This window comes from Neoarius graeffei, chromosome 27 (assembly GCF_027579695.1).
Source record: "Neoarius graeffei isolate fNeoGra1 chromosome 27, fNeoGra1.pri, whole genome shotgun sequence".
In the NCBI taxonomy this organism is placed as follows: domain Eukaryota; kingdom Metazoa; phylum Chordata; class Actinopteri; order Siluriformes; family Ariidae; genus Neoarius; species Neoarius graeffei.
The window spans coordinates 32,928,374-32,979,137 of NC_083595.1; the positions used below are offsets into that span (position 1 = coordinate 32,928,374).

At 40.6% G+C, this 50,764-nt stretch overlaps 2 protein-coding genes across 4 annotated transcripts; one reads left to right on the forward strand and one right to left on the reverse strand.

The window, feature by feature from the left end:
• Positions 1-1,232: 1,232 nt before the first annotated feature.
• Positions 1,233-15,060, forward strand: cd44a (CD44 molecule (Indian blood group) a). 3 transcript variants are annotated; one of them, XM_060911094.1, is made up of 5 exons: positions 1,233-1,372; positions 11,388-11,993; positions 12,186-12,272; positions 12,372-12,450; positions 12,829-15,060. In XM_060911094.1, exons 1-5 carry the CDS (start codon positions 1,312-1,314, stop codon positions 13,022-13,024), a joined length of 1,029 nt encoding a protein of 342 aa, XP_060767077.1. In that variant the 5' UTR covers positions 1,233-1,311; the 3' UTR covers positions 13,025-15,060. The 3 variants fall into 3 exon arrangements, with proteins under 3 accessions (XP_060767077.1, XP_060767078.1, XP_060767079.1); XM_060911095.1 differs by having other exon boundaries at positions 12,225-12,272; XM_060911096.1 differs by lacking the exon at positions 12,186-12,272.
• Positions 15,061-18,179: 3,119 nt separating this feature from the next.
• Positions 18,180-41,485, reverse strand: slc1a2a (solute carrier family 1 member 2a). Its single transcript, XM_060912041.1, has 12 exons — positions 41,262-41,485; positions 36,520-36,659; positions 32,164-32,316; positions 27,779-28,029; positions 26,808-26,940; positions 26,414-26,540; positions 26,047-26,280; positions 25,748-25,942; positions 24,845-24,979; positions 21,734-21,953; positions 21,091-21,219; positions 18,180-18,519 (listed from the first exon to the last, which is right to left on the reverse strand). The coding sequence occupies exons 2-11, from the start codon at positions 36,647-36,649 to the stop codon at positions 21,148-21,150; spliced, it is 1,650 nt and encodes a 549-aa protein (XP_060768024.1). The 5' UTR covers positions 36,650-36,659; positions 41,262-41,485; the 3' UTR covers positions 18,180-18,519; positions 21,091-21,147.
• Between the last annotated feature and the right edge of the window lie 9,279 nt (positions 41,486-50,764).

Consider the following 50,764-nt stretch of genomic DNA (forward strand, 5'->3'; position numbering starts at 1 on the left):
CCTATTTCTTCTGGTAACTGTTGAAAAATATACCCTTAATCATTAACGAAACACAAACAGACTGATCACATTTCTCTGAGGTGTTCCGCTCTCTACTATGAAGCTCTCATGTCCAGTCTTTTAACTGGTGCCGTAGCTCAAGGATCTGTGCTTGGACGTATTTTACTCTATTATACACCCTGCCTTTAGAACAGTAAAATTTTACTGGGTAATTTGTCATGACTATACTATATGTTAGCATATTTTTAGAAAATGACCATGATGATGCAGATAATATAGATAAAGAGGGTCCCAGTCACACTGCAACAAAACACCATAGAAATATAATCTTTGCAAACATTCTGTATTCAGCAAACAGGGCAAATCCTGAACGTGTCTGTCTTAAAAAAACAGATAAGGTGCCCTATGAAATAAACTTATTATTGCGTGAGTAAGAATATCATGGCTTCATTACATCTTATTGATATAGAACTTCATCTTATCTAATCCCATCATTTCTGGAGAACTAGATGTTGAGACTTGCTGGAGGATCTCATTTGATACCAGCATACATTTTGCAATTCTAAAGATTCAAGATCAAAATAATACAATGTGCCTTTTTTTTTAAATGTGTTTTAACTCTCCACAGAGGAGTATAAAAGCCATTCCCATGCTGGAAGCAATGCCATACAAGGCGCACAGGAAGGAAAAGTGTATTGGCACAAATGGGGAAGAAAGGTTTCATTTGCCTGACTCATCATCCTGATTCAACATGCCTGAAGACTGCCTTCCAGATCTGTAAAACTGACACCTGCACCTGATGTGTGTTAACTTGACTTTTATTTAATTTGCATTTCCTCTTCAATCACATGGAAAGCCATGTGTCGACATGTATATTTACAATGTCATCAGGCACAAGAAGAAAAATGACAATTTCTGGAAACAACTGTCCTGAAGAACTGCATTAGTTCCTCAGAAAATTTTACCCAGGCTTTCACTAAATATACTTTACTACTATAATTAAGTGTGTGTAGAATATTTGAAGTAAGTAGTGCAAGATGAGTTGTGACATCCATGAAGATCCACATAAACTGCTGTAAGCACAGTCTCATAGATGAGGTAATGATAGTGATCAACCAGGTGAGAAAGGAAGAAAATGGCCCACTAAACAGGGCGTGTTTGCACTTGCACCACCCATCTTATGTCATAGTTTCTCATCAGAATGACTCAAGTTTATAAAGAAGGTGAGGCACATTTCTACTTCTCACATGCTGAAAAGTTGGCTCTGGAATTGATTATAGACTGTATCATACACACCTAGCAGCATTAACTATGCACATTCTTCTGCTTCTTATAGTCACATCTGGATTGGTGTTACTTCAGACAACTCAGGGTGAGTGATGGTCTTGAATGTTGACATTTTATATATATATATATATATATATATATATATATATATATATATATATATATATTGTGTGTGTGTGTGTGTGTGTGTGTGTAATTATATCCTAGAGAAATATACATTACATTAATTACATTACATTACTAGCATTTAGTAGATGCGCTTATCCAGAGCGACGCACAACATACCCAGAGTAGCCTGGGGAGCAGTTGGGCGTCAGGTGCCTTGCTCAAGGGCACGTCAGTCATTCCTGCTGGTCCAGGTAATTGAACCGGCAACCTTTTTGGTCCCAAAGCTGCTTCTCTAACCATTCTACATACAATCCAATATGCAATCCAATCCAAGCATAGAGCTGTTAATGATGCTGACATTGTGATTAAAGTGCTACAAATCTTTTTCTACCATATATTTTCATGAATTAGTAAATCATGAGTCAGGTTAAAGGTCAACAATCAGACATGAGATGCCTGAAATCTCAATGTTCAATAAAATGAGGTTAATGTTTTTCATGTTTTACACCTGAAAAAACTCAGAATGTTTCTTTTATTCACCTATACCAAATACAAGACAAAAACATGGGTCCACAAGTACTAAATAATGTGCTAGAAAAAGTAAATGCCAAGGCCCTTTTCAATCATGGTGTGTACACAATAGGTTGTGTACATATGGTGTGTATGACTGTTTCACTGAAGTGTGGCAGATTTATTCAAATGAATAAGCTTTTTTATAGCAGATTGACAATCATAGGTCTGAATTACCTAGAAAAGCCATTACTGCTTTCGGTTAAATGGAATTTAACATAATCTAACAGTGATGAAATGTGAATGTGACATGTTTTATGTAACATGACTTATGTTAAAGACCGGACAGATTTCTTTACTGAAATCTCTGAGTGAGTTCTCAGTAGATATCATTTCCCAAAGCACTGTTGAAAAGTTAACAGTGAACACTAAAGTTAAAGAGAAGAACCAGTGAAATAAATGCTGGACTTGTGCATGGTTGACTGGGGACATACAGTATATAATACATAAAGTATTATACATACAATGTTGGCCTGGATGCACTCCCTCTACGTCAGTGTACAATTGGCAATTGTGAAACTGTGGGTGTTCGTGGGAAGAACATTTACATGGGTTCAGTTCATATTTCATTTTTTTAAAAAACTCAGCTCCAGTGAATCAAGATTTGTAATGAGCAGAGGTGGGTAGAGCAGACAGAACCCTCATTCTAATGAAAAGACTACTGAAGTTACACAGAGTCCGATTTACATCTATGGTGGTAATGATGATGCTGAGATCAATACAACTGTACATTTGATGCAAATATACAGAATTAAAGTCATTTCTATAATTTGATTGGTCAGAAAATGTTGATTAATTTTCTATAACAGTACAAGTACAACTCAGGCAAATTGACCATAGGTGTAAATGTGAATGTGAATGGTTGTCTGTGTCTATGTGTCAGCCCTGTGATGACCTGGTGACTTGTCCAGGGTGTACCCCGCCTTTCACCCGTAGTCAGCTGGGATAGGCTCCAGCTTGCCTGCAACCCTGTAGAACAGGATAAAGCGGCTAGAGATGAAGGCAGTAGTTCTGGCTTCAAGGCAAATCACAGGTTTATATCAATGCACCCTTTCTAAAAAAGAGATAAAAGGAAACAACAACAAAAACAACTTACTGATACGTAACAATGAAAATGTGTAGATGTTGCTCTGGTGATGTTAGGGTTTTGCTGGGATTCGAACCTGGTTCGTTGGTGTGATAATCCAGCAAACCCCCACTAGGCCACCAGGGGGATGACTCAAATGCAGAGGCGTGAGGCGGAAGTAGAAAAAGAATCAAAAGGTTTATTTAAACTATATACACTATATACAGGGCAAAACAAAAGACAAAAAAAAAACCAAAGAGTATAATCCAAAAGAAAAGCAAAGTGCAAAAATACAAAAGCTAAGAAGATCAAAAAACACAGTACAAAGGAAACTGGAGATAAACATAACAGCACAAAGACTCCGTGACAAGAGGACTGAACTCAGGGGTATAAATAGACAAACTAATTAAGGACACAGGTGAAGATAATTAGGCAATTAACACAAACTCAAAACACAGGAACAGTGGCGGCCTCTAGAGGCCAAAATGAACACGACATGAAAAGGAAATAACAGCGGCCTCTAGAGGCCAAAACAGTCCTAGTCCTAACAGGACCCCCCCCTCTAGGAGCGTCTCCTGACGTTCCCAGGGCGATCCGGATGGGCCGAATGGAAGTCCCGACATAGTTCTTTATCAAGGACATCCCGAGCAGGAACCCAGCAGCGCTCCTCAGGACCATAGCCCTCCCAGTCCACCAGATATTGCAACCCGCCGCGGACCCGGCGGGAGTCAAGCAGGCGATTCACAGTGAACACAGTCTGCCCCTGGAAGATGCGGGGGGGTGGGGGGTTCCTAGGGGCAGGGGCATACGTAGACGTCAGTACGGGCCGTAACAGGGAAACATGGAAAGTGGGGTTGATCCTCAGAGTCCGGGGCAACTGGAGCCGGTAGGAGACAGGGTTCACCCTGCGCACCACCTTGAAGGGGCCAATGTAGCGAGGAGCAAGCTTGCGGTTCTCCACCCGCAGTGGAAGGTCCTTAGTGGACAGCCAAACACGCTGCCCAGGGCGGAAAGCGTGTGCAGGTCTTCTATGGCGGTTGGCCTGAGTCTGGTTGGTTCTGGAGGTCTGTATGAGGGTCTTCCTGACCTTGCTCCAGGTCTTGCGACACCGTCTCACATATTGGTTGACCGAGGGCACCCCCGCGTCCTCCTCCTGGTCCGGGAACAGAGGTGGCTGGAACCCGAATTGGCACTGGAATGGCGACAGCTTGGTGGCCGATGACTGCAGGGTGTTGTGGGCGTACTCCGCCCATGGCAGCCAGGTGCTCCACGATGTCGGGTTATCCATAGCCAGGCCTCGCAGGGTGGTTTCCAGGTCCTGGTTGAGCCTCTCCGTCTGACCATTGGACTGTGGGTGAAATCCAGAGGAGAGGCTGGCAGTGGCTCCGATGACCTTGCAGAACCCGTGCCACACTCGGGAGGAGAACTGGGGCCCTCGGTCTGAGACGATGTCCTGTGGAAGACCAAAGACTCGGAAGACATGATTAAACAAAAGTTTCGCAGTTTCAAGAGCAGAGGGGAGTTTGCACAGTGGTATGAAGCGGCAGGCCTTGGAGAATCTGTCAACTAAGACCAAAATGACCGTGTTACCTTGTGACTCAGGGAGACCCGTGATAAAGTCGACTGCCACGTGGGACCAGGGACGCCGGGGAATGGTCAGAGGATGCAGGAGACCCTGGGGACGCTGTCGTGGGTTCTTGGTTCTGGTGCAAACCTCACAGGACAGGACAAATGACCTTACTTCCTTCTCCATGTTAGGCCACCAGAAGCGTCTTTTCAGGAAGTCCAGGGTCCTCCGAGCTCCCGGGTGGGCGGTGAGAGGGGAAGAGTGACCCCACTGGAGAACCTTGGCCCGGGCTTGATGTGGGACGTACAAGAGGCCTGGTGGCCCCGTCCCAGGACCGGGGTCCTGGCGTTGGGCTCGTCGGACAGCCTCCTCAATACCCCAGCGGACAGGGGCCACAATCCGGGACACAGGGATAATAGGCCCGACTTCATTCTCCCTGTTAGTGGCAGAGAACAGTCTGGACAGTGCGTCAGGTTTGGTGTTCTTGGAGCCGGGGCGGTATGAGAGGGTGAAGTCAAACCGACTGAAAAACAGGGCCCACCTAGCCTGTCGAGGGTTCAGTCTCTTGGCTTGCTGGAGGTACTCCAGGTTCTTGTGGTCAGTCCAAACCAGGAATGGATGTTGTGCTCCCTCCAGCCAGTGCCTCCACTCCTCAAGGGCCAGTTTGACCGCTAGCAGTTCTCGATCCCCCACATCGTACCGGGACTCAGCAGGACTCAGGCGGTGGGAGAAGTAAGCGCAGGGGTGCAGCTTTCCTTCCGAACGTTGAGAGAGCACCGCGCCGACGCCACTGTCCGAGGCGTCCACCTCCACGATGAATGGTTGGGAGGTGTCCGGGAGAACCAGAATGGGTGCCGTGCAGAAGCGGTCCTTGAGGTCTTTGAACGCCTTTTCTGCCTGAGGAGACCAGCCATAAGATCCACCTGTCCCTTTGGTGAGGTCTGACATGGGTGCTGCCACAGAACTGAAGTTCCTGATGAACTTGCGGTAGAAGTTAGCGAATCCTAAGAACCGCTGAACCTCCTTAACGGACTTGGGAGTAGGCCAATCCCGGACGGCCAGGGTCTTGGCAGGGTCCATTTGGAGTTGGCCTGTCCGTACAATAAATCCCAGAAAGGAGACCTCGGGAACATGAAATTCGCATTTCTGGGCCTTGGCGAACAGATTGTTCTGTAGCAGCCTCTGGAGAACCTGGCGGACATGGTGGCGGTGCTCCTGCACGGTCTTGGAAAAGATAAGGATGTCGTCGAGGTAGACAAAAACGTATAGGTTAATCATGTCCCTTAAGACGTCGTTGATTAGGGCCTGAAAAACAGCTGGTGCGTTGGTGAGTCCAAAGGGCATCACCTGGTATTCGTAGTGCCCAGACGGGGTGTTAAAGGCAGTCTTCCACTCGTCTCCCTGTCGGATACGGATGAGGTGGTATGCGTTCCGTAGGTCCAACTTGGTGAAGACGGTGGCGCCTTGGAGCAGGTCGAAAGCTGTGGACATCAGCGGAAGGGGATATCGGTTGCGCACAGTGATCTTATTCAGGCCCCTGTAATCAATACATGGTCGGAGCCCCCCATCCTTCTTGCCGACAAAGAAGAAGCCGGCTCCAGCAGGTGAAGTGGAGGGTCGAATAAACCCAGAGACCAGGGCATCTTTGAGGTATTCCTCCATGGCCTTGCGTTCTGGCTGAGAGAGTGAAAACAGTCTGCCACGAGGAGGGGTAGTCCCAGGGAGCAAGTCGATGGCACAGTCGTAGGCCCGGTGCGGAGGAAGAACGGCGGCCCTGCTCTTGCTGAATACCTCCTTGAGATCCCAGTACTCTGTGGGAACTTGAGATAACTCGGTGAGATCAGGGGGCTCGGCAGGAGACACAGGAGAGCTAGAGAGCAGACAAGAGGCATGGCATGCAGGGCCCCATTCCACAACCTGGCTTGTTACCCAGTCTATGCGAGGGTTGTGGCGAGTAAGCCAAGGAAGGCCTAGAATAACTGGGAACTCAGGTGAATGAATCAGGTGCAGGGATATTTCTTCCTTGTGACCTTGAGACTGGAGGAAAACTGGAGAAGTAACTTGGGTGACTCTTCCATCACCTAACGCTTGGCCATCGAGGGCAGACACAGACAGTGGGACTTCAAGAGGTGCAGTCGGAATATTGATGCTTTGGGCGAAGTGAATATCCATAAAGTTCCCAGCCGCCCCTGAGTCTATCAAAGCTTGACAAGAGTGGACAGACTCACCCCAGGAGATGGAGACCGGGATGTAGATTCCTTGGCCAGGGAGTCCGGGAGAGAGGGTAGGCCCCGTCACAACCCTCCCTCGGCTGGACGGGGCGGTCCTTTTCCCAAGAGTTCGGGACATGATGCTCGGAAGTGACCAGGCTTGCCACAGTAGATGCAGCACTTGTCCCTCCTTCTGCGCTCCCTCTCAGATGCGGAGAGGCGAGTACGACCCACTTGCATGGGTTCTGGACAGTCACTGAAGGAGGTAGACGGTCTCCAGGTAGAGGTAGGGAGGCTGGGGGGGCTCAAGGCTTGGTGGCGTTCTCTCATCCTGTTGTCCAGACGAATAGCATGTGAGATGAGGGTTTCGAGGTCACTTGGGCATCCAATAGAGGCCAGACCGTCCTTGATGGGGTCAGACAGACCATGGTGGAAGGCTGACACCAGGGCAGTCTCGTTCCATCCACTTACTGCTGCGAGTGTTCGGAACGAGATGGCGTAATCTGCGACGCTTCCTCCTTGCCGGATGGACATGAGCTTTCGGGCTGCGTCGGTACTGATGTCTGCCTGATCGAAGACCCGAAGCATCTCTTCAGAAAACAGCTGGAAATCAAAGCACTCAGGTCCCTGTCTTTGCCAGATAGCAGTAGCCCAGGCTCGCGCCTTACCAGCTAATAAGGTGATCACAAAGGCAATCTTGCGGCGATCCATAGTGTAGGTGGTAGGCTGAAGCTCAAAGGTGAGTTGACACTGGGTAAGGAACTCTCGGCACTCACTGTGCTTGCCGTCATACCTCTGTGGTGCAGGAAGGCTGGGTTCGCGAGGTGAAGAAGGCAGCATTGCAGGAGGCACTGGAGCAGGAGTGGGAGCTGGATCAGGAGCAGGAACTGGATCAGGAGCAGGAGATGCAGGCAGAGATGTCAGCTGTGCCAGGGTTTTCCCAATTTGCTGAAGCAGCTCCTCGTGGCGAGCGAGGGCCTCACGTTGGCTGGTGAGCGTACGTCCATGAGCGTCCATGGTCGCTCCGAAGCGTGTCAAAGCTGCCATAATTCCCTGAAGGTTGGCCGGGTAGACAGTTGAAGCAGCCTCTGCTGAGTCGGTCATGACGGAGTCTTTCTGTTAGGGTTTTGCTGGGATTCGAACCTGGTTCGTTGGTGTGATAATCCAGCAAACCCCCACTAGGCCACCAGGGGGATGACTCAAATGCAGAGGCGTGAGGCGGAAGTAGAAAAAGAATCAAAAGGTTTATTTAAACTATATACACTATATACAGGGCAAAACAAAAGACAAAAAAAAAAACCAAAGAGTATAATCCAAAAGAAAAGCAAAGTGCAAAAATACAAAAGCTAAGAAGATCAAAAAACACAGTACAAAGGAAACTGGAGATAAACATAACAGCACAAAGACTCCGTGACAAGAGGACTGAACTCAGGGGTATAAATAGACAAACTAATTAAGGACACAGGTGAAGATAATTAGGCAATTAACACAAACTCAAAACACAGGAACAGTGGCGGCCTCTAGAGGCCAAAATGAACACGACATGAAAAGGAAATAACAGCGGCCTCTAGAGGCCAAAACAGTCCTAGTCCTAACAGGTGAGGCTTTATGAAAGAAGACTTCAGTTCGTGTCCACCAAAACTCAAGTGTTGGAGAATGGACAAATCTTTGCTCCTGTTTTACCAAACCTCAACTGTCCAGTTTTGGTGAGCCTACACCCATTGTAGCCTCAGATCCCTGTTATTGGCTGACAGGAGAGAAGCCTGATGCAATTTTCTGATGTTATAGCTCGTCCACCTCAAAATTTGGCATATTGTGTGTTCTGATACTTTCCTACCATTTTGGTACCATCTACCATATCACAGTCACAATTGCATTTTCCCCATTCTGTTATTCAATCATTAACTGAATCTCATTTCCTGTATCTGCATTTTTTGCATTGCCCTGCCGTCACATAACGGGCTGGTTGAATTATTACATGAATGAGCAAGTGCGCAGGTATTAAGGTGGCCAGTGAGTGTATGTATATTATTTTTGGTATCTGAAAGCCATCAGTTCCCTCTTTCCAATGAGCTTTGTTTATAAGTTCATCTGTCTCAGCCATTTTCAATGTGAATGTGACAGCAGTTGCATGGTGAAATGATGGAGTCATGTAAATCTCACAGTGATGTGAGGTTGTGATAGGCAATGGAGAGCCGAATAAATTAAAGAATGTCTAGTAAAAAAATAAGCAGAACATCCATCAAATTACACATCAAAACAAAATGCAGCAGGAACGTACGACCCCAGTTCAAAAAAAAAAAAAGTTGGGACTCTGTGTAAAACATGAATAAAACTGAATGTGAAGATTTGCAAAATCATGGAAACCCCATGTTTCATTGAAAATAATACAAATACAACATATCATGTTGAATGAACAACAATGCAGAAACTGAGAAATTTTATTGTTTTTTGAAAAATATATGCTAATTTTGAATTTAGCGCCAGTAAAACGTTTCAAAAAAGCTGGGACAGGACAAGAAAAGACTGAAAAAGTTCTGTAATTAAAACAAAACTAATTAGATTAATTGGCAACAGGTCAGTAACATGATTGGGTATAAAAAGAGCTTCCCAGTGAGGCAGAGTCTCTCAGAAATAAAGATGGGGAGGGGTTCACCACTCTATGAAAGACTGCGTGGGCAAACAGTGCAGCAATTCAAGAATAACGTTCCTCAATGTAAAATTGCAAAGAATTTGGGGATTGCATCATCTATGGTACATAATATCATTAAAAGGTTCAGAGAATCCGGAGAAATCTCTGTATGCAAGGGACAAGGCTGAAACCAATATTGGATGCCTGTGACCTTTTTTGCTCTGTATGGGCTCAGGAACACTTCAGAAAACTGTCATCTGTGAAAACAGTTCATTACTGCATCCACAAATGCAAGTTAAAACTGTATATAAACAATATCCAGAAGAAACACCACCACCTTCTCTGGGCCTGAGCTCATCAACAACATCCTGCCATCCAGACAAAATCTTTTTCAGGGAAGGCCTTCCTTCTTTCAGCAAGACAATGCCAAACCACATTCTGCACATATTACAACTGCATGGCTTCATAGTAAAAGAGTCCGAGTGCTAAACTGACCTGCCTGCAGTCCAGACCTGTCTCCCATTAAACATATTTGGCACATTATGAAGCACAAAATACAACAGAGGAGACCCTGAACTGCTGAGCAACTGAAATTGTATATCAGGCAAGAATGAGACATTTAACTTTCAAAATTACAGCAATTATTCTCCTCAGTTCCAGAATGTTTACAGTGTGTTGTTAAAAGTAGAGGTGATGCAACACAGTAGTAAACAGGCAACACAGTTCAAAAAAGTCCCAACTTTTTTTTTTTTTTTGCTGGCATCAAATTCAAAATGAGCATATATTTTATACAAAACAATACAATTTCTCAGTTTCAACATCTTATATGTTATCTTTGTACTATTTTCAGTGAAATATAGGGTTTCCGTGATTTTCAAATCATCACATTCTGTTTTTATTTATGGTTTACACAGCTTCCCAACTTTGTTTGGAATCGCAGTTGTAAAGAAGTCAAAAACTGTCTTTACAAAAATAATAGTGAAATGTCCCCCTTTTAAAATGACTCCACCAAATACAATTTATTCAGGAGTTGTCTCAGTGACATGAATGTACCACCCACTTTTTAAAATTTATTTTAGATATGATACTGATATGATATTGGCCACCCTGAATTTGTGTAGTAAGTTTCCATTGCCAAGCTATGCATGAAGGCAGCAGGGTTTAAGTCAGATTGTATCCAGATCTGTGCTAATAATCGTTTCTCATCTGTAAATATGGCACACATTCACAAAATAATATATAGAGCATGAAGGATATAATCCAGTGCTTGCAAAAGGTAATGTGGCAAAGCACAGCACCATGCAATGCAATTTCATTAATCCACCCACACATGTGAAACGTTGGGATTTGATTGATTACACAACTCTGAACCACCTACTCAATATGCTTTTGCTAACACACCCTGAAACTCACAGTTTACTGAGAAATGCATGTTTGAACAGGAACATCGTGTTGCTCTAGGAATGATCTAGAGTGTGATTCAAATCAAATGACCATATAACATCATCTATCATCTGCCTGATCAGTGGTGCCTGAGTCTCAATCTAAAAATGTAAAACTATGTCACAGGGCTCCAGACTGTCTTCAACGTTCCCAATATATCTGGGAGATCGCCCAAGAGAGCATTTCGGTCTTTCTGTCTACAGTATGTCCTCTGTAAGTCAGAGGGACACTCACCAATGACAAGCTTTTATTATCTCAGAATATAGAATACACATTTCTGAAAGTATGTTACTCCATGGCGTGAGAAGCAGTTTGAAAAAAAATCAAGTTTTTTTTTTTTCAACAGTCTTGGCAAGAAGCACGTATCAATCTTGGTAGTTGTATAAGAAACCTAGCTAGTGTGTAGGGATTGGCTATGACTTAATTAGGAGAAATTATTTATAGCTTTTTATCAAGTCAATTCTCTAACCATTTGTAATATACTTTAATGTTCTTTTCACATAGGTGTGACTACAAATCTTGAACCAGATGCAGACTTCCTCGAAGAGGCAATGGCTGACGGCTTTATAGTCAGCACTAAAGAGCCAACCAAAACTGAGATACCACGTGATAATCACCATGCCGTTATTAACCATGACTCACTTAACCCAGAAGCAAATCGATCCCCGTTTCAGAAGGATAGTCTGCCAACAATAACTACAGTGAAAACCCCAGAAGCTAGTACGAAACTCTCCACTGGAAATACTAACGAACTTCCAAAGAATGAGAATGCTACTGTTTTGATGAAAGTTGGCTCACACCAAACCACCACATTGCCCCTGGAGGAGACTCTTGAAGGCTCTGGTATCTTCCCTGAACAGATTATTAAGAAGGACACATCAGTGACACACACCACCTTAGAAAATGTTGATAAAAAGGACTTTAGCAGCAAAGGTTCAGACATGATTTCAACGACTCTCAATGAAGAGCAAGAAGGGAGTGGATCTGGGATAACCAACTTAGACTGGCTGACAACTACATCAACCAAAATTAAGAAAGAAGGAAGAATTGCAGTTGTATACAGAACAAAAGAAGAAGAAGAAAAACATAGTCCAGATCAAGAAAACAAAGGTATTCCATCATCTAATCACCACGATGTGCCACAAAATATGTTCTTGGAAAATTACTTGTACAACTTGTACTTATACAGATCAAAGTTAAATCTAAGTTCAGACATATATAAGCTATTCCATTGAATAGTGGTGCAATACAAAACTGTAATGTTTAACTAAGATCAAGCTTAGATTACATTTTTCTGTGCAGTACCTAGCCTGACTACATATCTTATGAATAATTATGTAGATGAGATAAAAGTCACTGCATCTCCACGGGTCAAAGAAGGCACACCTGGTGAGTTTACGCAATGACGTTGCATGCCACTGTTGATCATTTCCTACCTTTTTCAAACCCTGTGTAATCATATCGATATTCTGTGCTTGTTCTGTCTAGACTGGCTGCTCATCTTAGCATTATGCCTGACACTTGGAGCCGTTATCTGTGTGCTTGCTGGGATCGCCACCAAAGACATGTACTTGTTTAAACTAAATAACCTATGATAGATACACAAGGTTTTTTGGGGGGTTGCTTTCATTTTAAATATATTTCTTTATTTTGCAATGAAAGCATATACAATGTATGTTTCAGATAAACAATATCAATGTCAATCTGTAATCATTTGCAGTAAATTACATCACAATTATAAACTAAAAAGACCAGAACCACTGGTCCAGCTTAGGGTCCATGAATTTTTTATTCTGTCGCTGTGGTGGGAATTACAACCCACTATTATAAACACTATATAAATAGAGTTAAGTTCTTGACTTTTATTGTTAGCTACAATAATAATAATAATAATAATAATAATAATAATAATAATAACAACTTGTTTCTTTTTTTTCTTGTTTAGGTGGTATGGGCCTGGTAGGAAATGCTTCAATCCCAACTCCACAGACTCGACAAATAATCAGAAATATGACAAAGCAGCAACTCTCCGTCTATCAGAGAAGGAAATGGTGGCACTAATGAGCACACAAAAGGAAGAGAGGAAAGACTGTACCACCATCAGCATTGAAGACATTCCAGAAAAGGAATATCTGATGTAGTACTAGTGGGAATGAAAAGGAAGTAAGCCCTGAGCCCTGTGTATTAATCCAACATGAGCTAAAAGCCAACGAGATCAAGCTGGATTATTTTCTGGCTCATTCTGTGCAGCCTGATTTTTAGTGTTAATGTGCTTCATGGATAAATGCTTATCACTTTACAGACAAACCACACTTTAATGAAATGCACTTCTCATTGTATAGACTTTCAGTTTTCACTTACAGCTAACAACTTAGTTTCTTGATGTCTTCTTTATTTTAATCACAAGCATGAAGTTGCACCTTTTTATTTTATTGCTTGAAATTTTGAAAGAAATTTGTTTGTTAAAGCTAGACGGCCTTTCGAGTTCATAAAATCAGTGAAATTTAGTTCTCTCTGAGGTAACACAGTAGTATAGTGGTTTGTATTGTCGCCTCACAGTAAGAAGGTCCTGGGTTCAAAGGTGGCCTTTCTGTGCAGAGTTTGCATGTTCTCCTCGTGTCTCTGTGGGTTTCCTCCGGGTGCTCCGGTTTCCCCCACAGTCCAAAGACATGCAGGTTAGGTTAATTGGTGGCTCTAAATTGACCGTAGGTATGAATGTGAGTGTGAATGGCTGTTTGTCTCTGTGTATCAGCCCTGTGATGATCTGGCGACTTGTCCAGGGTGTACCCCGCCTTTCGCCCGTAGTCAGCTGGGATAGGCTCCAGCTTGCCTGCGACCCTGCACAGGATAAGCGGTTACAGATAATGGATGGATGGATAGTTCCCTTTGGAATTTGGTCATTGTAATATGTTTATTTATGTAATATCTAAAAATATCCGGCCATTCTGTGGTTGGGAAGTTATTTAATTTGAGGGAATTCCTGAGCAAATAATGTGCATGAAATCACTCGCTTCGCACAGTCAAGCAGACAGAAGAAGTCTGTGTGCGCATGCACAGGTTTACCTTCTTCTTCTTCTTTTGGGTTTTACGGCAGCTGGCATCTACAGTGTTGCATTACTGCCATCTACAGGTTTACCTTTGACCGTGCACTCACAGTTACATCATTCTGTCGCTAAACGAACAGCTGATCACACCGATGTGCTCACTGACTGCCTATATTTATTAGTTTGGCTTTGCGTTTCCTTTCCTTCGCAGCATAACATCTTTTCTTCTCGCTTTCCGTTACTGTGGTCGGTCTTTCACGTTCCATTCGCACACTCATGTCCTCCATTTTGCTCTTCTGTTTCAAATTTGTATCCCACAATGCCTTACGCAACTGGGGAAAGCCCAGCACATGATGCATGACGTAGTGTCTTGATTTGGGTCATGGTGAAGCAGGAAAAATAGCAAAAAATTTAGGGCCACATGGTCATTAAGTTAATTAATTAATTAATTAATTGCTCTATTTACAAAAAAAAATTGGAAGTCTGTGATTTGAATTCAGTAGTTTTCAGTCCACTAAACTTAAATAATTTGGTGTCAGGGAAAATTCTTTTTATGACCTACATTTGAAAAATCTGAAAGGCAGCCTACCTTTAATTAATCACAGTGAACAACTAGAGAATTGCTAGTTAAAATGTTATTAAACTATTATGACATTTCTTTTTACACTATTTCACTATTATTATTTATAAATACCCACCTGTAAGTACTGTGTACTAAAATATAATGCTTTCAGAAAATCAAGCACGGAACAATGAAATGCTACATTTATTTGACATGCATACCTGTTTGTTTAAGGAATTAAAAATGCGCTTAATTGGTAATAAGAAGAGGACCACATGAGGTACGAGGACCACGTACTCTTATAGGCACAGTAACATGAGAAAATAATGTGTGAGCTCCTTTTGCTGGTCCCCATGTTTACATGTACAAGGCTCCTATTTACAGTCTGTCCTATTCTTTCAATACATTTCCCATTATTGGGAACAGAATGTTTGTTCCCATTTCATCTTTAATTCATGTGGGGTTGGTGAGGTGGAAAGGACATTGTCTTAATGAAGTGAATGAAACAATTTATTGAACCATATGTCTTTTAGTTTATTGGAGTTCAAAATAAAAGACGTTCTCAAATAAAGATGTTCTCATTATTTACAATATAACATTAACATCCATAGAAAATAGACCAAAATCATATTCAATAAGTAAATCTTGTTTTGAAAGTTTATTTTGCAGTAAATCTGGAATAACAGAGCACAGAGCAAAAACATCACATTAAAAACATGGTGCACATATTCATTAGCGTATGAATAAAAATCTCAACTGACATAAAACTTGGGTGTATTGTCAGGCCCTGCCTGAACATGTACACCTTAATATACACATTCACACACTTCTACTTACTATATTCCTGAACTTAAGCACTGTCTGTACTCCATATACAGTACATCTACAGAATATATATACAGTGGATATAAAAAGTCTACACACTCCGTTAAAATGATAGGTTTTTCTGATGTAAAAAAAATGAGACCATGATAAATAATTTCAAAACTTTTCCTACCTTTAATGTGACCTATAACCTGTACAATTCAATTGAAAAACAAACAAATCTGTTCAGGGGAAAAGCATTAAAAAAAAAAAAAACGTACAATAAGCTAGTTGCATAAGTGTGCACGCCCTTAAACTAATACTTTGTTGAAGCACCTTTTGATTTAATTACAGCATTCAGTCACTTTGGGTCGGAGTCTATCAGCCTGCCACATCTAGACTTGGTGATATTTGCCCACTCTTCCTTGCAAAAGCGCTCCAAATCTGTCAGATTGCGAGGGCATCTCTTGTGCACAGCCCTCTTCAGGTCACCCCACAGATTTTCAATTGGATTTAGGTCTGGGCTCTGGCTGGGCCATTCTAAAACTTTTTTGGGGTCACTGTCATGCTGAAAGATGAAATTCCTCTTCATCTTCAGCTTTCTAGCAGACACTGAAGGTTTTGGGCCAAAATTGACTGGTATTTAGAACTGTTCATAATTCCCTCCACCTTGACTAAAGCCCCTGTTCCAGCTGAAGAAAAACAAGCCCAAAACATGATACTGCCACCACCATGCTTCACTGTGGGTATGGGGTTCTTTTGGTGAAGTGCAGTGTTGTTTTTGTGCCAAACATACCTTTTTGAATTGTGGCCAAAAAGTTCAACCTTGGTTTCATCAGACCATTACACATTTTCCCACATGCTTTTGGGAGAGTTGATGTATTTTTTTTTTTTTTTTGCAAAATTTAGCCAGGCCTGGATGTTTTTCTTTGACCTTACCTCAGCTCAGACATATGGAGAATACTGGAGATTGTTGTCCCATGTAGTACACAGCCAGTACTAGCCAGAAATTCCTGCAGCTCCTTCAGTGTTGCTGTAGGCCTCTTGGCAGCCTCCCTGACCAGTTTCCATCTTGTCTTTCCATCAATTTTGGAGGGACGTCCAGTTCTCGGTAATGTCACTGTTGTCCCATATTTTCTCCAATTCTTGATGACTGTCTTCACTGTCTAAAGTCCTTCCTGTGCCATATGGTGCATAGGACAGTGCCATTCTTCGTTTCTGTAGCCCTCGGCCTCTCGCTTATTACATAGCTAGGGTTACAGTGGGGGACTAGTCCTCTGGTAACCGCGAGAGTTTGATTCCCTACTCGCATCTGTATTGCAGCGTGCCTTGCCAGACAGCAGTAGGTACCATTTTTATGATGGTCTTTGGTCTGACCAGACCACAAGTAGAACTTGCGATCTCCCGATCAAGAGGCGGACACGCTAACCACTAGGCCAACTCACGGTCATTTTTGGAGGGATGTCCTGTTCTCAGTAATGTCACTGTTGTCCCATATTTTCTCCACTTCTTGATGACTGTCTTCACTGTGCTCCATGGTATATCTAATGCCGTGGAAATGTTTTTGTACCCAAAGAGACTGAATGCTGTAATTAAATCAAAAAGTGCTTCAACAAAGTATTAGTTTAAGGGTGTGCACATTTATGCAACCACCTTATTGTACTTTATGTTTTTCCCCCTAACAGATTTGTTTGTTTTTCAATTGAATTGTACAGGTTATAGGTCACATCAAAGGTGGGAAAATTTTTTTAAATTATTTATCGTGGTCTCATTTTTTTTTTTTACATCAGGAAAACCTATCATTTTAACAGGGTGTGTACACTTTTTATATCCACTGTATATGAACGTATCTTTAACTAAAGGTATCCTCCAGGGTTACTGCTTATAAATAAAAGTTAATTCTGAAATAAAAGAAGTAGCTGGATAAAGCCAAACAGATGATCCAAACAGTCTAGACTCTCACAGGTCACAGAAGAAAACCCAAATCAAACTAGTGTACGATCAACACACAAAGTGCAAAGAGGCACTTTAATATGAATAGCAAGATTAGCAAATTATCAAACAATTTAAAGTCATTATGGATCATTATAGTACAAATAAAGGGTGTTTTTTCATGGTGAAACGGGATAGATTCCATTTTCTACATGAACAATTCTTTAGTTTTTTTCCTCCCTCTATTTAAAAACATCATTGGCAGTGTGTGTGACGAGAGCCTTATATAACACCACTGTGGCAATGCGGCAAAATCCATTCAGTTTAACTTTTCTTGAACGTTAGACATAGTTTACATTCTGTGGGACTAAAGGCAGCAGCTTTGAGTTGACAGTACTTATATTTACATTCTGTACATTTCAAAAGTTGATGTCTTCAAGAAATGGCTATTAAAGAAAGTTAAATTAAATGTGTGTGTATACACGAATGGGCTGAATATACCTGTATAATCCATATTCTTTAGAATTATGCCAGCATTCCAGCTCATTTGACAATCTCTGAATCATGCACAAATTCACACTGTAATTCATGAATCTCTGAATGTCAAAGGTGGTGCCAAATAAGTCGTCCTCATATAGACCCCTTGCGCATGACGTCACGCATGACGTGATAATTACACCTGGGGGTCAAACAGACACCCTCTTTCGTGTAAGCAAGGCTTAATCTGTCTTCAATATGCTTCATTTTTGCACTGTTTTTGGTTGTTCAAATAGAGAAATAGATAAAAGGTATTACTGTCTCCCTGCTCTCAAGAAAAACGTTAACAAAGAGAAGCAAATGCCTCAAGAACAACAAAGAAATTAGTGATTAAAGAGAATATGATGAGAGGATCTAAGCCTGAAAACTCCAGAGAAATTTGCAATTGTAGTTTAAAAAAAAATAAAATAAAGTCAGAAGTGAGTCTGGAAGAGTTTGCTTAAGAATCTCGTTTTATTTTTTTTTTTCTGCTCGCATTCAAGTTAACTTCTTCATGAAAGTGTTTGATTTTCTTACAGGTGCAGCAGCTTCCTTATTCGACACGAAAAACCCAGACTGGTTTCGAACAACTCAGACATAACTCAGTAAAAAATCCAACAAGGAGCGACATGCGCCATATACGGTATCCTGAAAGAACAGAAAAGATTAAGAGCAGAGAGTGCTGGAGCTTTGCTTCTGTTATCAGAGGAACCCAGTCCTGTGCAAAATGTCACCATGGAGCCGGAGTGTAGTAATGAACCTACAATTCGAGGGTGTTCTACACACACACACACACACACACACACACACACACACACACACACACACATTGTGGGAACTGAACATTAACCATTAATTGAAATTATTATTACAAGGGTGGTTATAGTTACTATATGACTATAGCTACAACTGGAATGTGCTGATTCTGTTTACGGCATTTTTAATTATTGCACCATCCACTATTAGATAAAATTAAAATAAAATCTTACAATCGTGTTTGAAAGTCTAGAGCAAGATATTTTGTTATTTTACAAATAATAACACTTCAGATATTGTTTGAACAATAATAAGCATCACTGTATAAATGATAGAGTAACTAGATGTCCTTGGGGTTGCTGGGACATGGAGGGGTGGGAATACCATCTAGCCCACAGTTCAGCTAGGAGTCCATTGAGAGTACTGCTTTGGCTTTCGCAGCACTCTGTTCCCAAAAGCTGATGTCGGGAAAATTTCTTTACACAAAGAAGGTTTTCTTGCTTTTGTAGGTTTTTTTAATAACTGTTTTTCTATGTCAGGACTCTTCAGGAAAAAGAAGGTATATTCCAACATGTAGCCAAAGCTAATGCTAAGCCACAAATCTACATCACTCCAGTTGTTTCAAGGAATTTTGTACGGATCATGATCGCTAATAAACTCTAATTTCCGCGTATAGCTATCCTTCATTTCTTTCTGACTAAGAGTATCCAAGTAATCCGGTATTTAGTAATCTGGAATTTTCTTTGGACAACAGCAACAGACCTGGGACATCTTCGCTTAGCTTCAGTATGTAAACAAAGTTCGCTTGTCCCCCAGGTATAGGGTAGCGACAGTTGCTAATGTAAATGTGACATCAGTGCAGGGGTCTATAGATAACCACGTGCCAGCCTTTGATACCAGCCTTTGTGTCTTTTCTTGCTGTTTCATTATTTGTATGACATTTGACTTGACCTTGCATTGGTGGGTAAAATAAGCCTTGAAGGCAAAATCCAGCACCTTGTTACAGGCTGTAAGCATGTGATGGTGAGGGGTGGGGGTACTGGGAGGAGTTGGGGGGTTGGGATAGCTGTCACGGTAAGAGGCTGATCTCAAATGTCACCACCACTAAGGCTTAATCCATCTAAGCCATGTCAGTGAAGACAAGTTGCACTTCTGTCATCTTGCCACTCGCAGTGAGCCCAAGCATTTGTAGCTTTTATATTGATTACTGATTAATAAGGATTGGAAGTGTAGTTGATAGTTGATGGTAGTTGGTCCTTTGATTGCTCTTTTAGAGGCTAGATTGGGAATGATTGGCCTCCAATAACATGGAAACCCTTACACTAGACACACCAAAAGTGGAATTTTGCACAAAACCTTTGAGTTGGTCCCTAAATCTGACCTGGAACTGTCACTTGACAGATTTCCATTGATATACAAACTGATTAAATTCAGAGTACTGCCATTTAAAGGTTTAGGCTTTGCTCAGTGGCTCAGCCATCAACTATTAGGGGTCAAGAGGCTTAATGCTAAGGTCAGACATAGCCAGTTGATCTGTGAGAACCATGGATGGGGCCTGCCATGGCCATTCTGGCAGATTTTGAAGGTGATCCCTGGCATAAATTTGGGTGGAGTAAATCTGCAAATTAAGTCATGGTAGCCATGATGATAGCGAATATGCCAGTAAACCAATGATGGCAGTGATGTATGCCCTTACGGCAATGATGGCAGTGTGTATGGTTTTCATGACTGCAGTACGGGATAGCCACAGCAAGATGAAATCAGCCACATTCCCTAGGTAAACGTTTCACTTTCTGCAGAATGTTGTTCTGTGAACATTTTGAGCTCGGTAGTTGTGACAGAATGCTATGGTAACCCCTGGTAGCCCACGTAAACCTCACACATGCCTCAAGGATGCTCATGGATGCCTTCACGGTTGCGACAGATAAATTCATTCAGCGCTTGATCCATGGCAATTTTCAACATGACGAAATACAAAAAAGTGTTCATACAATTGTTTGTGCTAGTATACGGTAACACATGCATATGATTGTTTGATGCTTGTGGTATTCACCATAAATGTGAAGTTTTTATCCATTGCGATGGATAAATTCATCCAGTGCAATTTTCAACACGACGAAACTTTCCGGGGATGGAAGCCATACCCTCCCGGATGTCAAAGTAGCTCCATGGCTCTCACATATTCCAACAGAAGCGCTTGGAACGCATGCCAGTTAACCCCCAGAAGGCTCAAAATCATCTACCAGTGTCTACTATGAAATGATTCTGGCTATGTGAGACCTTAGCATTACTCAAGTTCCCAGCAATGAGCAGTTATAGGATTTGGGCCTCACTCAAGGGTGCAGCATTGTTGGGACAGGACAGTGGCAGTGGTAACTCACTTCGGTCAACCATTCATTTCATCTTACAACTGTAAAGTCATTGGCATAGATCCCTAACTACATAATGGAGGCCAAACTTTAACCTAAGTGACCAAGGGCATGGGAAGCTATTCATACAATTGTCTGTGCTAGTATAACACATGCATATGATTGTTTGATGCTTGTGGTATTCACCATAAATGTGAAGTTTTTATTCAATAAATTGTTTTCACCCAGAATAGCAAGCTTGCAGGACTCGGGATAAGGCGAAGCTGGATCTTTGTGGTGTTTTACTCTTGTGTCCAAGGTTCCTCCTCAATAATGGAAAAGACAGCAGGGCCGCCATTTGGGGTCAAATTGATCTGAAAGCAATTGTCATGGACAACTAACTGATGGACCAAGGCACAACAATGAATATAAATTGAAAAGTGAACCTAGGAAGATTAGCATTACATTGTGTTTTTCTCAAGAAATTTCTGTCTAAAGCAAGTGGTATAAAGGAGGTAGGGAAAAGTATCATAAATTATTGCAACCGAATACCTTTTGCCTACAGTTCTAAAAAAAAAAAAGATTCAAGGATATCTATTCAACTACCAAAGATGAGAGTCAAAAATGTGTAGAAAAATACTAGAGCTTTCAAACACAATGAAATGAAAAACACTTTGGATAGTTGAAATGGCAAACAAATCAATCACAGCATCGTTGCATAGCAGTCTTTGTTATCAGCTATGTTGTACACATAGGTTTGAAAAAAACAAAGCCAGCTTGGTTTTACAGTCGCCGACCAGGCTTAAAAAGACATAATGAGTATTTATACACAAACGCAAAATGTATCTACTACATGCAAGTTTCTATATCTGTGAGAGTGTTATGTACCTTGCAGTCATCTATTAGCCCTTGTGGACAGGAGTTGCACGACGCATATACACCATGGTTTGTGTTATTCTCATAGAAGGATTGTGATTTGGTCATCTCAAAGTCATCTGTTCTCATCTGCTGGCCATCGAACACGTTGAGCTCATCCTTGGTGAGGTGATACACAATGCCCGCTCCATACGAGTCTCCAATAACATTGACCGATGTTCGGAAGCGATCCCTGTTGAATTGGAATGAGACAAAGACCCATGTGCCACAGCTCGAATTACTGACAGGCCATTTAGCATTTATAGTATACACACACACACATCATTATGAAGCTCTATAAGCATAGAAATAGCTTTTAATTGCTAATAATTGGTATTTTAAGTCTAGTAATAAATAATAATTATTCTAAATCCCTGATAACAGCCTGGCCCAAAAAATATAAGAGATGAGCAATCTAAGTTTTCCAGTAAAAAATAAATTACAGAAAAATCACTAGCAAACAAACACTACTTAAAACTGACCACATAGTAGAGAAGCACAGAGTAGCAGATGTACAGTGGATATAAAAAGTCTACACACCCTGTTAAAACGATAGGTTTTTCTGATGTTAAAAAAAAGAGACCACGATAAATAATTTCAAAACTTTTCCCACCTTTAATGTGACCTATAACCTGTACAATTCAATTGAAAAATAAACAAATCTGTGAGGGGGAAAAACATACAAAATATAAAACGTACAATAAGCTGGTTGCAATACTTTGTTGAAGCACCTTTTGATTTAATTACAGCATTCAGTCTTTTTGGGTTCACACCTGCCATCAAGTAAAATGACTCTGATTAACCCCAAATAAAGTTCAGACATTTACTCAGTTGCATCCTCCAGCAAAAGCCAGGGCCCACAGAGAGCTTACAAAGCAGCAAAGGGATCTCATTGTTGAAAGGTATCAGTCAATAGAAGGGTACAAAAACATTTCCACAGCATTAGATATACCATGGAGCACAGTGAAGACAGTCATCAAGAAGTGGAGAAAATATGGGACAACAGTGACATTACTGAGAACTGGTCGTCCCTCCAAAATTGATGGAAAGACAAGATGAAAACTGGTCAGGGAGGCTGCCAAGAGGCCTACAGCAACACTGAAGGAGCTGCAGGAATTTCTGGCAAGTACTGGTTGTGTACTACATGTGACAACAATCTCCCGTATTCTCCATATGTCTGGACTATGAGGTAGGGTCAAAGAAAAACATCCAGGCCTGGCTAAATTTTGCAAAAAAATACATCAACTCTCCCAAAAGCATGTGGGAAAATGTGTTATGGTCTGATGAAACCAAGGTTGAACTTTTTGGCCACAATTCAAAAAGGTATGTTTGGCACAAAAACATCACTGCACTTCACCAAAAGAACCCCATACCCACGGTGAAGCATGGTGGTGGCAGTATCATGTTTTGGGGTTGTTTTTCTTCAGCTGGAACAGGGGCTTTAGTCAAGGTGGAGGGAATTATGAACAGTTCTAAATACCAGTCAGTTTTGGCCCAAAATCTTCAGGTGTCTGCTAGAAAGCTGAAGATGAAGAGGAATTTCATCTTTCAGCATGACAATGACCCCAAAAAAGTTTTGGAATGGCCCAGCCAGAGCCCAGACCTAAATCCAATTGAAAATCTATGGGGTGACCTGAAGAGGGCTGTGCACAAGAGATGCCCTCGCAATCTGACAGATTTGGAGCGCTTTTGCAAGGAAGAGTGGGCAAATATCACCAAGTCTAGATGTGGCAGGCTGATAGACTCCGACCCAAAGTGACCGAATGCTGTAATTAAATCTAAAGGTGCTTCAACAAAGTATTAGTTTAAGGGTGTGCACACTTATGCAACCAGCTTATTGTACATTAAAATAAAAAAGTTTTTCCCCCAACAGTTTGTTTTTCAATTGAATTGTACAGATTATAGGTTACATTAAAGGTGGGAAAAGTTTTGAAATTATTTATCGTGGTCTCATTTTTTTTTTACATCAGAAAAACCTATCATTTTAACAGGGTGTGTACACTTTTTATATCCACTGTAACTCAGTTTTTACAAAGGCAGGGGTATGGATACTGTTAATTAGTGAAATTTTTTGGGTTGGGTTTGTACTAAGATGTACTAAATAAAATGGTCAGTCTCAGGATTGGATTTTGGTTTTGTTTAACATTAACATGCATTATCCATGAATTTGTTTCAAGGATCATTTTTTTCTAGAGAGGCTCAGCAATTAAAAAATGAATAAAAAATAAAAAAAAAAAATACAAGGGGCAGTGGAGAGGATCAGTGGGTTAAGGCTCTGGGTTACTGATCAGCTGGTCAGGGGTTCAAGCACCAGCACTGCCAAGCTGCCACTTTTGGGCCCTTGGATAAGGTCCATAATCCTCTTGGCTCAACCAATCATATTCATATCAACCTCAAATAGGTTGAATAGATATCCCCCAAAAATAAAAAGAAGAAATAATTAAATAACAAAAACTGCATATCATTACTGTTATGGACAAATTGTACACAATCATATCACGTCTCATTAAATACTCGTAGAAGCTCCAGTGTGCTGCCCAATCCCATATTTTTCCCATCTTCTACAAAATGTCACAACATAATTTTTTTGAATTTCACCTCAGAGTAGAGTTTTTATTTCCTTTCACTGGCTATTGAACCTACTTGTCCACAAAGCAACTACGAATAAAACATATGGCCCTGACACGTTAGTCATTTGTTCATCTTTGAATAGTTAAATCTATGCCCTTGTTAAATGTCTCAGTTGAGAACTGAACTGCAAAAAGTGAAACAGAAGACAGAACATCTCATTGATTGTGACTGCATCCTACAGAATAAAGTGCCTCTACCTTTCCTCATGAAAATGGTACTTTTTGCTCTCCTTATTAACCATTACAACCCAGAGCAACGTACAACAGAGCAACCCAGGGAGCAGTTGGGGGTTAGGTGCCTTGCACAAGGGCACTTCAGCAATTCCTGCTGATCCAGGGAATCAAACTGGTAACCTTTTGGTCCAAAAGCTGCTTCTCTAACTTTGAGGCTATGGCTTCCCCATGAGCAACTAATATTTTTCTATTGATTAGAGCCTTGTTCAGAATTACTCACAGAAGCCAGTCGACGGCAACCAGTAAGCTGATGTCTTGGGTGGGCAATCCCACAGCAGTGAGGATGAGCAGCATGGTGACGAGGCCAGCACTGGGAATGCTGGCAGCTCCCACACTAGCAAGAGTAGCTGTCAGGCTGTAACAAAAACACAACATTATTTTCACATTTAGTGCAGTGGTGAAACATGGTGTTATACTATTTATCAGAATGGCTTTTTTTTTCATGAAACATGCTAACCTGTTTAGGTTGAATCTCAGTAGCAAGTACGACAAGGAAATCTCTATATTTACTTGATTGAATTGTGAGCCATGATTTGTAATGCGGTGGCACGGTGGTATAGTAGTTAGCACTGTCGCCTCACAGCAAGAAGGTTCTGGGTTCGAGCCCAGTGGCTGCCGAGAGCCTTTCTTTGTGGAGTTTACATGTTCTCCCCGTGTCTGCGTGGGTTTCTTCCGGGTGCTCCGGTTTTCCCCCACAGTCCAAAGACATGCAGGTTAGGCTAATTGGTGGCTCTAAATTGACTGTACGGTAGGCGTGAATGTGAGTGTGAATGGTTGTTTGTCTCTTTGTCAGCCCTGCGATAACCTGGTAACTTGTCCAGGGTGTACCCTGCCTCTCGCCCATAGTCAGCTGGGATAGGCTCCAGCTTGCCTGCGACCCTGTAGAACAGGATAAGCGGCTACAGATAAGGGATGGATGGATGGATTTGTAATGCTAATTATGATTATTTATGATTATGGTACCTGTATACTGTTGATACAGTACAAGGCAAAATATGAACCCAAAACCAGTCTTTGTTTATCAACCACACTTCAGGGAATCTTAGCAAATCACTTCAGAGCAAATGAAAAAAAATCATTTTGAATTTCTGCCATCTCACAAAGCTGAGGACGCTTAACCTACCTGACTGTCACAATCTGACCAGGACCAAGTTTTATTCCGTTCATCTGTGCGATGAAAATGGCCGCTACTGCCTCATAAAGTGCTGTACCATCCATGTTGATTGTTGCACCAACAGGAAGCACAAATCGAGTAACCCTTTTATCAATTCCCAAGTTTTCCTCTAGGCAACGAAACGTAACAGGCAGCGTACCAGCACTAACACAAAGACACACAGTATTAGTTACAGCCCCCCAAGCCATACCTAGATGCTTTCTTTAATGTTGAATTAATAAAATAAAAAGTAGAGGAAAATGGCATGCCTGGAAGCTGTTCCTAATGCAGTCACCCAAGCTTGAAATACTCCCATAAAAAATTTTAAAGGGTTTTTTCGAACAATGACAAAATATATCAGTGGGAGGAAGATGCCACCATGGATGATGAGGCCCAAAATGACTGTGAGCATGTACAATCCCAATTGCTTGGCCACTCCCTCGAGGTCATTAATGGAAATAATCTTGCCACAGATCAGGCATGCAATGCCCACAGGGGAATACCTACAACAGGGAAAATGTAACATAAGACTGTACGGCCCACAACAAGTAGTACTTGCATAACTAAGAGAGTTAATTGAAAATTTGCCTTTTATAATGATGTACAACATAATTTTAATAAGCATTTTGTACTGACCACATAATCATGCTAACAAGTCTCATAACGATTTCATTGAGAACATTGAAGAAGTCCATCATCAGCTTGGCTTTCTCACCCATTTTTCCCATGCAGACTCCAAAAGCCACAAAGAAACCAATGAGCCCTAGCAAAAGAAAGCATGGTGTTCATATACGGTAGTAAATCCTATATAAGGATATGAAGACACAGAACTATGATTATTAACAGACCTAAAACATAAATTTACCATTATTACCATAAACAAAACTCTTCACATCATGTAATCTTCAGTTATCTTTAAATACAGTCCAAACACTGATAATAATGCCTTTTGAACTTCTATGTGCATTAATCTTTTGTTATAATCTTGAATCTGTTATATAAATTGACTGTAAATATGCTATATATGCACCTAATACATTCATGCCACTCTTGAACTGAAGAGATTTCTTCATAACATATTTTGCTGCCCACTTGTTGGTATTTCGTCCAAACTTTGAAGGATGAGGTGGTGATACCTCTACCTTGTTTGTAACGGTCTGGATCTGCAAAGAAATCATAATAATTAGAATTACAATTATTATTATTCAGGGTGGCACGGTGGTGTAGTGGTTAGCGCTGTTGCCTCACAGCAAGAAGATTCTGAGTTCGAGCCCAGTGGCTGAACAGGGCCTTTCTGTGTGGAGTTTGCATGTTCTCCCTGTGTCCGCCTGGGTTTCCTCCGGGTGCTCCAGTTTCCCCCACAGTCCAAAGACATGCAGGTTAGGTTAATTGGTGGCTCTAAATTGACTGTAGGTGTGAGTGTGAATGGTTGTTTGTCTCCATGTGTCAGCCGTGTCATGACCTGGTGACTTGTCCAGGGTGTACCCCGCCTCTCACCATAGTCAGCTGGGACAGGCTCCAGCTTGCCCACGACCCTGCACAGGATAAGCGGTTACAGATAATGGATGGATGGATGGATTATTCATCTTCATCCAGAGCCTACACCTGGATGAGACATTGCAGAGCATCATACGCACACATTCATACCAATGTGCAAAAGCATAACCAATCCACATATCGGTATGATATTTTGGAGATGAGAAGAAAGAAAAGAAAACCACATGGTAATCCACATGGATATGGGACAACATCTGAAACCTGACATAGCTGGCGGACCATGGAGCTGTGAATGATCAATGTTACCCATTATCATCATCATCATTTGACATTTGGCTTAATTTTATATTGCTAACAACCAACCACCAATTACATGATGAAAACTATTCAGTGTATAAGTTAAGGATAAGTTAAGTAGTAAAAAGCTCAAATGTATTCATCCAATGTGTGGTCATGATTGAATCTTGATGTCCGTTTCAAAAAGAATAGGTAATTGCAACTCACCTGCTGAAAGCAAGCCTGTACCAGATTCTCTGGAAAGAGATTTCTGATGAGGTCAAAAAATGCATCCAAAGTGGACACATCATCGTTCTTCTTGCCCTCTCCCAAGTGTGATTTTATTTTGGGGTGGCCCGGGTGGATAAGCAGCACCAGAATCACCCCCAGCACCGCAGCAATTATAGTTGTAGACATGTAATACATCATGGCTCTGGTGCCGAGGCGACTGCTAGATTTGGCATCTAAACCTGCAAGGCCTGCAATGAATAAAGTAGTTGATAGCTACACATTTATTTCAACTTAACATGCCATTACTTCTACTTGTTAACTGTTATATCAAGACATTATGTTGTTATTTTGCGTTATCTTGTTATTTCAGCATCTTGTTATATCAACTTGATATTTTATCGATTAGCTCCAATTTAACAAACAAACAATAAATAATCTTTGAATTTTTACCATATGGACATAGGTCAGCAGTGAACACAGATGCAAGTGCAAGCTTTTTATTTTATAGCAAGTGAACAAAACTAACAAGATTCATAAAATGAGCAAAACAAGAACTTGGAGAATGCAGCATGAAACAGACAACAAGCAGAAGCATAGCAATTAAAGTAAGAACTCTCAAAACATAAATAGGGACATTTATTAATGGGAAACACAAAACAGATGACTGTAATCAGAAGGAGGATAGCATGTGACATGGACATGTGACCTGGCTGTAGTCTGTGGCTGAATACAAATACTTATACTGCCTTACTATACGCAAAAAAACAGTACATCATAATCCATTGGGTGTCTGCATACTCAGTACACTGTCAGTAATAAGGGTACAGTAAGAGTCCATTTCTGTCCCCCAAGGGATAGAAATCTACACTAATGTACCCCCTAGGGCTCATTATTGGACCTCAAGTTAACTATGTGTACCATTTCAGGACCAAAAAGGTACATATATGTTCCCAAGCAGCATATAAACAGTACAAATAAGAACCTTAGAGCAGTGTTTCTCAACTATTGGGCCAAGGCCCACTAGAGGGCGCATTTTTTATTTTATTTTATTTTTTTAAGTTGAAGCTAATTTTTACTCATCGTAGGGTACAGTTGCTGGGTTGCATTCAATGTCACATCCACCTCATTAAGCTACGGTCACACTACAGCTCGTGATGCTTTGTGGTGGGTTATCGATGATTTTGATGCCGATGTAAACATGAGCTAAAAGTTGTGGTCACACTGCACATGAACACTTGACTGTCATGCCTTCGTATGCTTGAGCCTAGTGCAGCTTGAACGGCTGCGCTCGCTCACAGAGCACATTGTGTGTGTGCTTGGGACCCGGTCATTATGGGAAACACCTGATACTGATTTGAACACAATCAGCACATGCAGTTACAGGCACTCTTTTCACAGAGGCTTTGTGAAGTATCATCATTATCACTGTCATGTTTGTTTCTAGCCGTGTTTATAGCACTGTTTAAATACTCTGCTTTATGATTCTGCTTTCTGTTTTGCTTTCATTTCTGAAAATATCACGCCTGCTAATAAACACTCTTCCTGCACTGAGATCCGTCTACCGCCTATCCTATACCGTCTATCTTGTAGTCTCTTGATCCCCAGATCTTTAACCCAGCCACATATAAAAAGTTGTACTCCTCCATGCTCTTCCAGGTTTTCATCTGTGTGTCCGTGTAGAATGATGTCTGCAGCACCAGGTAGTTTGAGATGTCAGGGAACTCAATGGATGGATAATTTTCCAACTCATAGAAAACATCCTTCTTTGTTAGCGGGTAAGGATTTAATCCCATTGAGTGGTTTCTGTATCCACTTCTTTTGAGTGTACTTCTTAGAAAAATATACTGTGACTATTGCTTTAGCTTATGAAACTGTAAATGTAATGCAATTAAGGGTTGAAACACAACAGGTGAGACAAATGAACTGCCTGACTCGCAGGGACATGAAACCAGGAAACAAATTAGAAAAGTGAAGGTGGAAAATGTGAGTTGTGTTGTTCTTCCACAGAAAAAGGAAGTAATAAAAAAACAAGTACTTTGTTTCTGTACTTAGTTTTGTTGAACTTTTCTCTCACTTCATGCTGTACTTTCAGCTTTTGCAAATTGCATTAGTACATTTCTAAACACCACATCACTACATGTCTCTGTCATATGTCGATATAATTTTTGCAACATGAGGTGACCTTCACTATCAAACAGCTTCGAGGAGTTGATATAAATTCCCCACAAATCTGTCCCATTCATTGAGGCAGTCTGTATCATGACAGCAAGCTATTAGCCTTTAACTAATTTGTATTAGTTACAAGTTAATTATTATCATGCTAGCTAACATTTGACAGATAAAGAAATGCTGAATTATTGCTTGTTCGCTGTATGTAAGGTTTTTCCTCATTCAAAGTTGTGCTTTGACTTTTATCAGAGGTTTTATTTTGATGAATATTGAGGACTTTCACCACCCTTGACAAAAGGTAAAAGGGAATAGAATCAGTGCAGACATAACATCATTAAAGCATATTGTTAATGATCCCTCTCGGCCACCTCGCAGTCTCTTAATCTGAATGGCGTCTGGCATACAGACCGTTATTGACAGGTGGTGTATCTACTTGTATCACGTTCCTCTGCATCCTGCTGCCCTAAGGACCCACGTAAACTGAAATTAATTGTACTTGAGACAAAAAAAACCTCTTATTTTCCGGGAAATAAGAGTTTGGGTCATGGCGACAGCGTGTGTATGTCAGTCTCGGTTCTGAGGTTTCAGTTTCGAAAACTGTTAGAGGTAAGAGTAGAATAATATAAAGTACAGACACTTGGTATATTTTACTTCTGTGATTTTTAAATTAGATTACACTTCATTTTTGTTGCTACTGCCTCATAGAGTAAATATATATGCTATATTTACTGTATGGACATGGTATCAGAAAACAATTTTATTTATAAGCAGTAGCCACATGTACCCATAAAAAAAAAGTCCTTCCCATGCCGCATAGGGCAGCACTGATCTCCATTTCCATAGCCCTTGGCCTCTCACCTAGCTAGGGTTACAGTGGGGGGGGGCTAGTCCTCTGGTAACCATGAGAGTTTGACTCCCCACTCGCATCTGTATTGCAGCGTGTCTTGCCAGACGGCAGTAGGTACCATTTTTATGATGGTCTTTTGGTATGACCCGACCGTGAGTTCCTGATCGAGAGGCAGACACGCTAACCACTAGGCCAACTCGCAGTATACATGTACCCATAGAGTACCTATTTTTTCATGATATCTTCTTTCATATAAGTGCTCCTGGTAGACTGGTACCAAAATTCAAAAAAGTGCTTATTTAAGGAGTTAAAGGCATTTTTGAGACAAAGTCGGCAAACAGTCTTATTTTGTCAATTTGGGTGTGCCGAATTCAAATCTGTAATATGCCGAGCTCTATCTGACCTCTGTTGACCTCTAGAGGTCATTGAACTTTGGGCCTGTAAATGTCTCAGCTGAACCCAGTTTCTCAGCTTTCTAAGGAATGAAATGTACTAAAATGATTAATGAAGTTAGCAAATGGCCTTGTTTGTTAAATGTTTGGGTGCTGAATTCATTTTTCATTTGTAAAACGACATATGACCTCTGATAACCTCAAGGTCATTAAACTTGGCCTATAGGCCTATGCATTTAACGGCATTTTTAAACTGACTTTACTCCCCCAAAAAGAATATGAACAGACAAAAAACAAATAGAAAGGAACAAATACAACATTAAATGCCAGTCCATGTACATGCGACTTACTTTTCACAATGAGAATGCCTAGGCGATCACCTTACATAACACTGCATTACATTTAGCGGTTATTGTTTATACAAAGCTACTGAAAAAAGGACAGATTCAGCAGCATACAAAATGTGGGGGCATACAGGGTATACAGGTTAATCAGGGTTAGTATATATGAGAGTTTTTTTCTTTGTTTTTTGTTTTGTTTTGTTTTAAACGGGGTAAAGCCTTTACAAAAAACAAACAACAAAGAAAAAAACTCTCATTTGCTAACTTCATTAATCATTTTAGTACATTTCATTCCTTAGAAAGCTGAGAAACTGGGTTCAGCTGAGACGTTTACAGGCCCAAAGTTCAATGACCTCTAGAGGTCAACAGAGGTCAGATAGAGCTCGGCATATTGCAGATTTGAATTCGGCACACCCAAATTGACAAAATAAGACTGTTTGCCGACTTTGTCTCAAAAATGCCTTTGGGTGTCACAATTCTGGATTTTGGTACCAGTCTATGGGCGAAGTTTGTTTTGCCTGGCAAAACTTGTTGAATATTGCATTTCATGGATGCAACATTCCAATGAAATTAAATAGCCCTGTCCAAGGTCAACAGCAGAATGTATGTGGGAGGTGCTATTGTGCACAGTACCTGTGATTAAACTGGAGATGATCAGAGGCAAAATCACCATTTTTAACATTCTCATGAGAATATCACCAGGAAAGGAGATGATCATGATTACATCTGGGTGAAGTGGAGATGCATAACGCAGAAGGACACCAGCCACTGAGCCTACAATCACACCTGGACATAACAGAACGTCAGATAGAATCAGACAGGCATGTAAAGACAAGAATGTGGTATTTAAGAGAAGTTTCTTTTATTTACAAATGCAAAAAATTTGATCTCAAACTGTATCTCCATAATATGCACAAAATGTCATCAGCAGCTACAGTACCTTAAATCTAATCAGTTTATGTATTTTAAATATTTATAAAAAAAACTATTTCATTTAAATAATTTATCTTCTATTTAACATTACTCAGTTTGTTGATTTATGACACTGCTTTGGAGTTTATTATGCATATGCATCTATCTGGTTCTATGGCTGGAGGCATTATATATTGATTTCATCACTACTGTAATATTTACATGGAAAAGACCAAGAGTTGCATGTTTGATGTGCATCTTACAGGCTCATCTGTAGAATCATGTAGAGCTATTATTACACTGTAAAACCTGGTGAGTTAAACCAGTTAAAGCGAGACGGCCTTTTGAGTTCATAAAATCGGTGAAAATTAGTTCCCTCTGAAATTTAGTCATTGTGATATATGTTTATTTCTGTAATATCTCACCAAATATCAGGCCATTCTGTGGCAGGGAAGTTATTTAATTTGAGGGGATTCCCTAGCAAATAATGTGCATGAAATTGCTCGCTTCACGCAGTCAAGCAGACACAGGAAGTCCATGTGCGCATGTGTAGGTTTACATCATTCTCTCGCTAAATGAACAGCTGATCACACCGAGGTGCTTGCTGACCGCCGATATGTATTAGTTTGGTCCTGCGTTTCCTTTCCTTCACAACATAACGTCTTTTCTTCTCGCTTTCCATTACTGTAGTCGGTCTTCCACGTTTCATTCCCACACTCACATCCTCCAGTTTTCTCTCCTGTTTCAAATTTGTATCCCACAATGCCTTGTGTGAACAGGGAAAGCCCACCACATGATGCATGATGTAGTATCTTGAATTGGGTCATGTTGAAGCAGGCAAAAATAGAGGAGAATTTAGGGCCACGTGGCCCTAAATTCATTAATTGTTCTATTAGGGGAAAAAAACTAATAAAATTGGAAGTCTGTGATTCAAACTCAGTAGCTTTTGGTCTACTAAACAAAAATAATTGGGTGTCAGGGAGAATTATTTTTATGACCTACACTTGAAAAATCTGAAAGGCAGTCTAGCTTTAATGAAACTGACTGCTTTAAGCCATTTAAGTTTAAAAATGATTTGCTTTGAGTATAGCTAGCCTATAAATATTTGAGTTGACCTAATTTATTCTTTGTTATAGTTACTTAAGTCCACTTAGTTAAATATAAAGAACTAATTAAGTCAATTTAAAAAAAAATGCTCTTTTGTTTATAAAGCTGCATTAAAACTCACTCACTGATAAACAGTACTTTAGTAAGTAGCTGCTTTATTCTGGTTGCGGTGTCTCTACTGGAACTCTGGGACACCAGTCCATTGCAGGGTACAATACACACACACACACACACACACACACACCAAGCGGCAATTTATCTTCTGCCTAATGGCACATTTTTTGGAGGTGCGAGGACACCAGGGAACCCGAAGGACATCCACACTGACATGGGGACAATGTGAAATGTCTGTCAAACCTATGACCTTGGAGGTGGTAACGCTACCAGCTGAACCACTGTGCTGCCAAAATAAAACAACTTTGGCTGATTGTTTTAATCGTTAATGGTCAAACATTAGAGGTAACTGTTGTAACCATGACAATCACTCATCTGGACCTTTAAAAGAAAGGAATTTTATGAAATTGGACCTTTACCAATTTTAATTGAATACCTTTGGCCTATATTACTCACTCTTTGGAAACTAACTGAACTGAAATGAAGAAAAAAGAACACACAATGAAGGATTATTTTTGTTTGAAGTGTGAAGGAGAAATTTGAAAGAAGAAGGCTGGTCTAGGTTTAAACTAATATTATTTGAGTAATTAAAACTTGAGTCAGATGATTGTCCTGACATGAAATTTTACACACAATTGAAGTAACTCGATCATATTGAGTTCTTCAAACAATGTTCAGTTACCAAGTTCTCAAAACTGTGAAAACGTATCTTCCAGATGAGTAAATACGACATTTAAACAGATTTGAGTAGTGATTATTTGTTTTATTTTGTCATTTCCACTGACATGTTTTATTGCATAGTTTATTCCACAAAATGAACATGTACAGTCAGATGTTATAAATCCCTTCTCTACATACACTATAATAACAGGTTGTTGGCTATGCCTACAGTGGTGCTTGAAAGTTTGTGAACCCTTTAGAATTTTCTATATTTCTGCATAAATATGACATAAAACAACATCAGATTTTCACACAAGTCCTAAAAGTAGATAAAGAGAACCCAGTTAAACTAATGAGACAAAAATATTATCCTTGGTCATTTATTTATTGAGGAAAATGATCCATTATTACATATCTGTGAGAGACAAAAGTATGTGAACCTCTAGCATTAGCAGTTAATTTGAAGGTGAAATTAGAGTCAGGTGTTTTCAATCAATAGGATGACAATCAGGTGTGAGTGGGCACCCTGTTTTATTTAAAGAACAGGGATCTATCAAAGTCTGAGCTTCACAACACGTTTGTGGAAGTGTATCATGGCACGAACAAAGGAGATTTCTGAGGACCTCAGAAAAAGCGTTGTTGATGCTCATCAGGCTGGAAAAGGTTACAAAACCATCTCTAAAGAGTTTGGACTCCACCAATCCACAGTCAGACAGATTTTGTGCAAATGGAGGAAACTCAAAACCATTGTTACCCTCCCCAGGAGTGGTCGACCAACAAAGATGACTCCAAGAGCAAGGCGTGTAATAGTCGGCGAGGTCACAAAGGACCCCAGGGTAACTTCTGAAGCAACTGAAATGTTTTGTGGACGGATGGGACCAAAATAGAACTTTTTGGTTTAAATGAGAAGCGTCATGTTTGGAGAAAGGAAAACACTGCATTCCAGCATAAGAACCTTATCCCATCTGTGAAACATGGTGGTGGTAGTATCATGGTTTGGGCCTGTTTTGCTGCATCTGGGCCAGGACGGCTTGCCATCACTGATCGAACAATGAATTCTGAATTAAATCAGCGAATTCTAAAGGAAAATGTCAGGACATCGGTCCATAAACTGAATATCAAGAGAAGGTGGGTCATGCAACAAGACAATGACCCGAAGCACACAAGTCGTTCTACCAAAGAATGGTTAAAGAAGAATAAAGTTAATGTTTTGGAATGGCCAAGTCAAAGTCCTGACCTTAATCCAATCAAAATGTTGTGGAAGGACCTGAAGTGAGCAGTTCATGTGAGGAAACCCACCAACATCCCAGAGTTGAAGCTGTTCTGTACAGAGGAATGAGCTAAAATTCCTCCAAGCCAGTGTGCAGGACTGATCAACAATTACCGGAAACGTTTAGTTGCAGTTATTGCTGCACAAGGGGGTCACACCAGATACTGAAAGCAAAGGTTCACATACTTTTGCCACTCATAGATATGTAATATTGGATCATTTTCATCAATAAATAAATGACCAAGTATAATATTTTTTTGTCTCATTTTTTAAACCGGGTTCTCTTTATCTACTTTTAGGACTTGTGCGAACATCTGATGATGTTTTAGGTCATATTTATGCAGAAATATAGAACATCCTAAAAGGTTCACAATCTTTCAAGCACCACTGTATATATCCACTAAAACTCTTCGTGAACAATAATTATACACTGATACCTTCATACATATTTCTGTTAGTGCATGTTATTAGAGATCTCAAATAAACCATGTTTTGTTTTGTTTTTTGTTTGTGTGTTATTCTGGTGCTTTTATGATGCATAATAAATAGGAGTATACTGTATTTATTTTATTAAAATATTAACATATTAATATTACACATGTATTCATCTATCATATGCTTTTATCCAAAGTGAAGGAAGACATAGTCCAAGCAATTAAAGTTTAAAGGTCCAACAAAGATTCTCTGATCACTGATCAGGGGTGGGTTTCCCAAAAGCATCGTAGCACAAAGGTCATCGTTAAATGGTAGAGTGAGCATCACAATGAACACTCTCCTAATTAAGATGCTCTTAGGATTAAGAGGCTTTTGGGAAACCCACCCCTGATCACAACTCAGAGCTTTAACCAATGAGCCACCACTCTCCTGAACATTGTATCTGTTATCAATGTTGGTAATATGATTCTGTCTAAATCAAGGTGTCTTACCAAGAATTGTGAGTGCTAGAAGCAAGTTCTTCATGAATTTGTTACAGAGACCTCCACATGCTGGCCCTGGAGAAGGAGCTGGAGCTTCAAATTGACACTCGTGTATCCGAACCTCAACTTGCTTCTCCATGCTGTTGGCACTGACAGAAGAGATGGAAATATAAATGAATCTTTGATTTTATTTATTTTTTTCTGACTTCATAATCATTTCATTTTAATCTATTATTTTAGACTCTATATCATAGACTTGAGGGTCTCAGACTGAAAAAAGAAATTAAAGCCTGGTTATTTTTCATATTTCTGTATGAGATTTTTTAAAATTCTCATCTCATCATCTCTAGCCACTTTATCCTGTTCTACAGGGTCGCAGGCAAGCTGGAGCCTATCCCAGCTGACTACGGGCGAAAGGTGGGGTACACGCTGGACAAGTCGCCAGATCATCACATAGACAACCATTCACACCTACAGTCAATTTAGAGTCACCAGTTAACCTAACCTGCATGTCTTTGGACTGTGGGGGAAACCGGAGCACCCGGAGGAAACCCACGTGGACAACATGCAAACTCCACACAGAAAGGCCCTCGCCGGCCACGGGGCTCGAACCCAGACCTTCTTGCTGTGAGGCGACAGCGCTAACCACTACACCACTGTGCCACCCGTGTTGTTTTTTTCCTCTCCTAATTTCTTACCCATGTCTAGTTTGGAGGAAGCCATGGCCTGAAAGTTAGTGAAGCAGGTTTGGGACCCAAAAGTCACTAGTTCAATTCCCTGTACCAGCAGGAATGGCTGAAGTGCCCTTGAGCAAGACACCTAACGCCCAACTGCTTGGTACGGTATACATCGCTCTGGATAAGAGTGTCTACTAAATGCCTGTAATGTAGTTTCTCGTTATTCATTGCTGAACTGTTGCCTATTTGTTGCTTCCCTTTGAACTTCTCCAACAGATATTTCTATTATTTTAACTCTGCACTTGTTTAAGTTTGTGGGACTTTATTAAAAAAGCACAGCTTGTATCTTTAAACCTCACCTTATAAATGGATACAGCAAGAAACTTCAGCGAACACAAGAAATTCAAGGTAAATCCATGTGACAGTTATCTTCCACCAGTCCTGGCATGTTCCATCAGTCCTAAAGCCTTGCTACTGTCAACTAGATTTATAGATTTTATGCACTGGCATGAAAATTGGAGGTATATTCAGCCCACTCTTTCTTTCAAAGCCTCATCTGGATTCAGTAGAATTTTCCCTCTGGTGTCCCCTGAGCACCCGCCTCTGTATCAGGGTTCCCATGAAGGTTTTCCCCTGAAGGTTTTCCTTTGCAGTGCTAACTATGCTGTCAACTTGTGCTTGGACCACAGCTTGATGAAAGATAGAATTTCAGGTTTCTATTATGAAGGGTAATTGGTGCTACCTGGGATAGGGTGAAAAGTATGGTATTGCAAGGCTCTGAGTCAGTTCAGGGGTATTATATCCTCAGAGGAGTTTACAAGTCCTCAGAGGGTTACTAACGCTAAAGGTTTTTTTTTTTTTCTTTTATGAAGCAATTTGGCTACGTGGCTTCCTTGGGGGACAACTTGCTGTACTTGCAACATGTCTCATGCTGCTTTGCCTCTACCTGCAGCCTATTCTTCACACTTTAGCTAGACTGAGATATTGACATTAAGCTGATAGCTTGTTACAAGGATGTCCTGCTGGCAGTCTCATGGTCAACTTCTAAGGTAGCCATATTCTAGTTACTCTGCTATGGACCTGGATCCCTTTTCTTTAGTCCAGTTACAGGTGTGCCAGTTGGTTCAAGTCTTTTGACCTACTAGTGTTCAGGTTTCCAGAGTCACTGGAGTATCAGTTTCCTGACCTGCCAGCAATCTGAATTGGCCAACCAGTACCTCCCACCTCACTTGCGATTACTTGTGCCTATGATCTCTTCACATTTATTAAAAAGAATAAAAAACCACCTCCACAGCTGTTGCAACCTCACAAGACCTTACATCTCTAGGAATGCTGCCTTTCTCTTACCATTTGTTTAATGTTCTGAGTCATTTCCTTAATGCATTCTGCCCTGAGCCAGAGGACCAGAACAGATTCTGTCACAACTTGCCATGCTTTTGTTTTGGTTCTGTTGCCCTTGATTATTATCAGTTTGTTTCCTGATTGCATTTACTTGTATCTAGTTTCCTCTTATTTCAAGTCATACATTAATACCTGGTTTTGCTTGTCCTTTATTGCAAAATCTTGCCATTTTCCTGATGTACAGTATCAAATCTCTCAAATGTGAGTTAGTCATTATTGTTGCTAAACAATTTCCTGTTGTGGCCTTTTCTATTTTGGCAACTTTCCCATTTACCCGTTTGTGAATATCCCTTTGCATTGCATCCATCCATCCATTATTTGTAGCCGCTTATCCTGTTCTACAGGGTTGCAGGCAAGCTGGAGCCTATCCCAGCTGACTATGGGCGAGAGTCGGGGTACACCCTGGACAAGTCGCCAGGTTATCGCAGGGCTGACACAGAGACAAACAACCATTCACACTCACATTCACACCTACGGTCAATTTAGAGCCACCAATTAGCCTAACCTGCATGTCTTTGGACTGTGGGGGAAACCAGAGCACCCAGAGGAAACCCACACAGACACGGGGAGAACATGCAAACTCCACACAGAAAGGCCCTCACTGGCCACTGGGCTCAAACTCAGGACCTTCTTGCTGTGAGGCAACAGTGCTAACCACTACACCAACATGCCACCCCCTTTGCATTGCAAATTGTTTAATTGTATTATGAACAACAAAAACAAGTTGATGTTCTTGTTGTTCTTCTTCTTGCATTGTCAATTGTTTAACTGTATTATGATTTACTGTGCATGTGAAAGCAACAGTGAGCAATATTTCTAACAACCTCTACAGTTCAAGAGTGTAGATATATCTACCCAGCAATACTTGCAAACCTGAACCACTTGTTATAAGCAAATTCTGAATAAAATTAAACATGTTCAACATGTCATGAGTGACATTAGTGTCAAAATTAGCATTAGAGTCCTCTTGCATGCTAACCTCCCAGTGCTAAACTTGCTAACCTCTGAATGAGCAGAGTTCCTTGATAATGCAGTGGCTTTCAGTGTCCTTTGCTTTCAGGTCATGTCTCTTCAATCTACCTTGATGCTGTCTTCTCCTCTAAGGGTAATCACGTCATGTGACAAAACAGTACAATGTCACTTGGCTTTGGTGTTGTCTGGGTTTAAATCCCTTATTCTTCACAGCCTTGCCTGGTTATATAACTTCAGAGTGCTTAGTAATTAGGTACATGTGAGTAACATATATGAGTAAGAGCACTGCAGGGAAATTGATGGTGTTGAAAATGATTACAGTAGCTTCATTACTCAAATGTAATGTCATTCCCACCCAGAGTCAAAATCAATCTGGAGGGCAGAAGAAGTATAGACTAAGTATATACCTTTATCAGCTATATGTATCTCATATATTGTCATATCAGCCATTTATTAGACATACATTCCAAACAGATGCACAGTGTAGAGTGTGTATTCAATTATGGACTATAGCCCACCTGCTTCAGTGCTGAATTTGTCAGCCTTTGTCCATCAATTAACATGGATAAAAGACACATGGATCTCCAATTGTAAGCACAATGGTGGAATAATGGGGTTTAAAATCTCCAGAACACTTCTAGATCTGATGCACTTTTACTGCTGCCACCGACCATGTCATTGTATCTGCATGTCCCTTCAAATAATGCAGTAACAGATGGGCTACAGTGAATAATTGTAGTCCCACAGAGTGAAAGTACATGGTAGATCTACCCTAATGAGTGTAGCCACAGGGTAGGTGTACATAATAAACTCGTCATTTAAAATCATTTTAAAGTAACATTTGACATTGTGCGACTGCATTGTAAAGTAGAAGGAGTTAGCACCCAGACTAAACAGGATTTAGGAAAGCCAAGGCTGTCTGATACACAGTGCTCCAGCCCTAATGAGATGTAAGTCTGTTAAGAGGTTAATTTTAGCCATCAATAATTATGTTGCACAACAGTACAGACTGCCCAAGGGAGTCAAGATGTACAAGCAGCACAAGGGATTAGGTACTGAAAGGCAATTTTACTGATGCAAATACAAGTTAGTTTGCACACAGGCATAAAGCTTCAAGTCACTTCGAGCAGTCTGTGTTTATTCTGGAATAACGTTTGAATAACTTTTCATCATAAAGTTAAACAGTAAAGTTCTGGACAGTGACAATCAGAAATCAATATGTTGAATCAAACTGAATGTCCCACTAAGCAAAGTACACACATTGCAAACAGCTCATGGTGGATCAGATTTGGTTATGGAGTTTACAAACGCCAGGGTGTTTATATTCCTCAAAAATGCTGAGCACATTTTTTATGAATGCATCAAAGGATGGCAGACCAACCCAGAAAAACCTGATTTCAGTTTAAGCACTTAAGAGGCAGTTATGGCACTGCATTAGTATTGTACATTTGAAAGTGATTCAGATGTAATCAATGTTGAAACATGATCTTGTCAAAGCTGAAGGACTGCATTCTTGCAGGAAGATCTGAATGAGTTCATTGCTGTCATTTCAAGTTGGTGCATGGGCCAGGTGAAGGGGTGCAGATTGTGATGAAGGGGTACACAAGATACTTGCATCAGCTTGAAATAGATTTCTTTTTTAAATAACACTAAGTTTCAAAACATGTTAAACTTTTACAAATGCTAAAATTTCCACTTTACCTGTCGTGACGATGTGATCAAATGAAGTGTCTCTGCAGTAGATAATTATGCAACCATAGGTTACAACAAAGATTATGGATGAAGGGATGACAAGATCACAGTTTGCCCATCGGGAGATCCATTCCAGTTCTTTAGGAACCTGACAATGATGTCCTACACCTGCTGTGAATCGTATTTCAGCCCTGCATCTGGCAAGTCAGAACTTCCAGAAATCAATATACACAGAGTCACATCCATGCACAGATCAGAAACTTGAATCAATATTTACAACCACCCTAACAATCTGGATCCACCATAGATGAAGGTAAAATGGCCAAGCAACTTCTGCATAGGGTGGAGAGGGAGGAGTCATGCACACAGATTAGGAGTAAGTAACAACAAAATCCTTCACACTGTATCCTGGATACACATCCCTGTATCTTTCATTGCCTTGGTCTAAACTCCTAGAGTGAACAGCAATAAAGACCAACACTTGATGCAGCTTTCGACTATAAACAATCTATGCTAAAGAGTAGCATTCAACAAATAGGAACACTTTCAGCGGGATTTAATTTGGGCAATACACTATATAGAAATGTAAAATTTCTATGCAAAAAGTTCTATGAACTCCAAATAGTTCAAACATGCATGGAGAACATAATGTCATGTGCTTTATAATACAGTGTCTTGCAAAACTATTCATCCCCCTTGGTGTTTGTCCTGTTTTGTTGCATTACAAGCAGGAATTAAAATGGATTTTGGGGGGGTTAGCACCATTTGATTTACACAACATGCTTACCACTTTAAAGGTGAAAATTGTTGTTTTATTTTGATACAAACAATAATTAAGATGAAAAAACAGAAATCTGGAGTGTGCATAGGTACCAGTATTCAGTTCCCCAAAGTCAATACTTTGTAAAGCCACCTTTTGCTGCAATTACAGCTGCAAGTCTCTTGAGGTGTGTCTCTATTAGCTTAGCACATCTAGTCACTGGGATTTTTGCCCATTCCTCAAGGCAAAACTGCTCCAACTCCTTCAAGTTAGATGGGTTGTGTTGGTGTACAGCAATCTTCAAGTGATGCTATATATTCTCAATTGGATTGAGGTCTGGGCTTTGATTAGGCCATTCCAAGACATTTAAATGTTTCCCTTTAAACCACTCCAGTATAGCTTTAGCAGTACATTTAGGGTTATTGTCCTGCTAGAACATGAACCTTTGTCCCAGTTTTAAACCTCTGGCTGACTCAAACAGGTTTTCCTCCAGAATTGCCCTGTATTTAGTACCATCCATTTTTCCTTCAGTCCTGACCAGCTTTCCTGTCCCTGCAGATGAAAAATATCCCCACAGCATGATGCTGCCACCACCATGCTTCACTGCAGGAATAGTGTTCTCAGGGTGATGTGTTTGTGCCACACATGACATTTCCCATGATGGCCAAAAAGATCAATTTTAGTCTCATTTGACCAGAGAATCTTCTTCCGTGTGTTTGGGGAGTCTGCCACATGCTGCTGGGTAAACTCCAACCGTGATTTCTTAAGCAATAACTTTTTTCTGGCCACTCTTTCATAAAGCCCCACTCTGTGGAGTGTACGGCTTAAAGTGGTCTTATGGACAGATACTCCCATCTCTGCTGTGGATCTTTGCAGCTCCTTCAGTGTTATCTTTGGTGTTTTTGTTGCATCTCTGATTAATGCCCTCCTTGCCCGGTCTGTGAGTTTTGGTAGGCGGCCTTCTCTTGTCAGGTTTGTAGTGGTGCCATATTCTTTCCATTTTGCTATAATAGATTTAATGGTGCGCCGTGGGATATTCAAAGTTTGGGATTTTTTTTTAAAACCCAACCCTGATCTATACTTCTTCACAACTTTGTCTCTGATCTGTTTGGAGTGCTCTTTGGTTATCATGTTGCTCGCTTAGTAGTGTTGCAGAGTCAGGGTCCTTCCAGAACAGGTTGATTTATACAGACATCATGTGACAGATCATGTGACACTTTGATTGCACTCAGGTGTATCTTAATCAACTAATTATGTGACTTATGAAGTGACTTAGTAGTCCCAGCTCTTATTTAGGGGTTTCATACGAAAGGAGGTGAATACCTATATAGACACTCCAACTTTCTGTTTTTTCATCTTAATTATTGTTTGTGTCACAATAAAACAACAATGTGCATCTTTAAAGTGGTAGGCATGTTGTGTAAATCAAATGGTGCTAACCCTCCAAAAATCCATTTTAATCCCATCTTGTAATGCAACAAAGCAGGATGAACACCAAGGGGGATGAATAGTTTTGCAAGACACTGTACAGTGCAACCAACTCTTCATGTGAGAGTCGGTAGTGCCTGGATTACAATGTTACTGTATTTTATTGTAATTATATATTGTTTTTAATGGTTTGCATGATTTAATGCAAATACTTTTGCTAGCATCTTTCATTCATTGTTCATTTCTTTGTATACAATTAACACCTCATTACAATAATGCTACAAAAAGTCTCAGAAGTCCCGTGTGTGTGTGTGTGTGTGTGTGTGTGTGTGTGTGTGTGTGTGTGTGAGAGAGAGTATTTAGTCTATGTCTAGTTCTTATCTAGAGTGTTTATACTGTTTATATCCTTTGTTTATGAGTGTTTAGTCTATGTCTAGTTCTAATCTAGAGTGTTTATACTGTTTATATCCTTTGTTTATGAGTGTTTAGTCTATGTCTAGTTCTTATGTAGAGTGTTTATTCTGTTTATATTGTTTGTTTTTTTCAATTATTCTATTTTTATTTATTGCATTGCCTGTTTGCACCGTGGGTCAGAGAGGACTGAAATTTCATCTGTGCTGTATGTTGAGCATGTATAGCATATTTGACAATAAAGTTGACTTGACTTGATCAGACTAAAGTTAAATGAAAGTTTCAACATATGTGTAGTAGTATGTAAAAAAATGTAAAATTGATTATTTTCTAGCTAGTTGTCAGTCAAATGTGTGTTGGTAGCTTGATAGAAGTTGATATGTGGTTTAATTTAACTGGTAAATGTAAAATATCTTCACAATTTATGATCATACAAACTAAGGGACACATTTCTCATTTGCGGATTGGGGAGGTTAAATATCTCATCTCATCTCATTATCTGTAGCCACTTTATCCTGTTCTACAGGGTCGCAGGCAAGCTGGAGCCTATCCCAGCTGACTACGGGCGAAAGGCGGGGTACACCCTGGACAAGTTGCCAGGTCATCACAGGGCTGACACAGACAACCATTCACACTCACACCTACGGTCAATTTAGAGTCACCAGTTAACCTAACCTGCATGTCTTTGGACTGTGGGGGAAACCGGAGCACCCGGAGGAAACCCACGCGGACACGGGGAGAACATGCAAACTCCGCACAGAAAGGCCCTCGCCAGCCACGGGGCTCGAACCCAGACCTTCTTGCTGTGAGGCAACAGCGCTAACCACTACACCACCGTGCCGCCCCTGAGGTTAAATATGGATTCATAAATATAATTACTTCATTGACTTCATAAATATTACAAAACATGTAGCCTGATGTACAACTATAGCAATAATGATGTCCACAAAATGTATATACTAACGTGCAAACATAAATGACAGTGCAAAAAAAGACAACTAGCACAGACAGTACAGTGCCAACCAGTACCTGTTACTGATAATGTGCAGAAAATTTGAGTGTGCATTTTGAGGCAGCAATATGTTAAAAAAAGAAATAAATGTAAACATTTATTGTTTACACCAGTGGTGAACCATTACTATTAGAGCTGGGACTTGAGCTCAGCCAAAACTTTGCCAGACACACCAAAAAAGCAACAAGGCAAAGGATTTTGCAAGGGATTAGTGGCAGGCTGCCAGGTCGCACCGATGTGTGTAGCTGTCGATGTTGATATTAAAAGTAACAAAGTAAGTTACACAGGGAAATGAATACTTAAGCGTAAGTGAAAAATACTGTAGTGAGTGTGCATGGAAGTAGAGAGACAGAAATCTTCGTTTCTCAGTCGTTAGCCTGTGCTACTTGCTCTCGATAGCACTGGCTTGACTGCTTTATTAGAATTCGCTAACACTACTGATGAACGCTACACTGGCTGGAAGGTGATTGCACTGTCGAAGCCGACTCGTGGTTAAGCTTGTGTTGGCCTTCGAGAAGGCCGAGGGTGATAAATTTTTGGTCCCTCCCACTATAAATCAAAATCTGGTTGGTTAATTCATCTGTCACTTTCTACATAAACATACACTGCCATGGTCTTCTGTTCCAGCAATGAAGTCCTAACCAATGAGTGAGCAGCTCGAAACTCTTCTCAGCCTAGAGACAACAAACAAACAAACAAACAAATCTCATTGGATAACTCTATTTTAATGTTTTCAGAACAGTAACCCTTTCATTTCTGAAGCAAATTCGATAGAAAATGAGGCCAAATTAAAATTATAAGAGAATAATTATAATGAAATCATGAAAGCAATTAAAGAATGAAAGAAAATAAATATGACATTTGAAATGCTGATATGTTTGGGCCTCTGGTTTACACTGATTGTTCCAAAGGTGTTGATTAATTTTCTACAACTGCATGGCTTGGACAGTGGCTCCAGTTCCAAGGTAACTTACAGTTGTAGTGTGATAATTTTGTTCTGGATTTTATGGTAACACCTTATTCACTGGAACTTGTTGGTATAAGGAAAGCTCTGGAATAAGAAAAATAGCACCAGAAACACTGCTGGCACAAGTTCACGATCCATTCTCAGGTAAGATGATAAACAAATGATTTGCAGCAAGTTATGAGTTACGACATATGGTAATTTCACTGTGATTCATGACAGTGCCTGTCAAGTATAACAAGTGCTACGTAGATGTAAGGAATAAAACATGATGAGACATGCTGTTATCGGAAAATAATCGACAGGGTGGTGTCATGTGGCCTTATGCAAATCAGAGTTAGTTCCCACTCAGATATGTATTATATTCCTATAACCCCAAAGGATTTTATTTTTTTCCCAGAAATTCCACCAAGTATACCACAAAGTTCCAGTGATTAAGCTGTTACCATAGAATCCGGAACAATATTATCATATTACAACTGTGAGTAACCTTGGAACTGGAACCAAGTCCATGCGATGTAGTTGTAGAAAATTAATCAGAACAAGTATTGCCAGGGGCAGCACGGTGGTGTACTGGTTAGCACTGTCACTTCACAGCAAGAAGGTCCTGGGTTTGAGCCCAGCAGCCGGCAAGGGCCTTTCTGTGTGGAGTTTGCATGTTCTCCCTGTGTCTACGTGGGTTTCCTCTGGGTGCTCTGTTTTCCCCCACAGTCCAAAGGCATGCAGGTTAGGCTAATTGGTGGCTCTAAATTGACCGTAGGTGTGAATGTGAGTGTGAATGGTTGTTTGTCTCTGTGTCAGCCCTGTGATGACCTAGCAACTTGTCCAGGGTGTACCCCGCCTCTCACCCATAGTCAGCTGGGATAGGCTCCAGCTTGCCTGCGACCCTGTAGAACAGGATAAGCGGCTACAGATGATGGATGGACCTGCATGTCTTTGGACTGTGGGGGAAACCGGAGCACCTGGAAGAAACCCACGCAAACACAGAGAGAACATGCAAACTCCACACAGAAAGGCCCCCGTTGCCCACTGGGCTCAAACCCAGAACCTTCTTGCTGTGAGGCGACAGTGCTAACCACTACACCACCGTGCCGCCCCTTGTTATTCTCATCTCATCTCCTCTAGCCGCTTTATCCTGTTCTACAGGGTCGCAGGCAAGCTGGAGCCTATCCCAGCTGACTACAGGCGAAAGGCGGGGTACACCCTGGACAAGTCACCAGGTCATCACAGGGCTGACACATAGACACAGACAACCATTCACACTCACATTCACACCTACGGTCAATTTAGAGTCACCAGTTAACCTAACCTGCATGTCTTTGGACTGTGGGGGAAACCGGAGCACCCGGAGGAAACCCACGCGGACACGGGGAGAACATGCAAACTCCACACAGAAAGGCCCTCGCCAGCCACGGGACTTGAACCCGGACCTTCTTGCTGTGAGGCGACAGCGCTAACCACTACACCACCGTGCCGCCTCTTGTTATTATTATTATTATTATTATCATCATTATTATTATGTGTTTGGACACAGCTGCCCACTTTCCCTATTCCTATTCTGACCAAAGCTCTTCACACATGTCCACCTGACTTCAGCTATGACTAGCAGAAAGATATCCATAATTAACTAATCTGGCCTAAGATTTGCTAATCCAGCACGAGTTGAGAGCACACTGGAGGGAAAACACTGCAGGCATGGAGATACCAAAATTTACATGACATTGTAATTCTGCCATGCAATGCAATGGCACTTCTTATTCGTCAAATCAGGATGGGTTTAATTTAATTCCCGGTGCACTCAGTTTATTTCTTTTCTTTACATTTTCAGCAGTACTCAAAATAATTGTGTGCAAATGTTTAATTAGGACACCAACGCTTCGGAATACAAGTTGGTTTTTGCTGTATTTTTTCACATATATATATATATATATATATATATATATATATATATATATATATATATATATATATATGAAAAAAATACAGCAAGAACCAACTTGTATTCCGAAGGATTGGTGTCCTAATTAAACATTTGCACACAATTATTTTGAGTACTGCTGAAAATGTAATACATACATACATTATAAAATGTATGTATGTATGTATGTATGTATGTATGTGTGTGTGTGTGTGCGTGTGTGTGTGTGTGTGTGTATATATATGACCATGAAACTCTAGGGTGTGTGTACGGGAACTATTTTTCTTGCACACACAGATTAATGGTCAAACATTCCCAGAAGAGTGCCAATACAGCAAATTCTGTAAGTAATTAGACAACACAGTTTTATTGTTTTAGCTTTATTTTCCAGAACAACAGAGCCAGAAGTAGTAAAAGAACATATTCTTACATAAAACTGTCCGACTAGCTTATTTGATGTACACAGCCTTTGCAATCAGTGACTATGCTTATGATGCAACAACACAGACTTCTAAGCAATAACTGAGTGATGACTTGAAACGGGGAGAGTAAAAACAACTGCACTTTGCTTCGGCACATAAAGTAGCTAATGAGTTCTCTGCCAAAGAAATAATAATAAATGCACATATATTACTATGCTAATTCTGCCTGTTAACCGCATGTGACCCTCTAAAGATATTTACAGTTTTATCAATTGCACTCCCATTCTTTTTATAGTGCTAACAACCAGATGCAAAAATTCAGAGACATTTCATGATGGGTCTGTAATACATTATATGGCAAACAGAATGTGGATACTTAACCAATCACACCTGTGCTTTTTGCACAGCCTGTTCCAGATTTAGTCTCCCTTTGCTGTTATAATAGCCTCCAATCTTCTGCGAAGGCTTTCCGCTTGATTTTGGAATGGGGCTGTGGGGATTTGTTCATTCAGACACAAGAGAATTTGTGAAGTCAGGCACTAATGCTGGACAAGCAGATCTGGGGTGTAGTTGGTGTTCCAATTCATCTCAAAAGTTTTCAGTGGGGTTGAGGTCAGGGTTCTGTGCAGGTTCTCCCACTGTCTAACTATCAATACTCTCTAATTACAAGAAAGAACAAATATGTAAAAAAAAAAAAAAGGTTCCCTAAAATCACCTAAATGCAGGGGATCTCAAATTGTAGAAAATTGTACAAAATACAGTACATTCACCGGCCACTTTAATAGGAACTTGTTCCTGATTCTAAGATCCCTGTTCTTGGCTGGCAGGAATGAAACCCAGTGTGTTCTTCTGCTGTTGCATGCTGAGATGCTTTTCTGCTCACCACGGTTGTAAAGAGTTGCTATGAGTTGCTATATCATTCCTGGCAGCTCGAACCAATCTGGCTATTTTCCTCTGATCTCTCTTATCAAAAAGGCATTTGTTTCCACCTACAGAACTGTCATTCATTCAATGTTTTTTATTTTTGGCACCATTCTGTGTAAACTCTAGAGACTGTTGTGTGTGAAAACCCCCCAGGAGATTAGCCATTTCTGAAATACTCAAACCAGTCCATCTGGCACCATGCCACAGTGAAAGTCACACTTTTATGGAATCAATTTTGTGCTAAAATGTTCATACAATACTTTTGAAATATCAAACAAAAACGACAAATCAAAATACAAAAACAAGTCAATTTTTTTAGACTGGCAAGCAAATTATTTGTGTAATCGTGCAAAATATCAGTCTATTACTCTTCAGAAACCTTTTATTTTTGTTCCGCGTCTTTCTCAGTTTTGTTTGACGTAATTTATTTTGGTTGCGATTCCAGCTTTCTCGTTTGCGCTCCCTGACTTTTTGCTTGCAGTTTTGGCACAAACTTCACGTGTGGGTGGGCTGTCCAGGAATGCATTCCCATTGGCTAACTTGTGTTTGACTGACAGCTACGCTCAGCCATTCCCTACTCGGATTCTGGCGGACTGTTTGACGAGTGACCGATCCATTGATGGTAAACAAGGATCGAGTGGACTTCAGTGGTGACTATGATATTGAATTAATTCAACAAAGTGTAAATTCAATATCATAGTCGCCACTGAAGTCCACTCGACCCTTGTTTACCGTCAATGGATCGGTCACTCGTCAAACAGTCCGCCAGAATCCAAGTAGGAAATGGCCGCAACAGCCTCCAGGGGAATCGCTGAGCGCAGCTGTCAGTCAAACACAAGTTAGCCAATGGGAATGCGTTCCTGGACAGCCCACCCACACGTGAAGTTTGTGCCAAAACTGCAAGCAAAAAGTCAGGGAGCGCAAACGAGAAAGCTGGAATCACAACCAAAATAAATTACGTCAAGCAAAACTGAGAAAGACGCGGAACAAAAATAAAAGGTTTCTGAAGAGTAATAGACTGATATTTTGCATGATTACACGAATAATTTGTTTGCCAGTCTAAAAAAATTGACTTTTTTTTCTTTTTTTTGTATTTTGATTTGTCATTTTTGTTTGATATTTCAAAAGTATTGTATGAACATTTTGGCACAAAACTGATTCCATACACTTTGAGATCACAAATTTTTCCCATTCTGATGTTTGAAGTGAAGATTATCTGAAGCTCTTGATGTGTATCTGCAGGATTTGATGCCTTGTGCTGCTGTCAAGGGATCGACTGATTAGAGAATTTCATAAAACAGCAGGTGGATGGGTGTTCCTAATAAAGTGGCCAGTGAGTGTACAGAACAGATTTATTTTACGAACATATTGTATTTAAATTTTGGGCACTGTATTTCAGTGTGTAAAATGATATCGTGGCTCTTTTTTTTTTTCTCGGTTATGGTTATTAAGATTCGGGCCCAACGTTGTCCCCATTTAAGAACAGATTAAAGAGTTAATTTTTCTCAGAGTGTCTTTGTTTGTGAGTTGTTTAGGTTTTGGATTCAATCCATTCAATTCAAGTAACCTGTCAAATTGACTAATGCCTATAAGAATTCAATAATAAGTCCAATAACTTGGATATCAGTGAGTTGTGATTTCCACTGCTGTAACTAATGTACTCCTTGATTCAG

Bases quoted from the DNA above. Each gene is read 5' to 3' on its own strand.
- cd44a (XM_060911094.1), top strand. From the start codon at position 1,312: ATGCACATTCTTCTGCTTCTTATAGTCACATCTGGATTGGTGTTACTT. The intron at 11,994-12,185 runs GTATTCCATCAT...TTTTCTGTGCAG, and splicing joins TCCAGATCAAGAAAACAAAG to TACCTAGCCTGACTACATAT. The intron at 12,273-12,371 runs GTGAGTTTACGC...TGTTCTGTCTAG, and splicing joins GGTCAAAGAAGGCACACCTG to ACTGGCTGCTCATCTTAGCA.
- slc1a2a (XM_060912041.1), bottom strand. From the start codon at position 36,649: ATGGAGAAGCAAGTTGAGGTTCGGATACACGAGTGTCAATTTGAAGCT. The intron at 25,943-26,046 runs GCATGCCATTTT...TCTTTGTGTTAG, and splicing joins GCATTAGGAACAGCTTCCAG to TGCTGGTACGCTGCCTGTTA. The intron at 24,980-25,747 runs GTAGGTTAAGCG...TTTTTGTTACAG, and splicing joins GGTCAGATTGTGACAGTCAG to CCTGACAGCTACTCTTGCTA.